Here is a 60,948-nt window from a genome sequence, read left to right as displayed (position 1 = left end):
ATATTAAATATGTCTAACCAGGTTATGTTATTTGAAAAGGCTAATAAAAAATAAATATATCAGATGTTAGTTTTAAAAAATGTTATATCCTGGCCCTGTGTTTCTTTAATTGATTTGTAGGCTTCACCAAATATCAAAGATGCATAAGTTTACTGTCAATAAGAGCAGTGAAATATCCAACTCTTGTAAGAAACCTGTGAAGGGTACCAAGTAATAGAATGGTGCTGACAGAGAGAAACAACCAGGGTAATTGCTGCAAGACAAGGGTAGAGAGGAAACCCAGAATCAACACCAACTATCAAGATATGAACTTATGACCAGTAACTTTTTTTTTTTCCACAAAGAAAGGCTTGTAGAGAAATAAACTGTTTATTATACAATATGTTTATTTGTATAGTACAATTCAGTACCTGGAATTTTCAAAGTTAAATTAGAAGAAAATTAAAATCAAAGTAAAAGCAAATAAAGAAAAAAACTCAATAAAAGGAGGTAGTAAAACAAATAAAACACTTGGACATGCTGCTTTAAATTTAAGTCAGAGTCAAAGACCACTCCAGGCATGTCCAACGCTGCACCTGCTGGGTCAGGCTGGAGGTGAACACATCCTTGAATATGAGCATGGCATTTTTATCTCAAATCTAAACATACCACACTGGCAGAGGCAGAACTGGAACAACTGCAAATGCAGCATGCATTGAAAACTAATAGTGCCACAAATGTATATATTTAAGTTGAAATACTGTGATTAAAAAAATAAATTATTAAAAAAACTAGAGATGCATGCAAATAATGAAAATGTGATATCCTGAATAAATATTAAAAAAATATTTGCAATTCAAAATTTTACAAATGATTAAACACACAGAATAGGTCCTAACTGTATGTCTATATGCCAAATAAATAATCAATTTCTTTTTTTCACTCTGTGAATATTCATATTATTCTTGTTACAAGAAAGTCAGATGTATTTACATTTGTAAAGTTATCTGCTGTTGACTATCATCATGTTTTTCAACAAAGGAATCATAAAGAAATATTCAGGAATGTGAATTTTCAGACATGACATTACCACGTCTTTTCATTTGTATTTGAACTTGTATGCATCATTTTGTGTGGGTTATAGGAAATATATAGTTTAAATATATTTACATGCATCTACGTATGTATGCATATGTGTATGTAATGTATATCCATGCACATATCATTTCTGTTTTTGATAATCAAAAAAGTTCCTATTCATCTTCAAAGTAAAAAACAACTGATTTAATACCAATGCCTATGAGTAAATGTAAACTTCTTGCTAAATAAAACTGACTTAAATCCAAATAAAATCTAAGCCCTTTTTTTTTTTTTTTCCGCTGCAAATTTCCATTACATCCAGTTGTGTTTGTAGTCGGATCATTTCTGAATCCAAGGGGTATTCACACAGTCATATCAGTAATCAATAATCCTAACTGAATGTTTGGCTACTTCATTGTGATGCAGGTGTTTGTAATAACATCTTTGGAACGTCTTTCCGCATCGTTAGTTTTATAGATTGCATTTGCTGAGTTAGATGAATATTGTTTCAGTTTGGTTATTCTAAAAAGTGATATGAATCTCATTACAATGTGGCTGAACTAGATCTCTTCAGCGCTCTGTCACAAGATAATAGAAATTCACTAAATTCCTTGAATCCTAAGTAGCCCCCCCACCACCACCTACACCTTCTCATTCTGCAACTGAGATTTCCTGTGTGGTTTGGACTCTCATTATTAGTTTGTTAGGCTTTTTTTTTTTTTTTTCTGAACACAGATTTGAGCCAGTAAGCAACCCAGCCAACTCTCCTCCTGGACATCAGCTCTGACACAGGACTGTGGCTCCTAGCTTTGCCCAAATCCAGAGCCTCTGAGCTGCCCAGCATGGCAGGTTTTCCACCACAATTATCTCTGCTTCAAGCTTCTCCTTTTGTCGGACACATAAGCCTTTTTTTGAATTAGCTCTCATCTCAGTAGCTACAAAGAATTTGCTTTTGTCCACACACAACTCGTTTCAAAACTCCTGCTTTAAGCCTGGTGTAAAAACAGACCCTACATCATGCAATACAGTCATTTGTTTTCCACCCAGAGATGAAAAAATATGTAGGAAACAAGAAAGAAAAAGAAAACCTCTGCCACAGCTGACAGGGAAATCTGTCTTTGGAATCACAGTTCTCCTCTATCCTCTGCTGAAAATTTTAATCTTGACCTCTTGGAGGTCAGCCAGCTGCGATTACATCTCCTCACCTCCTGCTCTTAGAACTGCAGCCTTACTGGGCAACATAAGGCTCATCCGAGGCATTTAATTTGATGAAAATAAGCTGTCGACTGAGGTGTTTCCCCCTCGGTGGAAGCCTGAGGCTGAGTTGATCTTCCTTTGTATGATCCCCAGCCGATGACAAGCATGACTCCCTTTTAAATCTCGCAGCAGCATATTAGCCTCCTACTTGAAATACTATGCACGTTTCCTGCAAAAAAGATAACGCTAGTTATATGCTTAATGGGTCTGAAAGGGGATTTTCCCGCTATCACAATGTTATAAATATATCAGCAGGTTTGTAAGAAGCTATGATGAGCAAAGAATAAGTAATAAAAAACAAATCAATAGATATTTATGATACTGTTAATCAAGGGCTCTAAATCTTAAAAAAAAAAAAAAGGAGTCTGTGAATCGTTTCAACCCCTGCTTGCCTGAGTACACAGCGTACATATGGCTCAGGTGTAGCAGACAGAGACGATCCCTTCCCATTCAGCTGAGAATAGACCTGTCAGTCCAGGAAAAAAACCCTTGAAGAACTAACCAGCGGAACCACATGCTGTTCTCCCTGCACACAGGCAGCACCCAGCACACTTATCTGGTGTGAACCAGGGTGGAAAGATACTAATGCAGGGCCATCGTCATGCATGATGCAGCCATTCTCTGAGGATTGTGCTTGTTCATGTTAACAGTGGATATTTTTTGTTTTCTTTACTTGGATACAAACATTCTAAAGGCTCATGCAACGTGTTCTAAGCAATGAATGGAGGAAAATTCTGCTTTTATTTCACGGTTAAGCTAACTAATGAAATGTACTGCAGTCCTTGCAGTTTGCCTAATTTGTATTTCTTTTGGAGCAAGCATAAAAACTCCCTGTGAGGATCATTAAAGTTGAAATTCAAACTTCTTCTGCATACTCAAAAACACACAACAGCAAAAATTATTTAAATCTAAAATGTGTTTTGTATGTTTCCTATTTTAATGAGCATTGATATCATAAGGTGAACACAAAAACTTACAACTGCTTTTCGAAACTCCTTCTTTCAGTTGTCATTTTTAAGAGCATTTGATGGACCCCAAATTATCGACTTGTCTGTTTTACTAAATACTGTTCATCTTCTAAGCCTTCACAACCTTCTTTCAAATGCCAAGTTGTTGTAATGCAAAAAAAATTGACATCAGTCAAACTATCTTTTAATTGTTATTCTAAACTGAATTATGCCTATATCATATTAAAAGTGAGAGAAAAGCTAAAATTTACACTATAGAAAAACAGAAAATGCTATAATAATCTCGTGGAATTACAATTTACATGCATAGACTAATATTTTGTTGATTTTCTGCTATCAATTGTAGTAAATCTTGGGAACTTGATATTAAGTTCAACAGGTTGTAGGATTTTCCCGACACTTGCATCCAGAGACGTTATTAAAGACGAAAAAATTACAATTTGCAAAGGTTTCAGTCAGGAAACATACAAATAGTCCACAGCAGTGTACATGATGTCAAAGCAAAGTTCTAAGAGAAAACAAAATACAACAGAGGATATTACAAAACTGAAAATCCCTCCAACACCAGAAACAAGACGATACTGGAACTGGTCAGGGAGGCTATCAAGAGGTAAAAAGTGACACTGAATGAGTCGCAATGATGTTCAAGTCCTGGTTGTGTTTTATATGTGACAACAGTCTCCTGTATGACTAACATTTCTCGACTAAATATTTTTTTCTTTTAAAGAAAACATCCAGATCTGTCTAAAATATCCTAAAACATTTGGCAGAATGTTGACTTTTTTAAAAACATCTGAAAAAAAAAATAAAAATAAAAAAAATAAGAGCAAAATTGTTATTCGTTATTCCAGAAGTGACTCTCATAAATTATACAGATTCATTACACATAAAGGGAGTATGGGTTTTAAGCCTTTGCCTGTTGTAATTTAAAGGATTAGACTTTGTCTCCATAAAAAATTTGAAATTGTGAACAAGTTAAAGCATATTCAGAGAAGGTTTAATGGAAGGAAAAAGGTTGGTAGGAAATAGATGATAGAAATAAATGCCTCTCTCATGGGATGTCAACAGACTTAAGAGGCCTGTCAAGTAAAACCCACTAAGAAATATGAATGAAGGAGTGAACTGAGGCTGGAGTCAGTGCCTCAAGAGCTGGGAGGAGTAGAAAAATCCTGCACATGGTCGACAAGCATCTTACCTGGGCTTAGGAGAAAAACCACACTATAGCTCAGTGCTCTAAAGTCCTATTTTCACATAATAGTAAAGTTTGCATCTAATTTGGGAATCTAAGTTTAAGAGTCTAGATGTATATTGAAAGGGAAAGAATCAATATTCCTAAAGTACATTGTGACATTTCCACAGTCAGAAATGTCTTAATGCTTCCTTCTGCTGACAAGCTTTATGGAGGTACTGAGCACATTTTGCAGCACCTGCCAGCAATAGCTCTATCAAGTATTTCTGACATAAAAGCAACTCATATAAAATATACCCCAGACCAGGTATTGGTCAAGGTGGTTGAAACTGTAAAAAGTTCCAAATAGCATATAATTTTGACCCCAACTCTTAAGTTTTCTGCTAAAAAAACTGAAAAAAGGAAATATTTATTTTTGAGTATCACAGTTTGAGCAAATACTCAGCCAACATGAGAGTGAAGTTGAATCTTTTAAACAGCCTAGCTAGATTCCAGAACTAAGTCTGACAGAAAATGAGTGCGGCTGTGAATAGGAGATGCCTTGTAAGGCAGAGTGGGAAAATTATACTATGCCAAGATGTGTTATGCAACTACACTCATATAAAAAAAAAAAAAAAAAAAAAAAAAAACGGAATACTAAAACCAATTCAAAACTGTCTTATCAAATAGTTTTTTAGAAGGTGTCCATACTTATGCGACATGAACATTCCAGTGTTTTATGCCAGAAGAATTATATAACATAAATAGTGTAGAAAAGGCTATGGACATTACAGACTTTTAGTCTGACAAGTAGTGGTTATTTTACTGTACTTCCTTAGTTAGTTTAGGGACTCTTATTTTGACATTGCTAGTTTCAGGATATGACATCACATGTTCATCCATCTTTGTTTAGTTCAGATGCCATGCTTCAGAGTTACCTGACTTTCATCCAAAGTAATCCTTGTGTTTGTGTGCATAAATGACCAAAGTAAGTAACCAAATATTGTTGTTTAAATAAGTTAAGTTTATTTTGATGCATATTTTGGTATATTTTTCCTGTTATCCGGTAGTTATTTGGTAGATTGTGCTGAACCTACCTAGATCACCTGTTGCCTATGCGTATAATGTAATTCTAGTTCATCTACCTCAGTTATGTGTATCGTAGATGCTAATGATTATTATGGAGCTTAGTGTGAATTTAGCAGTAACTCTACAGACAGCATTTGAGTTATTTTATCTTCATTTCTGTTGTGTTTAGGATCACGCAGATGCATTGTTAAAACCCATGTATGATACCACCTAAAGTTAATACAAGAAAGTCAAGTTTAAATCATCCAGTCTGGCGTCCTCCTTTCTGACCTAATCCCCATTCAACATCCTTCTGGGCTTAAGTAGTGCTCTGGCCGGCACTCCTCTTGATTGTGTCCGATGGAAAACTGAACGGTGCAACCTAATAGTTCAAAATACAGTCCAACCACCTGCTATCTTCCCTACATTAATGGTCCTTCGAGCCGGATGTACATTGCACTCAATCAAGATGGATATGAAAGATGTTGAATTCCTTGGTGCACGCCCTCGACGCCAGACACGCCCTCCTCTCCGTTATGAAGATTATGAAGTAGACTACAGGGGGCTTGGTGCTCATTGGCATGAGGAGAAAAATGAATGTGGTGACAGTACTCCTCGCCATCTCCTTATTCACTCACCTGGTAAGAGCACAGCCTATGATGCAGAGCTACAAGACATCCAGCAGGAGAGGCGTGTGTTACAGCACATGTTGGAGCAGTCACTGCAGTCCCAGCAGTGCATGTCAACAGGCCTGGCAGAACTTAAAGCAGTCCGTGCAGACATGCTACAGCTGGTAAATACTGCACGCAGCCTACAACAACCACACGAGGCACATGGCTTTCATTCAGCCACAGTGGATGATGATGGAGGATGGCCACCACCACCACCGTGGTTAAGCAACACCGGAGATGTGCCACCTTCGAGTGAAGAGCCCATGGTTGACCGCCTCGACCGGTTAATGAGTGAACTGCAGCTATTAAGAAATGAGACACTAGCAGCCAAGCAGAATGTAGCGCCAATAGCCCAGCCGCTGTCGGCACCACCACCTATCCAACCCTTTAGGCCCACCTACCCCAGCATTAGCCACGCCCCTACAGTTACCCTGCAACAGCGCCCTGCATGGTCCAGTTTGCCCCCACCTCCACCGCAGCTCACCTCCCCACTATATGGCGTGCCTCTGAACCCCACTGCACACCGCCCTCCATCACTGCAACGTCCACCACCTCCTCCGGGTCCACCATATGCAACTAGACAGGCGCCAACTTACTCCAGACCATCATACCACACCTCTATCGTAGAATCAGCCTATCGTGGCCCCCGTGCTACCATACCCAACTTCTCTCATCGAGATCCTGGTGAGTTTACTCATCTCAAGATTGCCCTCGAGAACCTGCTACCTACTGATAGCACCGAAATGTTTAAGTATCAGGTCTTAGTTGACCACCTGAAGCTAGAGGAGGCCAAACTGATAGCTGATGCCTACATCCATTCTCAGACACCCTTTACAGACACAATGATGGCCCTCAATGAGAAGTTCGGACAGCCTCATCAGCTGACCATTAAGCGGATCGCTGAGGTGATGGACACACCTGACATTAGACGTGGCGATGCAGTGGCCTTCGACCAATTCTCACTTCAGATACAGTCACTGGTGGGAATGTTGAAGACACTTGGTCCTGAGGGTGAGGTGGAGCTCCTATGTGGTACCCATGTTGCAAGGCTGCTCAGCAAGCTGCCCCCAGAACAAAGAGCTGATTTCCGTAGATGCATGTTCAGCCAGTCTAAGAGAAGTTACACTCTCTACGACCTAGCTCAGTGGCTTAAGCATGAAGCCTGGTGTCAGGATTTTGATGGCCAACTATCTTCTAGAGGGGTGAGAGCCAAGCCCAGTGCTAAGACTAGCACCAACCCAAAGAAGCCCTCTGTAACTGTGCTGCATGGAACATACAGTACGCCTAAGGAGGTCAAACCTACAAGTGATAGTCAAGGCAAGGTCAAGCCAGCACCCTACTGTGCATTCTGCGACAACCGAGAACACCATCTGAGTCAGTGCATGGCCATCAGTAAGCTAAACAAAGAACAGCTAACTGACTGGATTAAGACCAACAAGAGATGTTGGCGCTGTGCGCGCTCACACCAGGCGGCGCAGTGCACCCTAAAGAAGACCTGCAATCTGTGTCAAGGTCGACACCTACAGGCACTACACAACGTCAATACAGCGACTCAGGGAGGTCCCACCCAAGCAACAGTGCCATCTCAAGGTGGCAGCACAACCTCCACTGAGGTATTGTACCTGGATCGGCCAGCTGAAGGCAGCAGAGTGCTGCTGAAAGTGGTCCCAGTGTTCCTGTACCATGGCGGCCGCACTCTGGACACCTATGCTGTATTAGACGACGGGTCAGAGAGAACGATGTTGCTGCCAGCTGCCAATGAGGCATTGGGTCTTCATGGAACTCCTGAGTCCTTACCTCTACGTACAATCCGGCAGGATGTCCAAACCCTACACGGAGCCAACGTGTCCTTCGCCATCGCCTCCAAGGCAAGACCTAAGACCAAGTATCAGATCACCAATGCCTTCACCTCTACCCGCATCGATCTCGCCGACCATACTTATCCTCTGGAACAGTTGCAGAGGAAGTATAAGCACCTCTCAGGACTGCCTCTTCAGCCCTTCAAGAGGGTTAAGCCACTTCTGCTCATAGGCAGTGACCACCCCCACCTCTTGACTCCTACCCAGCCAGTACGACTGGGTCCACCTGGTGGTCCAGCCGCGGTACACACCAGGTTGGGCTGGGCCTTGCAGGGCCCCTCTAGTGTCATAAGCCAGATCTCCAGTCCACAGCACTGCTTCTTCACTTCAGTTCCCCCTCAAGTCACTGAGTTAATGAGGAATGTTGAGAAGCTGTGGCAAGTCGACCTCATACCACTCAGGGGCAGCAAAGTGGCTACCCGCTCCAAGCAAGACAACCTTGCCATCAGCCTGCTTGAAGGAAAGACGACCCGTGAAGAAGTGGAGGGCATCTCTCGCCTCGCCACCCCGCTGCTACGGCACAAAGACATGCCACGCCTTCAAGCCATTCCCGATGCAGTCCTACCAAGCCTCAGAGGAGTCGAGAGACGACTCCAGAGAGATCCTGAGAAGGCCACGGTGTATCGTGCTGAGATCGACAAGTTGATACAGGCAGGGTCCGTTGTAAAGCTAGACCCATCAGAAATAACCAGGGCAGAAGAGGCATGGTACATTCCCCACCACCTAGTTAGCCACAATGGCAAACACCGACTTGTATTCAACTGCTCGTACCAGTATCGAGGTCAGAGCCTCAACGAACACCTCCTTCCTGGGCCTACTCTCGGAGCATCTCTGCTGGGAGTCCTCCTCAGATTTCGGGAGCATGAAGTGGCTGTGAGTGGAGACATAAAGAGCATGTTCCACCAAGTTCGCCTGCTACCTGAAGACCGGCCTCTCCTGCGCTTTGTGTGGCGCAACCTACAGCAACACGAACCCCCTGCAGTGTACGAGTGGCAGGTGCTGCCCTTCGGCACGACTTGCAGCCCGTGTTGTGCTGTGTTCGCCCTGCAGCACCACACAAGAGAGAACACCCAGCCTGGAGATGAGGTGAGGACTTCAGTGGAACGATGCTTCTATGTGGACAATTGTCTGCAGTCCCTCCCTACCACCGGGGCTGCCAGAGACCTCGTGGACAAGTTGAGAGGTCTCCTGTCCTCAGCTGGCTTTGTACTTCGTCAGTGGGCCAGCAATATACCCGAAGTGATCAGCCACCTACCTGAGGACCTCAGATCCACCAGCACTGACCTCTGGTTGGCACATGAGAAAACGGACAGTCCTGAATCAACATTGGGTCTCAGCTGGCAGTTCTCCACTGACATCCTGGGATACAAATGTCGCCCTATCCAGTACGATGAGCCCACAATGCGCAACATCTACAAGGTGCTCGCCAGTCAGTACGATCCCTTGGGCTTCATCCTGCCCTATACTACTAGAGCCAAGATGCTAGTGAGATGCCTTTGGGACAAGCAGAGAGGCTGGGATGACCCCCACTTGCCCCCACATCTCCTCAAGCAGTGGAGAGACTGGGAAGGAGAGTTACAGTTTCTCTCTCAAGTCTGCTTCAGTCGTCCATACCTGCCCAAGGGCACAGCTGCTGCCATAAACGAGAGAGAGCTTCACATCTTCTGCGATGCATCGGAGCTGGCCTACGGAGCAGTAGCGTACCTCAGGATGGTCGACAGCGACGGTGTACCACACCTGGCCTTCGTCATGGCACGATCCAGAGTGGCCCCTAGACGTCTACAGTCCATGCCGAGGTTAGAGCTGTGTGGTGCCCTCACTGGAGCTCAGCTCTCCAAACTCCTGAATGATGAGCTTACCCTGGACATCAAGAGAACCATGCTCTGGACAGACTCCACAACCGTGCTGGCGTGGCTGAGGTCGGAATCCTGCCGATTCAAAGTCTTTGTCGGCACCCGTGTTGCTGAAATTCAAGATCTCACTCAGCAACACACATGGCGGTACGTCGACTCTGCCCAGAATCCGGCCGACGATATTACTCGCGGTAAAAGATTGCAGGACTTAACCCAACCCAACAGATGGAGCCAAGGCCCTCCGTTCCTCCTCCTACCTTGTGACCAGTGGCCAGCGCAGCCTCCGGGAATCTTGGGAGATCCTTCCGACTCTTCAGAGCTTCGCAAAGAGACCTTCTGTGGTGCCACCTCTACAGCTGTGAGTCAGGCAGACTCAGAGCTGAACCAGTACAACACCTGGAGGGAGCTGCTGAAGGCCACAGCCCTGAAGCTTCATGGGGCGGCTGCAGAAGATGGATGTGCTTCTGCAGATGATTACCGTCATGCAGAGACTCACCTTCTCCGACAGGTCCAACAAGACTGCTTCCCTGACGAGCTTCGTCTCCTTAAAGCAAAGAAACCAGTCCTACGGAGCAGCCATCTCAGTAGCCTCTCTCCGGAACTTGACGAAAGCAGTGACCTCATCAGAGTTGGTGGTCGACTCCGCAGGTCAGAAGACCTGGATTACACCAGTCTACACCCAGTGGTGTTAGACCCCTCACACCCAGTGACCCGCCTGCTTATTCAGGACTTCGATTGTCGCTTGAAACACCCTGGGCCAGAGCGCGTCTTCGCAGAGATCCGGCGTTACTACTGGATTCTGCGAGGCCGAGAGGCAGTACGTCGCTTCCAGAAAACGTGTACAGACTGCCGCCGCTGGAAGGCGAAGCCTGCCGTCCCTCAAATGGCTGATCTGCCCTTAGCCCGCCTACGCCTGTTTAAACCTGCCTTCCACTCTACAGGCATAGACTGCTTTGGGCCGTTTGAAGTCAAGGTGGGAAGGCGTCTGGAGAAGAGGTGGGGGATCATATTCAAATGTCTAACCGTCAGAGCGGTTCACCTTGACCTACTTAACTCCATCGATGGCGACTCCTTTCTCATGGCCCTAAGAAGGTTTATCGCCCGTAGAGGGACCCCTGCTGAGATCTATTCAGACCAGGGGACTAACTTCAAAGCTGGTGACAAAGAGCTACGAGAGGCATTCGCAGCCATGTCACCTGACCTCCAGTCCCTCCTGGCACCTTACAGAATCAACTTCCACTTCAATCCTCCCGCTGCTCCACACTTCGGAGGCGTGTGGGAGCGAGAGATTCGCTCAGTGAAGAGCGCCTTGTACACCACTGTAGGTGCTCAGCCCCTTCAGGAGGAGGTCCTTCGGACAGTCCTCATCGAAGTGGAGGCGATCCTGAACTCCAAACCCTTGGGGTATGTTCCCTCCGACGTTAGTGATCCAGACCCGGTCACTCCCAATTGCCTGCTGATGGGGCGGTCCGATGGGTCCCTCCCACAAGTCGTCTACCCCAGAGATGAGCTCCTCAGCCAGCGGAGGTGGAAGCATGCTCAGGTGATGACCGACCACTTTTGGGCTCGCTTCATCAGACTGTACTTACCTGGGCTGCAGCTCAGACAGAAGTGGCAGTCCTCCCCGGCCGACGTCACAGAAGGCTCTGTGGCAATGATCGTGGACCCCCAGCACCCTAGGGCCATGTGGCCTATTGGGCGCATCGTAAAGGTCCACCCCAGTCTGGATGGTCGCATCCGGTCCGCGGATGTGAAGGTCAGAGACCGCACCTACACGCGACCTGTCGCCCGGCTGGTGATTCTGCCAGCCCTTCCAAAGGGTGAAGAGAGTCATCCGATTTAATTAGCCTTTTCTTTGTTTCAAATGTACTACATACATTTGGGGGCGGCTGTAGAAAAGGCTATGGACATTACAGACTTTTAGTCTGACAAGTAGTGGTTATTTTACTGTACTTCCTTAGTTAGTTTAGGGACTCTTATTTTGACATTGCTAGTTTCAGGATATGACATCACATGTTCATCCATCTTTGTTTAGTTCAGATGCCATGCTTCAGAGTTACCTGACTTTCATCCAAAGTAATCCTTGTGTTTGTGTGCATAAATGACCAAAGTAAGTAACCAAATATTGTTGTTTAAATAAGTTAAGTTTATTTTGATGCATATTTTGGTATATTTTTCCTGTTATCCGGTAGTTATTTGGTAGATTGTGCTGAACCTACCTAGATCACCTGTTGCCTATGCGTATAATGTAATTCTAGTTCATCTACCTCAGTTATGTGTATCGTAGATGCTAATGATTATTATGGAGCTTAGTGTGAATTTAGCAGTAACTCTACAGACAGCATTTGAGTTATTTTATCTTCATTTCTGTTGTGTTTAGGATCACGCAGATGCATTGTTAAAACCCATGTATGATACCACCTAAAGTTAATACAAGAAAGTCAAGTTTAAATCATCCAGTCTGGCGTCCTCCTTTCTGACCTAATCCCCATTCAACATCCTTCTGGGCTTAAGTAGTGCTCTGGCCGGCACTCCTCTTGATTGTGTCCGATGGAAAACTGAACGGTGCAACCTAATAGTTCAAAATACAGTCCAACCACCTGCTATCTTCCCTACAATAATACTTTTAATATTTTTATTGTTTAAACAATATCTTTGAAATAATTTTATTTGGATATATGAAAGATTGACCTGTTAAATTCATAACTGTATTATTTGTTTTAATGCACATACGTTTTTGTTTTTTTCAGAAAATTTCTCATGGTTTATGACAAGGCTACAGTAGCATGTAAATGTGCAGCGATTACTGTGGAGAAAACCCAAATGTAGAAAGATCTTGAAAAGAAAAAGGAAGAAATTATTCAACTTTGTATGGCTAATTAACTGAAATGCGCCTTACATGCAGGGGAACATTGTGTTGAAAGCTGAGTACAGCAAAAGTTTAACAAAGACTCAAAAAAAATATCACAAAAAGGCAAATGTTGGAGGTTTTGTATCAAATAACACAGGGAAATAGTTTTATTTAGGAAACAGAGCCCAGTCTGCCAGCAAGGCATAAAGCATAATCGATTTAGGGTGGTGGCAGCCTAGTGGTTAGGGCATAGAGCTTGGAATACTGAGGTTCTGAGTTCGAGCCCCACTCCCATAGACTGCCATTCTGGGTCTGTGGGATTGGGTCTCCACATTGCTCCGTGTGGGCCTCATGAAATGCAGAGTTGAATTTCTCCAATGTGAGATCAATAAAGTTCAATTATTATTATGAATGAGATGAACCAGGCAACATACTGTAGCAACTAGTGAAATAAAAAGGAGAAACACCAACTGATACCATAGTTAAAAGTAATCAACTACTCAAGGAACATTTAAAACTGAAGAACCTCTTTCTCTTTCTAGCTAAAGGCCATTTCAGTTTGCCCTCTTTCTTTTTCTGGGTTCATTTATGGCATACTGGATGAGTTGTTTAGGCTCTATCCTACTCTTCCTGGTATGAAATTCAAATTTAAATGGAACTAAAATAGGATTTCAACCCCAGTTACTTAATGATTAAACAGGGTTGATGGGATGGTAATTATTTATTTACAGGTCCCAAGTTGGATTCAATAACCTATTATCTGATGAAGGTTCTCAGTCATCCAGGTCATAGTCAATCCGTAAAAATTCAAAAAATATCCACTGGACTTGGTTTTCAAGATTTGAAGACGTTTCGCCACCTCTCCAGGAAGCTTTCTCAATTCAAATGTCTGGATCCGCAGTGAGTTTGAGTCTTATATGGACAAGGCCTTGTATTGCTTGGAAACATGCAAATGGTAACCGATGAATGGGTCGTTTTAGTTCCATCGTTAGCCTGTAATATCTGAACCTGTCTATTGTTAAGGGTCGGTCGTTAAAGGGGGGATTGCCATTAAGGGGGGATTGTCTCCTGTAATACCTGAAACCTGTCTATGATTGTTAAGGGTCGGTCGTTAAACAATACCTCCTTAACGACCGACCCTTAACAATCATAGACAGGTTCAGATATTACAGGCTAACGATGGAACTAAAACGACCCATTCATCGGTTACCATTTGCATGTTTCCAAGCAATACAAGGCCTTGTCCATATAAGACTCACTGCGGATCCAGACATTTGAATTGAGAAAGCTTCCTGGAGAGGTGGCGAAACGTCTTCAAATCTTGAAAACCAAGTCCAGTGGATATTTTTTGAATTTTTACGGAATAACCTATTTTCCTTAAAAATCAATTGCTCATTTAAAAATGCATTTTGTCTGACTGTTTATCTGAAACATTTATTTGACATAACCTAAAAACACCAAGCAATGGGCAAATTGATGAAGCAATGGGCAAATCGATGAATTAATTAATGGGCAAATGTTTTTGCACAAAGGTACAGAAGCTACATAATTTTTTAAACAATTTTACAACTTTGAAACCTTTACAATTTTTACGCAAGATAAAATTTCTGCAAAATTTCTAATATAACTTTTTTTTCTATCTGTGGTAGAAAATATCATAAATAAATCCAGCGTAAGGCTGTTAGTTTTGGGTTATCTCCCATCCTCCTAAAGATGTATTTTTAAATAATTTTATATAACTTTTATATCACCAAATAAATGTGAAACAGTGGAGGAAGCTAGTGTTTTTCCTCTTAGGAGCTGGATCTAAACTCTGTTCCAGTGATGATCACAGAGTTCAAACCTATTATCCATTTAAATCTCTGAGATACTTTATATCAGATTTGTCCTGTTTAGTTATGTATATCTTTTCATTTTATTTATTCTACTACTTGGAGTTGTTATGATGCTCACAGTAATTAGATAAATTTGACATCCTTGTTTAAAAAATTTACTTTGGTTTGAATATTTATCTCCATTTTTTGATCCTATACATCTGTTATGGATTATGGTTCTTTTTGTTGTCTTCTTTGCATTTTCTGTATAGGTGATTCAGCAACCCCAGTCCCAAGTCAGGAGACGGTCTTAATTGAACTTACACAGCAGGTTATAAGCTTCTCTATTTGGGATTTCAAACTTTATCTTCTCTACATTTTCAATAGTGTGCATCATGAAGTTTGTAGTGCGCTTTAATTGAGTTGACTCAGGAGTCAGACGGCATGAAAACCTACACGACAAGTAACCCAGTTTCCTTGATTTGCTCTGTCCCTGTCATGAATTCCAATAAAACCGTCCTCTGCGATAAGACAAGCTGAATTGATGAGTTTCGAGTGAAGGGCGGAGAAATGTGCTACTTGTATACTGATTAGGTTTTGTGCATTCATCCAAAAAATGTTTTATTTATTTACCTCCTTTCTGTTTTCTTAGGAGACGTGTCTGCAGGAAGAAACTCCTAAGGGAAGACAAGACTTATCACCTATAAGGATTAAAGTGGTGAGTGATGTTTTCAGGTTATGATCAAATGAAAGCATGACAATCTAGTTAGTAACAGTCCCAGATTGTTGTGACCCGGTGACTAAACAAGGTCCTTCTGTTGCTATTCTTTCCTTTTCCCCGTCTGTGCATTTTCATGCAAACTCAGGATCTCTTTCGATCCACTGAGCGGTTACAAGCCCAGCGGTCTGAGAGGGAGTCTGAAATTGCAATTCTGAAGCGTAGCTTGCTCTTACGTCACCTGGTCGCTTGTCATCTAAGCAAAGTCTAGGGATGACGCACTGCAGCACCTGCACAACCTGCAGGCTGCTTGAAAGCTGAGCAAATAACAATCTGTAGTTTTGCTTAGAGGTAAACATAAGTTGATATGAGTCAGAAAGTAGAACAGAAAGTTTCCGTTTTTTGCCGCACTGCTTGAACCTTATTGATTGATGTTATTCCTCGTGAAGGAAATGGCTAATTAAAGCAGCTGGTGAAGACTTGGTTATATGGGTGATGTATGAACAAGCTGCCAGAATAAAAGGCTGCATTTACTAATGCTCATAATACGCTTCCTGATGTGTGCTGAATGCCCAAGTAGAGCTGCAGTGTAAAAAAAAGTTTGTGTCTCCTAAAACAGCTTGAATCAGCTGCAAAGTCAAATTTTCTCAGCCTTATTAAACACTTTGTTGGCTTGGAGTAGCAATTATCTGCTAGTATAACCAAATGAACCCAAGGGGAATTGGGCAAATGGACTCTTGTTATTTAAAAGACTCCACACAGGTAGAGAGAATCCTGATTCAAAGGCAATGAAGTGCAATTATCGAATATAAAATCCTCAATGATTATTCTTTAATACATTGGGGCATTAAAACTATCTGTAAAAACAATTTAAAGAATTTTTTGTTTATTTACCTTTGAAGAAACAATTGTTTTTTCTGTTTACTAGATATACACTATATTGCCAAAAGTATTTGCTCACCTGCCTTGACTCACATATGAGCTTAAGTGACATCCCGTTCCTAATCCATAGGGTTCAATATGACGTCGGTCCACCCTTTGCAGCTAGAACAGCTTCAACTCTTCTGGGAAGGCTGTCCACAAGGTTTAGGAGTGTGTTTATGGGAATTTTTGACCATTCTTCCAGAAGCGCATTTGTGAGGTCGCACACTGATGTTGGACGAGAAGGCCTGGCTCTCAGTCTCCGCTCTAATTCATCCCAAAGGTGTTCTATCGGGTTGAGGTCAGGACTCTGTGCAGGCCAGTCAAGTTCATCCACACCAGACTCTGTCATCCATGTCTTTATGGACCTTGCTTTGTGCACTGGTGCACAGTCATGTTGGAAGAGGAAGGGGCCAGCTCCAAACTGTTCCCACAAAGTTGGGAGCATGGAATTGTCCAAAATGTCTTGGTATGCTGAAGCATTCAGAGTTCCTTTCACTGGAACTAAGGGGCCAAGCCCAGCTCCTGAAAAACAACCCCACACCATAATCCCCCCTCCACCAAACTTTACACTTGGCACAATGCAGTCAGACAAGTACCGTTCTCCTGGCAACCGCCAAACCCAGACCCGTCCATCAGATTGCCAGATGGAGAAGCGCGATTCGTCACTCCAGAGAACGCGTCTCCACTGCTCTAGAGTCCAGTGGCGGCGTGCTTTACACCACCGCATCCGACGCTTTGCATTGCACTTGGTGATGTATGGCTTGGATGCAGCTGCTCGACCATGGAAACCCATTCCATGAAGCTCTCTGCGCACTGTTCTTGAGCTAATCTGAAGGCCACATGAAGTTTGGAGGTCTGTAGTGATTGACTCTGCAGAAAGTTGGCGACCTCTTCGCACTATGCGCGTCAGCATCCGCTGACCCCGCTCCGTCAGTTTACGTGGCCTACCACTTCGTGGCTGAGTTGCTGTCGTTCCCAAACACTTCCATTTTCTTATAATACAGCTGACAGTTGACTGTGGAATATTTAGGAGCGAGGAAATTTCACGACTGGATTTGTTGCACAGGTGGCATCCTATCACAGTTCCACGCTGGAATTCACTGAGCTCCTGAGAGCGACCCATTCTTTCACAAATGTTTGTAAAAACAGTCTGCATGCCTAGGTGCTTGAATTTATACACCTGTGGCCATGGAAGTGATTGGAACACCTGATTCCAATAATTTGGATGGGTGAGCAAATACTTTTGGCAATATAGTGTATTTTAGGTGCCTCTTAGTCTATTAAAGAAAAAAATAGAAAAGAATCACAGAAAAGTAGACTTTTTCAGTTTACTGAATGAGCTGAACTACATAGACTCAATGTGAAATACTTCAACTGATTTCTCTCTTTATGAGAATAATTATGGATTGCATATTATAACACATAAAAAAAAATACAGAAATATCATTCTTTTGAAAAGTCCCAGCTAAATTGGTTGCTTTAATAGTGACTTTCAGCATGTCAGCATTGTTGCTCTGGGGTTTAGGTCAGGTTAATTGGATGGCATTATAAGCGTGGTGATACCACTACCATTATATTTGTGATTTTGGCTCCATGCAAATGGATTTTATCTCCAAATAAAATGAAAGTATACTTTCCTTGAAACAGTTTTAACCCTCTCTTCTTTTGTTCATCCATAATAAAAGATTTTCATTGTTTGTTTGTTTCTTTTTTTTTTTTATTAGGGAGGGACTTGACAAGGGGAATGTAATAGTTGTAGCCCTGGATCTGAATGTATCTGTGTGTGACTCTAGAGGCTATGACTGTCTTCCTCATGGTTCTGCACAGCATAACCTTTCACTTCATTGGTTTTATCAAGTATTAACATTTTTAGAAAACCTGAATTCTGGGTTGTGATTAGCTGTTAGCCATAAAAATGAACATAATGTGGCTCACTTGTTGTACACTTCCAACCACTTTACTTAGAAAATCTAACTTTGGAGCTTCATGGAGTCAAATGTGTCACTGGAGGCTATATCAGTGTTGATTTCAGCCAATTAATATACCGTAAAAAAATATTTAAACCATTTCATTTTAACTTATCAGTTGTAAGGGAGTTTTTTTTTTTACCAATTCACCAGAGTTAGATTACTTTGGATTTCTGTCTGTTGTAGTAGGAAATTGACTTCTAATTTATCAAGATCTTGGGAAAACCAAAACAATGAGCTGAAAATTCTAAACATGCTGCACAGATCTTATACTCTGCTACTGAATGCAAATTGTGATTGTTATTATGGTAGATCATTTCTCATGTGCCACTTATTTATAACTATTTTTGTGCACTTTAAGAGTTAAGAAAAAAACATCTGCACTGACAGAAAACCCTTTGTCCACCTCAGCAGAGTGTTGAACCATCAGGTCCATCCAAGCCCAATCTGCTCTCAGGCTTCCTGTGGGGCAAACGCCCAAAGACCGGACCAGTGGAGAACTCTGTGCTGCCCCCAGTGGACACACAAAACTACTGCAGCATCAGCCATGCCTCCTGTGGCCGCACTGACTTGGATCTGGAGCAGGACCAAAGAGGGCAGGATGCAGTGGACAATGACCAGGAACACCCTCCTGTCAGGATGGGGTGCGAGGTTAAGGATCTGACAAATGGTCGGACGCACACGTCGCTGCGGCCAATGTCTCATTCTTATACCAGCCAACGATTCAGGAGCATGCACGCTCGGGAGAAAAAGGCAACTCAAATGTTGGCCATTGTGCTTGGTGAGTCAACGCTTTCATAATAGGGATTAAATAAGAAAACCAGCATGTAAATGTCAAGGGAGCACACTGTGGAGACACATTTCTTAAAGTAGCCCTATTCTTTAATCAACTTCAGCTCCTTTAACATTTTTCCTAATGAACCTTTCTGCCTCTTGTACTGGCTCACAGGAGCTCTCCTTTTGCCATGACGGCACAACAGTATTTACTTAATCTCTGTGCTCTAACCTTACAGGTGCTGGTCATAAAATTAGAATATCATGAAAAAGTAGATTGATTTCAGTAATTCCATTTAAAAAGTGAAACTTGTATATTATATTCATACATTACATACAAACTCATATATTTCAGATGTTTATTTTGTTTAATTTTGATGATTACAAATGACAACAAATGAAAATCTCAAATTCATCATATCAGAAAATTAGAATATTGTGAAAAGGTTCAAAATTGATGGCCCCTGGTGCCACACTCTAATCAGCTAATTAACTCAAACCACCTGCAAAAGCCTTTAAATGGTCTTTCAGTCTAGTTCTATAGGCTACACAAACATGGGGAAGACTGCTGACTTGACAGTTGTCCAAAAGACGACCATCGACACCTTGCACAAGGAGGGCAAGTCACAAAAGGTCATCGCTAAAGAGGCTGGCTGTTCACAGAGCTCAGTGTCCAAGCACATTAATAGAGAGGCGAAGGGAAGGAAAAGATGTGGTCGAAAAAAGTGTACAAGCAAGAGAGATAACCACACCCTGGAGAGGATTGTGAAACAAAACCCATTCAAAAATGTGGGGGAGATTCACAAAGAGTGGACTGCAGCTGGAGTGAGTGCTTCAAGAACCACCACACACAGACGTATGAAAGACATGGGTTTCTGCTGTCACATTCCTTGTGTCAAGCCACTCTTGAACCACAGACAGCGTCAGAAGCGTCTTGCCTGGGCTAAAGAGAAACAGGACTGGACTGCTGGTGAGTGGTCCAAAGTCATGTTCTCTGATGAAAGTAAATTTTGCATTTCCTTTGGAAATCAAAGTCCCAGAGTCTGGAGGAAAAGAAGAGAGGCACTTCATCCACGTTGCTTGAAGTCCAGTGTAAAGTTTCCACAGTCAGTGATGGTTTGGGGTGCCATGTCATCTGCTGGTGTTGGTCCATTGTGTTTTCTGAGGTCCAGGGTCAACGCAGCCACATACCAGGAAGTTTTAGAGCACTTCATGCTTCCTGCAGCTGACCAACTTTTTGGAGATGCAGATTTCATTTTCCAACAGGACTTGGCACCTGCACACAGTGCCAAAGCTACCAGTACCTGGTTGAAGGACCATGGTATCCCTGTTCTTAATTGGCCAGCAAACTCTCCTGACCTTAACCCCATGGAAAATCTATGGGGTATTGTGAAGAAGAAGATGCAATACACCAGACCCAACAATTCAGAAGAGCTAAAAGCCACTATTAGAGCAACCTGGGCTATCATAACACCTGAGCAGTGCCACAGACTGATCGACTCCATGCCACGCCGCATTGCTGCAGTAATACAGGCCAAAGGAGGCCCAACTAAATACTGAGTGCTGTACATGCTCATACTTTTCATGTTCATACTTTTCAGTTGGCCAACATTTCTATAAATCCTTTGTTTTTATTGGTCTTCAGTAATATTCTAATTTTCTGATATGATGAATTTGAGATTTTCATTTGTTGTCATTTGTAATCATCAGAATTAAACAAAATAAACATCTGAAATATATGAGTTTGTATGTAATGTATGAATATAATATACAAGTTTCACTTTTTAAATGTAATTACTGAAATCAATCTACTTTTTCATGATATTCTAATTTTATGACCAGCACCTGTATTTCTTGCAGAGCTGCATTAAAAGCTTAAATGTCAAAAAGAGGTTTGGCTGAGCTCAGGACTGCAGTGTGTGTTGTTCAGGAGTCAGGACACCTTGTACACTCACTTCACTGGCCAGCCAGGTTATTTTAAGCACTGTCCAGTTCACCCTGGGATTGCAAATGCCTGACAAAACTCCAATCAGTGATGCTGGATTACATTACACTGGTTTTGGTAATGAGAGCCGTGCACATATACAAAAGAACATCTCTGTTAGGCCAATTTCTCGCGTTTTCCCAAACTCAACCTGATTTCTCAGTAATCTTCAGGTCCAAGTTACAAAGTGAACTGCAGATTCTCTGCAGCCTTAACATTTTATTATCTGTGTATATGTCACAAACTCCTTGAAAAGCGACACTAATAATAAATTATTTTCTAATTAAAACATTGTTTTATTAGACATCCTCAATATTAGGTTTGTAGCCATATCTTGGTCAGTTTCCCGTTTTGCCCTACTCTTCATATTTAAGATGACAGAGTAAATATTTATCTGTGAGATGTTAAAAGCTTGGAAGATTCTTAGATAATCTAATCCAGCTCTATAAACCCCCACTACATTACCCCCAACCTGTCACCTTTGTCATTTGCTCCTTATGAGCCTGTTTGTTCACCTCTGAAGCTGGACAGAAAAGCTGAATTTTGCTTCTAATAAAGGGACATTGTGTAAGAATTACTGTCATCTAGAGGTGAAATGGGGATATTTCATTCAAACAAACACTAAAACTCAGCATGTCACTGCCACAAACATCTATTGCGGAAGCAGTAGCCCCCATGTGTCAAAAAGCCTCACCAATGCAGGCGTAACCACGTCATGTCACAAACCTGGTCTTATAGTTCAGTCCAAGCCCAGAGGAAGAAGTTGGTTCCAGTCGGTCAGCTGGAAATGAAACACGGCGGACATTGCCCAGAGGGTCCCAGACGCTGATGTCTCTGAGGTCGGCACACAGGAGATCAGAGCTGAGCAGACGAATGAATGCAGGGAAATCCAGAGGGCAGAGCCAAAGCAGATGTTGAAGATGTGCTCGGTAGTCAGAGCCATGAGATCAGAGGTTCAAAAAGGTGCCGAAAGGAAATCCACAACGGAGTCAGGAACAGTTCCAGGTTCGGTTTACAGAAAGGAAGATATCAAGCAGGAATCCAAAGTCAGATCAGGCAAACAGATCAGAACAAGATCAGGCAGGCTCAGAGGCAGATTGGATCAGGTTTAAACAGTCAGAAAACACAGGTACGCTAGAGAACTCTCACCAAAGGCTAGAATAATCTGGCACTGATGACTGGTTAGAAGGCTGTTTAAATCATTTTAGCCGGTGGATCAGATGAGTGGTAATGAGAACTGGGAGGAGCAAGGCAGGAGAATAAAATGTGTAAACAGACCTGTCATCAGCGCCAAGATTATGACACTGGTATTTTCTGTAATGAAATGCCAGCATTCACAGCGACTTTGAAAGCCACTAAACTCACCTGCAAATCTGTACCAACAGGATTGGTCTATGTTGGCAGGATCTGCTGTTATCCTTTCTATGGTAGCTTGTAACATTGTCTAATTAAACTGAATGGAAAATGTTAGATTTAGGCCAATTAAGGCAGTACATTTAACTTGCCAAAGAGAAACATGCTACTTCAGCTTCCTTTTTAAAATCTTTCTCCTTCATTGGTGCCTTTCACCTGGAGAAGGGTTGCTCGCTGCTCGACCTCTTTTTTTTAATGCCTTCAGTTTCTTTATCTTTTAAGTCGTCTTTTTGCTTTCTTAGAGATGGTGAAACTGTTTATTGTGTTGCTGCTGCACATTTCCAGTCCTGCAACGTGCTGCAGCAGTCCAGACTTTCAGCTGTTCGGCTAGCATCTCCAAAGCCTCACAACTGCCTCTCAATCACACTGAACTGCCAGCAAGAGGAAATGCATTGTTATTCCATGCATTAGTAACGTTTGAGCCCTTGCCAGCTTCTGTACTTAACAGATAGCAAACTCACAGTCAGTGACCAGACTTATGTAGAAAATATTATAAAACTGTTTGTTTATGAAAAGTTGGCTGATTATTAGTGGAGGTAATAATGCACCAATAATAACATATGTAAATGCAGTCATCAAATTTAGTCAGTAAAAAAAAAAAAAAAGATTGTTACACAATGTCAGTGATGATGCACTGGACTTTTTTAAGGGGGCAAAGTAAATATCTAACATATTTTCTGTGCAAGATTTTGAAAATGATGTAATTTTTTTTTTCTTCAAAGTTAGGTGCTACTTAATGTTAATCCATCATAAAACATCTCAATAAAAGACATTCAGGTCTGAGGTTTGTATGTTAGGAAATGTAAAAAGTTAATAGGTATGAATAAGTTAGCAAGAAGCTGCAGAAGACAAAGTAGTGGAGAGGGGTGGCAGAGTCTCAAGCAAATGGTCAGCACTTATATTGTGCCAGAATCTAAAACAAACGTATGTAGTTATATTTTGCATAAATGAACATAATTAAAACACATCAGCATGAAAAAGATGAGAGGACAGCGTTTGGAGAATACAATGTAAATATCCTCTGTCTGCATTGAGACTGTGTAACTGAAGGCAAGGCAAGGCAAGGCAAATTTATTTGTATAGCACAATTCAGTACAAAGACAATGCAAAGTGCTTTACATGATTAAAATACAGGAAGATAAAACAGAATCAAAGCAAGTAGGAAAAAATAAAAAACAAATAAAATGAAATAAAAAATGCAGAAACAAAAAAAGAATATCAAAACCAGTTGGAACTGAAGGAACTAAAACACCGATCACAGACATATATTTTTGTTTCAGTTTGGGTAAATGTTCAACTCAAAGTCATTGAAGCTTAAAGTAAAGCTTTGTTGGTGGAACAGTGCATCCCTTCACAGTTTGACAAGTACTAGATTTTCTGGGACATAAACGTGTGTGCAATTTGGGCGTTCCCACAGAGGAACAAATACAAGTGCCATCCCAAACCCCACAGTTGTTAGGGCGAGTGGACCATTCAGCCCTTAAATAGCAATTCTGCATCAGTTGCAGGCTTGCTGGAATTTGGCAGTGGATGTAACGGTGACCTGATGGCAGAGAAAAGACGTTCCTCCAAATGTAAATTTGTTTGGTTTGCTGTATCTTCGTCACACTGATGGAAAATCACAAGTTAGGTTTAAGAAGGAATGTAATTAATTCCAAAATGGAGGGTCCTCTTTGAAATACTTTTATCTGGCCATAGACATTTGTCATCCTGCGCCACAAAGCTACAGTCACGCACATGGGGTGTCACTATGTTGCCGTAGTAACGACTACTTTCCTTTTCTGTTGGAAGGAAAAAGCCATCCCATTCTCGTTTAAAGCCCCCCATCTTCAGACAAGGCGCCTTCCACAGCTGGGAGTGACGCTCAATAGTTATAGGGGAACACTGTTTTTTTTTTTTTTACATTGGGCCCTTGATTTTACGTTATTACATCATGTTATACTCACCCATATGAGTCTTGTGTCATTTGGAGCCGTTCTGCAGATATTCCATTAGGTTATATCCAAGTAACGTCTTCCTATGGGCAACGACCTGAAGGCACAAACTAAACTGTTCATAATTTATCATTTATCGTATGTCAGCATTCATAACATGTAGGCGAATCACTGTCCCCCAGTCATCCGCGGTTATATTTTTTATATTTATATCTTTTAAGAACGAAGGAGCAAGAATATGGCAGCTAAAGACATAAAACCTAGGAAAAGCTTCTGTTTTGGCTAACTAAGTTTGTATTTTATCAGAATAATGAAAGATGTTTCACAGAATGATATACAGTATTTGTGAACATGAATTCTTGGTGTTTGAAGATATTTGGTCGTGACCCTAACAGCTTGCAGATACCATTTCCTGTACAAATAAGTCAACAATTGTCCAGTGTCAATGTCAGAGAAACTGTAATGTGACATACATGAGTTACCCAGTTTATGTGTATAGCTCCATAAAAAATGTTGTCTTCAGATACACTGAAAAAAAGAATGCAATCGTTTTTTAGTTACTTTTGTTACAATTGCTTCATGTTAGCAGGGCAGGACATAAAACAACTGTGTTAAAGTAACTAAATATGATTAAGTAAATGAAAAAATCGGTTGCATTCTGGTCACTGATGTGTTTTGGAGGTCTAGCTTTGGGAAAGGAAACAACCATGAAATAAGACTATGATTAACGTATTTTTTATCTCTCTCTTTCTCTATCTTCTCTTTGTTTCACTTTCATGGCATTCAACCTGTACTCCGCTGTCCTTTCCCCACACCGCTCCACTGTCTTCCTGCTTCAGGGGTGTTCCTCATCTGCTGGCTGCCTTTTTTTGTGACTCATATCCTGAATACCCACTGCAGGACGTGCTACGTGCCTCCTGAACTTTACAGTGCTTTCACCTGGCTGGGATATGTAAACAGCGCCCTAAACCCTGTCATCTATACTACCTTCAACATCGAGTTCAGAAGGGCCTTCATCAAAATCCTCAGCTGCTGAGACGAATAAAATCATGTCAGGAGATTAAATTGGAGACCATGCTGCGTGCTTGTGCAATATCTCAGGATTTGCGTTTTTGGTAAACTGTGACCCCAGGATAAACTTCAATGGAGTTAAACAAACAGCTATTAAAGGATGCGGGAAGCAATAAATGTATTTCAAAGCTTGGTTTTTATTTTCAACAGTATTATTCCTCATAAAATACCTTAATTATTATATGCAGACTGTCTTGAGGAGCACAGTGTGTTCTCTTTTATTTTAGGGGATTTGTCTTGTAAAGTATTCTGTATTTACCTTTCATCGGTACAGCTCCATAGTTCATGATATAAATCTTTAAGCCTTGAGGAGCCAAAATGGAGCCTTAAGGCTGATAAATGGATATATGGGCCTGTTCATCCAAAGGTCTTCTGAATCCACATCATGTGGATTAAGTAATGTTACTCAACTCTCCCACTCAGCCCCTCCTTCATCTCAATGACCTTCAGGTACTCACCTGCGCATGCACGGATCGAAATTCACTACTACTGTATGTATTAGAAATGTGCCCATAGGACAGCGCTGGTTCCTGCCAAGACACAAAGTCATTTTGGAGATTTTCATATGTGCAGCAGCCATTGTGCTCGGTGTGGATTCATTGAAATAAAAAAAGGAAAATTAAGTGTTAAAACCTTTTTTTTTTTTATTAACTGTATTTATTGGCAATCTCTTCAGCCTCTGCAGCAGGAGTGCAGACTAGGAGCATTTTTGCCATGGACAAATTAACCAAGGCAGAGCATTGTAAATGAAATAAAAAACAAGCAAAATAATTTTGTTGTCCAGAGGTATATGTGTAAACATGAACTTAACTTTTCTTTAAATAAGTTAAAGATTTTTTTTAATAAAAAAAAATTATAATAAAAATAAGTTAAAGATATTGCCATTAAAGAAAATCTAAATAAATAAGTCAGAGGAGCATAGCAATAATGCAGTGAGAATAAAAAAAATAAATAAAATAAGAGTCTTTAATTTTTAATGCTGGAAAATGCTAACACAGTAAATATCACCATATGTTGATGGAAGTGTTATACTTCTGGCTCACCATTGTTAACCAGTATTAAAAAAATGTATGGGTTGGCAATAAAAAAAAAAGCCTAACCCCTAACCCTCTATAGCTTGTTATGTGACATGTCAGCACTGCATCATACACAAGGCATACAAAAAAGAGAAAGTAATACAAATTGTGCTGCACTAAAGATGGGTGTGGACTTTGAATTATCTTTGTGCATAAATTGTGCATAAATACGTGCATATATGAGTTGCATTATAAATGTTTGATCATTTATTTGCTGTATCCACTCTTTATGTTGTAATTATTACCCCTGTCATGCTTTGGTGTATCTGCCTTTCATATCAGAGGCGTAGCAAAAAATAAGCTTGATGCATTGCCTTACAATTCATTTAGCAAAAAAACTAATTAAATGAAGCACCAAGCCATGTTACCACATTTGCACATTTTGAAAAATTCCACTAGATTCCACACACAATATGAACAAAACATATGCATCATTGTTACAGGTATTGCAGCTGCTATTAATCCGTTCCCAAAGATTAATGGTGGAAACCTTTAATGTTTTTAAAATAACTCTCAGACAGGTAATTTTGTTTCTAAGAGGTAAGGTTGTCAAGAGTACACAGAAATCATCTCAATCTCCAAAACATTGCTTTGTCATAAGGGTTTTTGTACCCTTCTTAAACAATTGTTTATGTACAAGCTCTCTTCATCACACTGCTTCCAGTATGTGTGTGTTCGTGTTTGTATTTGAGACATTGTGGGGCCCATTTTCTGGAAAAAAAATAGCACATTCTGGGGGCCAACTGCTCCTTCTGGGACCCATTGTCTAGACCCCTAAAGGATAATTGCTTATCTAAGGTCAGGGGTCACGTTTTTGACTAAAATGTAAATTGAGTTTAGGTTAGGGTTAGGTATTAATATGGAGCTAAACGATTCACACAATCACAAAAAAATTCACACACACACACAATACAAGCTCCACAAACAGCATGATTCATGCAAGCATACAAGATTCACACACGCACAGCACATGATTCGCCAAAGTATTTCTGGTCCATAAACAATAGGGTGACCAAACGTCCGTATTTCCCGGGACATATCCGTATTTCACGTCCTGTCCCGGGCGTCCCGGGTTTTTTTTAGAAAGTGAGGAAATGTCCTGATTTCACTGCGCACGACGCTCCGTGTGACGTAATCCCTGAGCCGCGTCAGTGCGGGCAGCCCTGTTCTTAATCAGAGGCTCTTGCTCTGTTCGAAAACCTAGGACGCATCCTCCAAGGACGCGGTCTACCTAGACTGGATCCTTCGAAGTCCTTGAAAATAAGGAGGCCGGAAGAGTTTTGGCTGTAAATTCGAACAGGTCCACCCTTCGGCGGGTTTTACCGCTGTATGCTCTGTTGCTTAGCAACCGTGAAAGTTGACACACAAAGCAGGAAAAGAATGAATACCGAGGTTTTCAAAACTGTTTGTTTATTTATTTATTTAAAAAAAAGTTAAAGTGAACAAAGACTACACTCACAAGAATCCAGAGTGGAATAAAGGTTCCAACCACCGGGAGCAGGAACAAATCAAATCAAATGTAATGATAGAAACCTTAAATAACCTGCTGCTGTCATTCTGCACATCTCTGATGTTGCTGCTATTTTCAAATATCCATTACTGTAAAAATGTCCATAGCTGCATATTGGTTATTAATTCTCCAGTTTTATATTGTTAAAACACTTTACAGTATTGTATTGTTTATATTTTAACTCTTCCCTATTATGTTATTCTTATTCATTTTTCTAAGGTCCTCATTTGTGTGACCATTTTCAATAATCTGTCTGCTGCTGTAAATTTGCCCATTGTGGGACAATAAAGGGATTTTCTATTCTATAAAAGGGTTAGAAATATATAAGTAAATCTAAACAATGTATCTACAAAATATATCTGCAAAATCTCTAATATTCAACAACAAAAAATACTTAGTTAAGCATATTGTGCAAAACAACAATAAAAAAATTTAACTCCTATCAGATTTATAGTTCCCACTCTGCAGATCTATTAGAATCTGTCATTAAATTACAGCCAAACTCATTTACACAGTAACAGATAAAAACCTTTCGATAAACCAAACATTACCACCACATATCTGACTCTATAACCATTAAAACAACTATTTTCATAGTAACACGGAGCAAATCCAGATGATGAGATATTTGTTCTTTCAAAACCCCCAGCCCCCCCCCGCTCCAAGGTGTCCTGGTTTTCCCAAATGTAAATATGGTCACCCTAATAAACAATAACAAATAAATCACAAAGTACTAGTGGTATTTAAACTTCACTACATTTGTGTGTGGATTTTTGAGACTCTCTTGATGTGCCTTGATACACAGATGCATTTTTTTTTTATTTGCTTATATTAAAGAGCTGTCAACTGGGCTGTACAATCCTCTCCCTATAAATATTTAATCCTCTATGAAAAAATGCAAATAATTCTTTAATAAGACCCTCATCTAATGGACATGCAATGTTTGTTCTTAAACCTAATGTGTGTAACGAACCTAGTGACTTATTTCTTTGTTGTTTTTTGCACAAAATGACAACAACCGGACTAAATCGCGAAATAAAACAGCGTGCGGAGAGAGAAACTCTATGTAATGCGTATTACTAAGGGTATGCTGGCCTGACGTGGTATGCTGAGCTCACAGAACACCAGAGCAGAGCAAATAGTCATCCCACGTGGAGTAGAAATGGGTTGGAAATTAATGAAAGTCCAAGGAAAGACCCGAAAAAGATAGAGAGATGTATTATGTGTGTTTGTGTATGTGTGAATATGTGCATGTCTGTGTGACAGTTTTATTAACATTTCACAACATTTCTAACAGAAATCTTTTGCTTTTACACTGGTCTCAAGCAAATGGTCAGCACTTACATCGTGCTTTTTCAGGTGAGGGGCCTCAAAAGCAAATTCAACACAAAAGTAAGCAAAGCCGTACTAATAAGCCGAAATACCGAAATAACAAAAAAGGCAAAAAGAAAGCACAAACTGCCAAAGTTAAGAATTTAACCCTAGCAAAAACAATCCAAAAAGCCAAGAAATACAGAAGTTACTAAATTTATTGTTTACTGAAAAAAAAAAACACAGAAAATCAAGACTTAAAAAACCCAAAATCAAAACATTTTACTAATTTGAGGCTTATTTATATTTTTATAAAGACAGAAAAAAAAAACTATTTAGGCAGCACACTCATTTGAAAAAAATAAAACGGTACTGGATCAGTTAAAGTGTCCGTCTCAGGTCAAGGATGGGGAGAAATTAAATGACAAAGTCAAGTCAAATATGTCTTTTAGAGCAAATGTTGAAGACAGATTGTGGAGGTTGTGAGGGATATAAAATATTGGGACTTACTGCTTGCTGTACATCTCCTTATATTTTGGTTAGAGACAAACACCTGCTCCCCTAACAGATCTGTGCCTTTGCATCAACTCAGCCTTGTGCAGCTGGAGATGCTTATGAAGATGACGCACCTAGTGTGTGTTCCCCGTGTGTGCATCCATGCTTGCTTTTATTTATGGATGCATGCGGTAATGTGAGAAAAGAATTCTGCTTGTGATCCCCTAAATGTAAACATCAATAATACATTACACAGATTAATGTCTCCCCTCAATTGAAAACTCTGCCTTCTTAGAGATCAAATCAATGCATAATTCATAGTGAGGGCATCATGAAAGGTATATATCAGGTTTGTAATCAAAACATAAATGAAACGGAGCCTGGAATGAGATTAGATGATAAATAAGATTTACTTGTTTTGTCCATCCAAATTAATGTGTTTATGGCACCTTTTATGGTAAAAAGATATATAGCTTTGGTAAAGTACCTCCAGATGACTTCCCAGTAATTCAATAAGCATAAGCACTAATATTTAAAAAGACCTTTTCACCTTTTCTTTTAAATAAACAACATATTGAAGATAATAACTTTCAGCAATAATGAAATAACCAGAAGGCTAAAAAAAACAGAGGTTATTGCTGTGCGTTTTTATCAGCAGGGATGGCATTTTTTTTTTTTTTTTTTTACATTTTCCTCTAATTGTTGCTAGAGGAAAGGTTAAGATGTCATTTGAAACAAAGTGTTTTGACCCTTTGGGATTGTGTACATTCTCAGAACTCATCCAATTTCATGGCAGACTGTTTTTATACCGTAAAGCATCCTTTAGGTTCATCCTTTAGGTGTCTTGAAGGCAATGCAAGCTCCGTAGGAGCTTACTCAACAAAAAATAGATCAAAAGGTATTCATCCAAAAATAATGCTTGAAACAATAGCATTTTGCTGCAATAGATTTTACACATTATGTCAGCCTCACATGAATGTACTCTCACCCACCACTAAGAGGTAATGCTTTAAATTCTCAGCATGTTCAGAGTCCTGGTTACTTCCCTCCTGCTGGTTCTGGGAAAGACCGCATGAAGCAGCGCTATGGGGCGAAACGGATCTGAAGTCTAATTTGGATCTCTATGTGTCCTCGGTCCTCTGATGAAGCTACATGCCATCAAGTGCAAGAGTATTTCTGTTAGATCATTCTCTCCTGCTTAATGATTACACCCCCAAAAGTAGCAGAGCTGAGTCTGGATGGCATGAGTAAGAACTGGAGAACATGAAACTGACTAATGAATGAGTGTTTAACAAAGTAATATCTGGGTTTCATAGAGATAGAAAACTACGAATAAAATGGATCTGAATCTTGGTGGTGAGCTAAAAGGCGGGTCTGATTAAGCAATTCCTCACTGGAGTTTAGAGGTAAAATATACATAAGAGAATCAAAGGCTCAGTAGGGTCTTAAAGCCTTCCACATTTTAATTAACATTAGAAAATAGGTTGTATTAGAATAAACTTGTTTTATTTCATATTTGCTTTTCTTGTGCTGGTTTAACATTTGGATAAATTTAGCCACTACTTTTAGTTCCTAGAAATTTGCTACACAGACCTTTTTTGCTAAACCCTAATTACAAAACCATTTCAAGTATCCAGTTAATGAATAAACTGAGCCATGAAAATCTAGCTTTATCCAAGTGAATCACTCTGGGAAGATCAAAATGATGAATATATGAACTGCACTCATAAGGTTTCTAACCAACATAGAAAGCGTTTTGGAAATCTAGTCCCATTATAAAAATATTCTCTTTTCCCACAAAAACTGTAATCAATTACCTGTCAAAAACATATTTATGCTGATGAAAAAATTATAGCAGTAAAGTAATATTCAGTACTCTCAGTCAATCTCTGTTATTTCAATCATTTTGACAGGGCTGTGCTGCCCAATCAAAGGCAGGTTTTTTCTTATTGCATGTGCAAAAATGCTCAAAATATGGGTAAACAGATGACTGATACCTTATGTGGGCTGACACTTTAAAACCACATTTTATTTTTAGTCTCGCTAAGTATGTAAATGAAAAGTACCTCATTTGTAATATATGCTTAGTATATTGTTGTGTTATGTGTTATCATGAACATGGTTGTGTGTTAGACAGATACAGTGAGAACTAAACTGCCTATTTTGTAGGTTTTCCAACTTGCAAAGCATGTATACGACTTAAGTCTTTATAAGACATCATCTTTAATTGTTGGTGATGGAATCTAAATACAAAAATGTAAAACATCCCATTGATTCTTAGTATTTGATGCGTCATAATAACAAAACTGAGGTGGTACAGAAAGCTTTGTTTGCAACAACAGATAGTAGACATTTCCTGAGTTTTAACGAGGTTTTCACACAGTATAGAAGGGGTTTTGGACCATTCCTCCATAGAGCTTATCTCCATATCCTCCAGTTGTCGGGCAAGTCATCAGGTAATACAGACTTTTAGCTCCTAACATTTATGCTGGGTTCAGGTCTGGAGACTGGCTGGGTCACTACAGGACCTTGGGATGCTTCTTGCAGTGCAGCTCCTTAGCCCTCCTGGCTGTCTTCTTTGGATCCCATCATAAGCTTCCTTTGCTAATTGTGCATTCACACAGAACACAGTGTCCACTGTGATTTCTGCGAGCCTTGTGGGTAGTTCACCACTCTGTGTTTCAGATGCACAGTGTTTACACCCTGGACCCTCTCAAACACTTTTTATATTTGATCACTGCTGGACTTTATGGAATGTAAATGTTAATTTACTGTATGAAAAGCTGTACTAATGAGATTTAGTTTTGTATACACTCTGTGTATACAAAATTACAATACAAGTTGTCTAAGTGGGCCACATCATTAAATAGGAGGATCTTCAGCTGTTTGAGCCCCACTGGTGTGAAAAAACTCAACAAATAGACTGAATGGTGAGTGTTTCATTGGTCCAGGTTCTTTCAGTTAATATGGTCATATGTAAAAATCAATAGAAGCAATAAATAAATAAAATAAAGATCATTTGTGATACTTTTCAGAGATATTAAAGAATATTTTTTAGGAGATCCGGAGGTCAACTATCCCCCCATTAACCTCAGAAATTAATCAAAATTATCTACTTTTTTGTTGCATCCTGAACATATTTCCTTTAAATATGTACCATGTGTGCCCTAGTTTATTGATTTGTTTAATATAACTGTTATTTGTTCAATCAATTAAATTGCTTAAAACATCATGTCTAGTTACTCTTGTTTAGCCACATCTGACCTGGGCACTAACTCAATGTTAGTGGCGGGAGTAGAGAGAAAAGAAGAGAAGAAGAACACTGCCCAGAGAGTTCCAGATGCTGAAGCCTTGAAGACTGAAGAACTGGATGGTGAGCAGATCCAAGCAGATGAAGCAAGGCAGGTCTTTCCAGAAAGCAAAGCCTAAGCCAGTGTCGAAGAGGTTCACAGGAGTCCAAGCCAAAAAATCTGACATCCAGAACAGGTACCGAAAGGAAATTCAGGTAGAAGATCCAGGTTCAGTCCACAGGCAGAAACAAGCAGCAGTCCGAAGACAGGTCAGGCAAACAGATCAAAACAGGAACACTGTAGGCAGGCTTGAGGTCCAAAAGTAGAACAGGTCAGGATCAAGCAATCAGAACACAAAGAGGTATGCTAGAGAACTCTCACAAAAAGGCTAGAATAATCTGGCACTGGTGAGTGGGAGCAAGCAAGTTAAAAAGAGATCAAGTGACTTGATCAAGTGATCAAGTGAAACAGATGAAAGGTGAGGAGAAACTGGGTGGAGTTAAACAGGGGACTTGAATGAACCATTAAAATAGTCATTAGTGCAAAAATCATGACACAGAGAATGATACTGGTCAGTATCTCCTGAAACATGGCCCATTCCCTCCTCCCCTCAATATGGTGCAGAGGTAGACTGACCAACCTCTTAAAGTTCTTCCATTTTCTTATAATTGCATTAACAGCTATTGCTATTTTTCTGTTGCCAATCCCAGCCTTGAGCAGGTCTACTACTTTATCCCTGGTGTTCTCTCTGGTCTTTGGTAATTGTGAAGAGATTGGAGTTTGTTGTGTGTTTGTGTTGTGTTTGTTTTTATTATGCAATAAAATGAAAGATAATTACTTGTAAAATTACATAATGGGATATTCTGAATTTTTGTCTCAGATGCTACTCACAGTTGAAAGAACTGTGATATAAATGGAGTTTTACATGCTATTCAAGTTTCCCTATAAGAATCGATCATGCAAGGTAAAGAGTTATAGGTGGGATCTCTGTTCCCATGCATAGAGATGTCTGTGGCACTCACTTAACATAGGCCTACGTAATCCTACAATAACATTAAAACAATAACATTAAAAATGCTTTTCAGTAAAAGTCAACAGCAATAACTCCAATAACAAATGATAATTTTATTAAAAATGTATTTATTAAAAAATGCTTAACAATTCCTGTAATGAATGAATAGCACAATTAAAGAAATAGTGTCTCATCTAAACATCCCTCACTTAACAATAAAAGTTAAAAAGAACCCTCAACTCCCAATAACACATGATACTCAGCCTCAGTTATGAACGAAATAATGTCTGTTCTGTAGGCTATTGGAAAAAATTTATTAACAAATGAGCTAATTAACAAAAAAATACCTCTTGTGTAGCAAAAATAATAAAAAAAAAAATGTAGCTACTGTACCAAAAATGAAAAAAAACATGTCAATAGACTATCTTTACATTCGGTGTCCAGGTGGCTTTTCAGATCCCTTGCACCTCCATTGGACACCGAGACATATGTGCCTGCTTTGCACACTGTGCACAAGGCCTCCAATGTGTCTTGACCCGGTCTGAAAGTGGGGAAACTCTTTTGTAAATCGTCGATAAACATACATTTGCGCTTTGGCATGTTGTTGGCGTACTGACAGCCACGCTATCTATATTCTGATTAAGACCAGGGCTGCCCGCACTGACGCGGCTCAGGGATTACGTCACACGCCGCGCTGTGCGCAGTGCTCTAGAGCCTGTAAATTTAATGGTCCAATAAAGGTAATTTTAAAAAACAGGACATTTCCTCACTTTCTAAAAAAAATCCCGGGAAGCCAGGGACAGGACGTGAAATATGTACATGTCCCGGGAAATACGGGCGTTTGGTCACCCTACATTAGTGTTCATGTGTTCCTCATATGCTCATTACATTTCGATTACAGAGTATGACCGAGAGTCATTTAATGGACTCCTGATGTCTATTTTCTGCTAGCTATTTCAAATAGGGTTTAGAATCCTTTGCCTAAAGGTTATTGGTTCTTGATTAAGCAAATCATTTAATAAAACATTATTTGGCCAAATAATGTTTTATTCACCTCATGGATTTGCATTGTGAATTGGTCTGAAAAAATTGAAATTTCTCTAAATTAGTGAAAAGCTAATAATCATATTCCAAATTCTTAAAGATAAACTTTGGTTTTCAAACTCAAAATCCATCTTAAACTGTAATATGGTTTTCAACCATATTTCCCCTTCCTCTTTGTACATAGTAGTTTAGTTAAGTAGTTTCACTAGTCTTAGTTGAGAGTGTTAAACTGAAATAGATTTGACTTGGAGCTGAATGATTTTGTTAAAAAACTCTTATAGTTTGAACAGAAGTTGTGAGTTTATTCCATGTATGTGCAGAATTAACTGTTTCACTATGATTAGTGCTCGAATCACTCTTTGATTTATTGTTCTAACACACAGCTAGTAGGGCGTGTTTTCATAAACAATATATAAGAGACGAAATAATATCTGATTAAATAAGATATATAATCAAATAATCAACATCTAAAGATATCAGAAATATAAATCCCAGCCAGCTGGGAATTGAATAGAACATAAAATCACAACATTAATTGGCATCCTACCTGAATGGGCATTGAACTTAATATCCCAACAACATACACCAAAAAGTATCCCATATTTACTAATATTTAACTTTGAGCGTAAAGAGCAATTGTTGCCCGATGAGCAATAAAGAAAACATAAACTGTTATTGCTTTGGTTTTTACTTTTTATGAGTTTTCTGTCAGTACAAAAACATCTGCCAATGACAACATGCAGATTGTGCTTTAACTACTCTCATTACTACTCAGCATTATACACCATGAAATGGTTACCGCATCAACATATTTTCATTTGTGAAATATCTAATAAACTATTAGGATAAAGGAAAACATGTAATTGCAGCAGTTGTCTGTTTTTTTTTTCAACCACTAGATATAAAGTATTGGTAAGAAAAAATGTGTCTTTTTTTAGGACCAAGAGATAAGATATTTACCTGTAGATGTATTTCCACATAAAATTAATATTTTTTATTTTTCTACAATGTTGTACTGCTTTAAAATATAGACTGCAGCTCTGCTTTCTTTGCATTTAGAAAAAGTGCCTGTGAATATTTTTTTCCAACTTTTTTTTTCTAATTTGACCCATAATTTGACTCAAACACGGGGAATTGTTTTGATTTGTGCGACAGAGGGACAGAAGTGAAAAATACGGAACTGTTTCATGCAAATCAGTACATCTGGTTACTCTTAACTGTCCTGTCTTTCTCCTGTCCTTTCTTCTGTTTGGATGTCTCCCAAATGTCTTTCCTTTTTTCCTCTCATTGTTTACTCATTTTGCCTATCATTTTGTCCTAGTTTCCTATATTCTGACCTCTGTCATGTCCTCAATTCCTATCTTAAACATGTCTGCTCTTTCTTTCCTTCATTATGTCCTTCCTTACTTGCTTACGCTCTGCTTCTGTTATGTCTTTTCCCACCCTTGTGTCTGCCCTACCTTTCTTCATTAAATTCAAATCCCCTGTACGTACATTAAAGTGCGTACACCACATTTCTAAAATAATTACCTTTTCTGCTTTCACATACATAAAAACTTGAACAATATCTTATTCTTAATTTATGACGTCCCTTGGGCTCATAACACCTCCAGCTCTTCTAGGGGGGTTTACACATATAACTTTCTTAATGACTTTCTGAAGTACATTTGTTAAGTAAAGCCTTGATGTTTCGCAAGATGGCCTGTTTAATTTATCCCAATGTTTCTCTGTCTGGTTGAGATCTACAGTCTGTGCAAACCAGTCAATTTCTTCCTCACCAGGCTTGCTCATATTTGTCTTTACAGGACTTGGTTTTAACACCGGTATGGAGTCATGATACAGCCCCTCCAAACTGCTTTCACTTCGATGGATGCACAAGATTGTTCAAAATGTGTTGGCATTTTGAAGCATCAAGGGTAAGGGGCAAACTTCAGAAAAATTCTGCCCACAGACATCAAAGTGGAGCCTGCCAGGTTCCTACAATTCTTGTCCCATTGAGTGCAACATATAATCAACTCTCCTGGTTTTATGATTAGCACCTGATTACCTTGGTTGAGACAATATTGCCTTCTCTGACCTACAAGCTAAAAGGGACACGTGATTATTGTTGTATAAACTAATGTAATGGTCTGCTGCTCACAGGACAAAAGAACATTTCAAAGCTATTAAATGCTACAAATCTTGACATTGTGAAATCTGCTGTGCAAACTGATTTGAGCTTTCTGCTTTGCATCACTTCTGGGATACAAATTGATATTGTGCAATACAGATATGCATGAGAGAGCACATGCATGGCCTATGGGTAGAGAAGTACTCACAGGTGTATTCATGTCTGTGGAAGCATAAACAGGTGCTTTGATTTCTTTTGTATGCATTTGTGTTGGGCAGAATTTTCCTGAATAGGTCTAACTTATGGGGAGGCTTGCAACCTTTTTATTTTTGCCGTTACATGTAGGAAGCAAATGATGAATGAAATGCAGCACTTGCATGTTTATCAGCGCAGCTCAGAAGGAAGAGGAAGCTTCCCTGAATGACAGCTGCTACTGTGTAATTACTATGGGGTGCTAAAAGTTATGTGAAGAAACTTCAACTTTAATGTATATTTTTATTGCTAAACATTTGTAAACAGTGTACCGATTGATGGGTTTTTGTATTCAAACATACTACTTGCATGTGCAATGAAAGGATGAATTGATGACGCTGACTCTTGCAAAACTGGCAGTTCTCCATCTGGTTCCCTCTTTATTCATGGTGTATTTTAAACTGGCTTTTTGTGAGAATCTGTGGGTGGACAAACATGCCCTGTGATAGGCACTTACAGGATTTAACAATGGGTAGTGATGATGGATGGATGGATCAAGATGTTGATTACAGTCAGTAATGCCAACAACCCTTGAGTCTGTCACAGCCTTCTTTTATCCAACACTTTTCCTCCCACCAGTGCACAACGATAATCACCCTCTCCTCCCTGTCTCTGTTGTTGCCTTAATGAATGCTATGTGCCATTTTGAGGTTGCATGGTCACATGTTAGGATGTAACTAATCCTACAGTGGTGGCAAATTAGTTCTAGCATGTTGGCAGGGGATAATATGTTAACATACAGTACCACCTGTAACATGCAGTGTGATTGGTTTTACTGTCAGGAAAACGGCACTTATCATATGGAGTTAGGATCAATTCTTGAGGATTTAGAGTGGAAAATATAGATCTATCCTGTTCAAGTGGAACGATTCAACTTTATCTTCAAACTACACACTGTCTAAAAATACTTTTATGTCATAAAAAATTATTCCAAAACATTTTCAAAAAGAGGTACGGGAGCATTCATTATTGACGCAGTTAATCCTTCTGGAACCTTCCATAGAGGTTTCCATAGATTAAGTAAAGACCAAAATGTGCAAAAGAAGGCTACAGGAAATAAGGCTTTTAAATCCTCAATAATGCTTGCATAATTTCTTTTAGTAGTGATTTAAATAGCATTTTTAAATGCTCCATACATGCTGAATGCCAGGTGTACACAGAAATTACCTTAGAGAAACTAGACAATTGAAAAATCACCTTTGAAGTGCTACAAATCAGGCTTAAGTAAACCTTTGGCCTGGTAGACAGAACTAATTATAGGGGCTAAAATAAGTAAATTCTTATTTAATTTTAATACCTTAGGTGTCTGTTTAGATAATAGGGTATACCTTAAAACTCATTTAAAGTCACAAATAAATGTTATGGCTGTTGTTATAACCGAACTGTGCCTAAGAGGGAAATGCAAAAAGTATTTTTGCCATAGGAACTGTTACTTATAGTAAATCTGTGCTACTTTACTTCACTACTAAAATACTACTTTGCTAGCCTATTTAATAATGGATGCATTGAGAATCACCATATATTATAAAATTTTACCAAGCTATGAAAATGAAATATATAGAAAAAGCAAGTGCTGTATATGTTTATCAGAATCCTTGTTGTTTGGAGTTTGAGTCCGTTTACGTCTTTTCCTGTGAATGTCTTAACTACAGAAATAGTGCTGCACGGCACAGCAAAAGGGCTCCATGGCGCTATCATGAATATAAAGAAGTGAAAAATCTGTATTATATTGAGCAGCGTACAATTATGATATATGAAATAGATTTTTCCCACACCCATATTCCTGTACTATTTCTCCTTCAACTAAGTCTACGACAGGCCCAAAACAGGTTGGCCAATTACGTTGGAGTTGGTTGGTATTGTAGGTTGGTATTATTGTTTAAGGCAGGACTTCTAGCTGTGACAAAAGCACAGCTGAACCAAAACAAAAATGGCAGCACAGGAGGTCGTAAGTGTAGCTATTATCATTTTGTTTTGTCAGAATCCATTACTCCATCTTTGAATAAAAACAAGTGTAGGTTGTTGTGGTTTCTCATGGCCTCTGCTGCTATTCTATTTGTTTCCATGATTGGCTAAATGCAGACTTTGGTGGGTGGGCACACAGTGTTGCTTCACTCAATCTGTTTGGAAGGTTCTGCTGGTTGCTACTTTCCCTGAATGGATCCAATGGGAGCTGTCGCAGATTAATGATGTGTAGAGCTAAATCTGATCACTACACATTATTAGTCAGGCATTTCGGGTTAGTTTGTCAATATGGCTTTCAATTTGTGCCTCTACATGTAATCATGGGCATTGCCCCCGATGAATTTTTTATGTGATGCACTTTTAATACTCTGTAGTGCTTATTTAAGTTTTTTGACCAAACCCTGTGAGCCCCTGTACTAGGTGGCAGAGGTATGTTGTAGGAATTAGGGTACCTAGGCATTTAAGGTTTTTCCATCACCACGGGACAAGATGATTTGCAAGGCAGTTTTCTATAGTCTGGCAGAAATTTTTAACAAGTAATAAAAAATTGTTAAACCAATTAAGTTATATTAAAGTTATAAATAATGAAATTTTAATTGTAACTTTACCAAATCTAAGGAAGCAGCCCTGTATTATTTTTGGTTTATAATTTACATTGAACATTTATCATAGCAGGCAGAGAACCCAAATGTTGCTGGACTTTTTAGATCTTTGTCTTTTATCTTTCAGAGCTTTCATGGGAACTCACTGATTGCATGCAAATCCTTCTCCAGCCCTGACAGCATCTTAACCTCCTTTTCGAGCTAACCCTGAAAGGTGCAGCGGTGCCTTGAGCTCCCTATGGTCTCCTTCATGTTTCCTCCACCACATTTATCTTTCTCCTCTGATAACGTGCAAGAGGACCAGGTAGAGAAATGGAGGCCTCGAGAGAACATTGCTGTCTGTGTGGTTCGTGACCAACATTCATTAGTAGCACCGTGGTTTTGAGGAAGCCATTTAGCTTAATTAAATGTAATTAGTTCTAGGTGGTTAGTAATGCCACATATTGGTAAATAACAGAGGAAATTGGACGTTTCAGAGGACTTTTAAAAGTGAAATGATCTGTGGAAAACTTTAAAATCACAATGCCAAGAAAAAAACATAAATACCAGTGGAACATTCCCAGATGTGTATCGAGTAAGTATGTTTTTTTTTTTTTTTTGTCATTACACTGTCACAGGGACAGAGCAACAAAACGAACTCTCTGCATTTAACCCATCACCTTGGGGAGTGCCCGGGGAGCAGTGTGGGGTTAAGGGTCTTTCCTCAGAGAGCCAGAGTGACAGTCTGTGGGATTGGAGCTCGAACTCAGAACCTCAAGATTCCACACTCTATGCCCTAATCCCTAGGCTGCCACTACCACTCGACCAGTTATGTAAAAGCACAACTGATTATGCTTTGGTACTTTTCTCTGTCTCACTAGGTACGTATACTTGGACACAAATAATTGGCCGGGAGGGCTGACCAGACCAAAAGAATTTCATATAAACATGTCAGAGTGAAGATTCTAATCCAGTGCAGCTCTATTGGAAAGAATTTTCATTCGAATTGGTACAGTATACACCCATTTGAATCTTTAGATTAACATAATCTCCACTGCGCATGCTCGCAACATCTGTGTGACTTTTACTCTTTATTTCTAATCTTCTGTCACGATTTGTATGGAGGTTGGTTAGGACCCAAATCTTGTAGATTTAATGAAAAAACAGAGGCAGACAACCAAAAATCCAGAAAGCATCAGGGAAAACTTACATAGGAAGCCAGAGATGAGGGAACAACAAAACAACAATAAGGAACCAGCACTGAGGGACTGCCGAGGTAGAGTATATAAGGGGAACAGAACAAAAAATGGACTAATGTGAGTGGAATTAACTAGAAGGAAGCCAAGGGGAAAGGAAAGAAGCCCAAGGGGGCAACAGAGAGTAACTAAAGACTGCTTGAATATAATGGAAAATAGTCCCAAAAGAGGAGAACCATGACACCTTCATCCGCTCACTCCTGGTCCTTGGTGGAGAAGGTGTCATAAATGGGACAGATGGACCCACTATTCAAGGTGAGTCAGACAACGGGAAGATTCAAAATGTTTAATGACAGAAAATTAAACATAACAGAAACGCGGGCTGCTGAGGATAATCGGGCAACCCATCACTGGCGTTCTGAATGCGAGATAAACACAGGTAAGTGATCATGATGATCTGACAGGAGATGATTATCAGAGTGAGTCACTTACCTGGTTTAACAATTTAGTCCATCTTCCTTTAAAGAGGTGCGATCCAGCCAATGAGCCGCCAACAAAACGCGGTGTGCACCGCCCAGAGTGTCCCAGATGCTGCAGCCCCAGGGAAACTTGCAGGAAGTCAATCCAGGTCAGGGGAAAGCAGATCAGGCAGGAACAGTACAGGACTCCAGGAGTTCTCAGCTTGATCAGAGGTTCCGGTTCTAACAGAAACAGAGGGATCCAAGCTTCCAGGAATCCTCACAGTGTGACACTTGGAAGGCTCTGAGCTGTGCAAGCTGCTGGATCTTGCCTTCCCCAGAGAGGATGGACTGAACTGTTAAAACCAGGTAAGTAACTCACTCTGTTAAATATCTCCTGTCAGACGATCATGCTCACTTATCTGTTTCTCCCTGCAGAGTGTCATGCAGCAACTGCACACCGCTTTTCCTTAGCAGCCCGCGTCCTGTTCTGTTCTGCTTTATTATTTTCTGAAATTAGACATTTTGAAACATCCCATTGTCTGACTCGCCTTGAATACTGGTTCCATCCGTGCCATTTATGACAGTTTGTTGGTGATGAATGTTTTGTTTAAAAGACCAGAACAGCAGAAAGGTATAATATGGTAAACAATTGAAAGATTACATGTACAATTACTACTAAATGTAATGTCAACTGTCTCCTTTTGGTCCTTGAATAGTGATTTTATTCTTAAATTAAAATCTCAAGTTGAATGTCTGCCATTGCTCAATCATGAGTGTTGCATGAAGTGATAGTGGGACCTAAATTCTTTTTTAAAGGGGTATTAAACCTTCTCCGCCATATTAAACTGCAACTGAGGGTTTAATATCATAGCTTGTAAAACACAGGAAATTAAAGAAATATAATTTATTACTGCAGCTCTCCCTGTGTTACATATTGCTGCCAAACCGATGTAGGATTTGGCATTTCAGTTTGGTGAGAATAGTGTTGCCCAATATAAGCCATAAGAAACACTTGCATAGAGATTCCCCAATTTCATTCTCATGGACATACTGTAGATATGTAAATGCATTTCAGTTGTTCTGCATGACTACATTCTCCAAACATTCCTGAGATCAACCCTGGAGACAAGATTAAAGGGCAAATACTGATGCCCCCTGAATTACCATCACAATGTGGCCGTCTGGTTATTAACTTTGCAGCGGGTGTCAGCAAGCGAGCTACTTCTGGAGTTAATGACCAGTGAAGAAGAAAAACTCAGCGTTAAGGATTGGAATGACCCTTTCATACCAGTCAGGACTCGTCTGATTTGAATGTCTATCCTTTTATTTTTACAAGAGAAACCCGAATTAAGGAACATTTCCTTAATATTGATGACCTTGATTGCAATCAGCAATGTCTCTCTGGAGATTCATGCATCTACTGCACGTTCAAAAATCATAGCTTTAATTCTTAGGTCTTTGAAATTTCTTTTAGAAGTTCTGTTATTCATCAATGGATGATCTCTCAACAAACAAAATAATAAAGGAGTGTTTTACATAAATTTGAAATTGTTTTGGATTTTCTTTTCTTAACAAAGATATAAATATGAATTCAGGCTCATTTGCCTAACCATGCACCTGGTAAATGTTGGTAAATGTACCTATATATTTGGACTTTCACCACTTGCTTTTTGTAAAAATTGTGAATTGGTTGGTTTTGTAGGACCAGTTCTGCTGTTAAGTTTAGTTTCCAGAACCCATCAATATTTTGGTTATTTGTCTGATATTTTAGTAGCAGCACTTGCAGTTTATTGTGATGGTTTGTTTAAATATATTGAATTTTATCCAAGTGTTAGTTTTATTTTATATGTCAAAGGCCTAGTGCGGGGGTCGGCAACCCGTGGCTCCGGAGCTGCATGTGGCTCTTTAGCGCCCTCCTTGTGGCTCACTGGAGCTTTTACAAAAATTTATAAAAATCAATTATTTTTTTTTTTACTGTTTTAATATGGTGTGCAGGAGGTAAAACAACAATTGATTATGTTTTCCATTGCTGTAAACATTTGTATAATAAATATATTTAAACCTTAATTTGCGTCATAGCCATAGAGATCAGTGGTCATAACTTGCAACCAGCGTGGCGTGGTGCCAGGCAAACAAAGCTGCAGATGCGCCAGGACCATGGATCCCAAAGGGAAAAAAGAAGATAGCTGATGAGAAAAGAGGATTCAAAGAATGGACCGAATCATTTGCTTTCATTATCAATGTGGAAAGATTTCCTGCATTTTTGCTTTGTAATGAGAGGTTGTCAAAAAATTTTTAAAAAGTCATTTGGAAAGGCATTTCCAGGGAAGGCAAGCTAAATATGCAGCCGACCACCAAGTTGGGAATGAGAGAAAAAGTGTGATTGCAGAACTTCTGGATAAATTAGAGGAGAGCAAAGATAGACTTAAGAAGTGGATTGCATCTCCAAAATCCACTACTTCTGCTAGTGTTGTTGGAAGCACTGCATGAAAAGTGGGATTTTTTTTTTACAGCTGCCGGAATCGAGGCAGAGTGTGCTAGCTGATGAGGAAGTGGAACTCTGGAATGGCCGCCGCCATTTCGTAGGCCGGATCTCTCTGAACTCTGTGTTAAGCTGCGGTCCCAGTTAGAAGCGATGCTGAAGTACAGGGCCACGCACAGTAGGCGTCTGAACATCGGACCTGCCTCGGAGGGAATGCTGCCAGTTACCTCCAACCCCGAGGAAGCAAACAGACCGTTCACGGACTTGTAATTTTAGGATACGCATGTGTTTACTTGTTTAAAAAGAAGTGGTTCCGTCCAATACTCAGTAAGAAAATTAAAGCCTGGCGTGGCCACGTGTGGTTTTGCTGCCAATCACGAGCGATTTTACTTGTTTGAGAATAGTGGTTTCAGCCAATACTGAGTAGGTTATTCAAGCCAGACCTGGCCAGCCGCGCGGATTTGCTGCATTCATATGCTAATTAGGGCCATTGGTAGAGCTGATCGCTCTCCACATACGTCAGAGTCCGTTCCCGACAATTTGTGGCACTGACAAACGGGGACAAGCGCGAGTTGCAAATTGTCGGAAACTGACGAAAATCAGGGAGATCTGCGGGAGTTTACAGGGACGAAAATCTCACTTTTCATGCAGTGAAGGGTGGAAAACTGTCCACAGATCAAACAGGTAGCGCTCTGAGGCAGGTATGTGAAATGTCTTCCATATTTTCCCCAGATCCCAAAATTATTAATCACACCAAGGAACGCTGGTGATGGAGGATGTGGGATTTTAGGGTTAGAGAGCTCTGCTCTGATGGATGTCAGTTCCGGCTTGGTTTCTCATGACTCAATCAACTCCTCCCAACAGAAACATGTCCACCATAGAAAGATTTGTTTATCGTGTTTCTATAATATCATCAATGCAACAAAACCTAAACTTTATGGTGAAGGTCGATGAAGCGGCGCGCAGTGAACTTCACGCAAAGAGAGCGTTCACTGGTCCTCCCTCACCTCATGCTGCTATGTGACGTTTAATCCACGATAATCATTTAATCATGAATGCTTATTTAAGCCCACATAGTCCTTTTCTATAGTGGGATAATACACTTAGAGCCCGTGTTGCCATACTAGGCTTATATAAGACTTTTACATTTTTGCGGCTCTAGACAGATTTATTTTGTTTTTTTGGTCCAATATGGCTTTGAGCAGTTATGGTTGCCGACCTCTGGCCTAGCCAGAAGATGGAGTAAAAATTTTGCCTGGTTTGGAATGCTGTATGCACAACCTCTATCTTTTATCATAGATATTAAGCTATATTTACTGCATTTTCCCCTGTTTATTCAGAAAAATTTTATTAAGGAAATGAAAAATTAAACAAATCTTTCAACAGGGTTGAGATCAGGGCTTTGAGGAGGGGCATTCTTGAAGCCTATTCATCAAATTGTAATTCAGTGTCTGAGATCATTTTTATTTATTTTGTTATTTTTTGGCACTAGTGGCTCGTTTTTTCGACAGTAGGCTGACAGGAAAGGGGGTGTGAGAGAGGGGGAGAGACATGCGCCAAAGGACCGCAGGTCGGATTCAAACCCAAGTCGGCCACGTCAAGGACTAAGGCTCCGTACATGGGTCATGCGTGATAACAACTGCGCCACCTGCACGCCCAGACAGTATTGATGAAAACCATCAATGCTGTCTTTATGAAAGAATTGGCAAAGATTCTGAAGTACGGTACAAATCTAAGGCTGTCACAAACTGCAACCTGTTGGAACACCAATTCCACCGTCCACCATGAAACAGCTCAATTGGAAATCGCCCACATATACATAAGGGGTACAAATGTCCAGGATTACCACAATGTGATGTCATATCGATTTGTTTTGTCATGATCTGGCTTAGTTGCTCATTTCATTCACCTGTCAAATTCTGGTTCTGCTCACATTATCCACCTGCTCCTGCCTCTATTTAAGGCGCTTGTTCCAAGTGGTCAGCGCCAGATTATTCTAGTGTCTAGTTTTTCTAGCATTACTAATAGTGTTCTGATTGCCTGATTCTGACCCGTTACTGTATTTGGACCTTTGAACCTGCCTGCCCCTGTTCTGATTTGTTTGCCTGACCTGTCTTTGGATTCTGTTGTGGAATAAACCTGGATCTGCCTCTTGACTTCGTCCTCTGGATTCTCCAGCCCTCCTTCATCTGTTCAGATCTGATCTGCTGTCAGTTCTGTGTCCTTCAAGACTTTGGCTTCTGGAACTCTCTGTGCGGCAACCGCTGTGTCTTGACAGCTGCTCGGCTGGTATCTACCTTGTTCTCTGGGCCTGAATATGGGTCCCTCTGTTCTGAGTTGTTACATGTTTAGATAACTACACAATGATGTGTAGTCATCTAAGTCTGTCTATGAATACTTTTCTATTTATTTCAAAAGTCTGCTATTGATATTATTGGACATTATCTGTCCATCTAACACAATTTTTTTATTTTGATTTGATTATTTTACTTTTTGCTCCCAGTTGCACTTGTACATTGCATAATGTAGATGAAATAAAAAAAACAAAAAAAACAAAAACAAATGGAAGATCACCTTGAAATTCTTCAACTCTACCCAAAGTCAACACTGAGAGCGTTAAAACCTTGGCACAAGTGGGTAACCCAACTAGACAATGAACTAAATGTTTTTAAAGCCTGTTAAAGTTTGTTGTATCACCTTTCACACCTCATAAGAAAGTCAAAATGTATAATGAAAAGACCCCCCTTTATAGCTTGATGGCTGCTTTGTAAGTAATGGCATTCTAAACATGGTTACACTTTGATGGTGCGAACTGTCAGCAGCTGGCTCCGATTAAATTGGGACCTCCCTAACACCTTTTCTGGAGCGGAGTGCACCATAATGAGATTACAAGGGAAAATATGCATCAATTTGTATGCAAAGGTCTATAGCTTCACTCGCACGTGAGGGAATGGTGATACAGGCAATGGAAATGGCTTGTGTTTCAGTCTTATAGAGGTCAAGGAACATGCGGCATCTGTCACGATTTGGTTAAAAGGTTTAGATAGGACCCAAAACGCAGAAGCTGGGAGGCAGAGATGAATTCTTGGAGGGTTTATTACAAGATCAGGCAACAAAAACAGGTTTCCAAAAATCCAACTTAAAAAATGTTAAACAAAAACAGGAATCCAAAAATCCAACATAAAAATCAAAAACTAACCAGAACCATGGAGACATCAGGGAAAAACCAACAAGGAGCCAGGGTGAGGAAAGGTAAGACGAGGAACCAGCAAAGAGGGACTGCAGAGGGAGTGTATTTATGGCTGACTGAACAAAGAGAGAGCTAACGAGCTGATAGGGAACAGGTGTGATTAGAGCTGATGAGGAAGCCAAGGGAAAAGAACACAAGGAGGCAGCAGAGGACAGACAGAAAAACCTAAGCAACTTAAATGAATCCAGACACACCAAAAAAGCTAGAAAACAATGAAAAACCTGGTTAAACTTGAAACAGAAAACTTAAAGAAAAACAACAGAACCAAGATCATTACAGAGCCCCCCACTTAAGGGCGGATTCCAGACGCCCCTTTAACGTCCAAAAAAAACAAAAAACAACCCAGGGTGGGCGGAGGGGGAACCAGGAAGGAGGGCAAGAAGCCAAAAACAGTCCAAGAAACAAAACGCAACCCATCCAGAGTGGGCGAGGACAATTGAAAGTCTCTGAAAGGCCGGCCGCAGGGCCGGAGACGAGGCAGAGTCTCTGGAGGGCGGCCGCGGGGCCAGAGGCGAGGCAGAGTCTCTGGAGGAAGGCCGCGGGGCCAGAGGCGAGGCAGAGTCTCTGGAGGAAGGCCGCGGGGCCAGAGGCGAGGCAGAGTCTCTGGAGGACGGCCGCGGGGCCAGAGGCGAGGCAGAGTCTCTGGAGGACGGCCGCGGGGCCGGAGGCGAGGCAGACGCTCTGGAGGCCGGCCGCGGGGCCGGAGGCGAGGCAGACGCTCTGGAGGCCGGCCGCGGGGCCGGAGGCGAGGCAGACGCTCTGGAGGCCGGCCGCGGGGCCGGGGGCACGGCAGACGTTCAGGTGGCCAGCCGTGGGTCAGGCAACGAAGGGGGACCATTGGAGGACGACGTCTCCGTTGCAGCAGGAACCTCGGAGGAGCACGACGTCTCCGTTGCAGCAGGAACCTCGGAGGAGCACGACGTCTCCTTGCAGCAGGAACCTCGGAGGAGCACGACGTCTCCGTTGCAGCAGCTCAGCAACAGTCTCTGAGGGGACCGCGGGCCGCGGCTCTGGAATAGGGTCCGAGGAGGCCGTCAGCTGCGGCTCAGGAACTGGAGCAGGAGGGGTCACCGACTGCGGCTCAGGAACAAACTCTGAGGTGGCCGCCGACTGCGGCTCAGGAGCAGACCCAGAGGCTACCGCCGACTGCGGCTCAGGAGCAGACCCAGAGGCTACCGCCGACTGCGGCTCAGGAACACCCCCAGAGGCTGCCGCCGACTGCGGCTCAGGAACACCCCCGGAGGCTGCCGCCGACTGCGGCTCAGGAACACCCCCAGAGGCTGCCGCCGACTGCGGCTCAGGAACACCCCCAGAGGCTGCCGCCGACTGCGGCTCAGGAACACCCCCAGAGGCTGCCGCCGACTGCGGCCCCTGGACAGGAGCAGAGGGGCCCGCCGATTGCGGCCCCTGGACAGGAGCAGAGGGGCCCGCCGATTGCGGCCCCTGGACAGGAGCAGGGGAGCCCGCCGATTGCGGCCCCTGGACAGGAACAGGGGAGCCCGCCGATTGCGGCCCCTGGACAGGAACAGGGGAGCCCGCCGATTGCGGCTCCACCTCAGGAACAGGGGAGCCCGCCGATTGCGGCTCACCCTCAGGAACAGGGGAGCCCGCCGATTGCGGCTCACCCTCAGGAACAGGGGAGCCCGCCGATTGCGGCTCACCCTCAGGAACAGGGGAGCCCGCCGATTGCGGCTCACCCTCAGGAACAGGGGAGCCCGCCGATTGCGGCTCACCCTCAGGAACAGGGGAGCCCGCCGATTGCGGCTCCGCCTCAGGGACAGGGGAGACCAATGACTGTGGCTCCACATCCAGCATGGGGGAAACCACCCATGGCCGCAAAGGTTCAGTCTCTGAAGTGGCTTGAAGTGCCCGCAGAGGGCTCTGGGTGGCTTGGGGCGCCTGCAGAGAGGTCCTAGGAGGCGTAAAGCCACATACCTCGAATTCAGACACCTCCTTTAAGTTCTGCTCAGGGGTCTTTGGACGGCACAGAGCTAACTCAGGGGTCTCTAAACGGTACAGAGCTGACTCAGGGGTTTCTAAAAGGCACAGAGCTGACTCAGGGGTTTCTAAAAGGCACAGAGCTGACTCAAGACGGCTCAGGGCTGGCTCAGGGGTCTCAGGCGCTAGGCTAAACGGCCCGCTAATGGGCTCAGGAGTCTCTGGCGCTAGGCTAAACGGCCCGCTCATGGGCTCAGGAGTCTCTGGCGCTAGGCTAAACGGCCCGCTCATGGGCTCAGGAGTCTCTGGCGCTAGGCTAAACGGCCCGCTAATGGGCTCAGGAGTCTCTGGCGCTAGGCTAAACGGCCCGCTCATGGGCTCAGGAGTCTCTGGCGCTAGGCTAAACGGCCCGCTAATGGGCTCAGGAGTCTCTGGCGCTAGGCTAAACGGCCCGCTAATGGGCTCAGGAGTCTCTGGAGCTGGGGAGACTGGCCCTCTACTGGGCTCTGGAGCTGGGGAAACTGGCCCTCTACTGGGCTCTGGAGCTGGGGAAACTGGCCCTCTACTGGGCTCTGGAGCTGGGGAAACTGGCCCTCTACTGGGCTCTGGAGCTGGGGAAACTGGCCCTCTACTGGGCTCTGGAGCTGGGGAAACTGGCCCTCTACTGGGCTCTGGAGCTGGGGAAACTGGCCCTCTACTGGGCTCTGGAGCTGGGGAAACTGGCCCTCTACTGGGCTCTGGAGCTGGGGAAACTGGCCCTCTACTGGGCTCTGGAGCTGGGGAAACTGGCCCTCCACTGGGCTCTGGAGCTGGGGAAACTGGCCCTCCACTGGGCTCTGGAGCTGGGGAAACTGGCCCTCTAAAGGGCTTGGGATGTGCTGGCTGACAGGGAACCGATGGAGGTGGAAGGAAAGGGAATAGATCCTCCCTTTGCCCATAAAAGTAGTCCCATAACTTTGACTCCTCAATATGTGGTGCTCTGACTGCAGTGGGTGTTATCATGTTGACTGAATTCAAACCTCTAACTCGAGGAGCTAACTGCTGGTCATGGAGGTGACGGCGAAGGCCATAGGGGAAACTGACCTGAAGAAGAGTGGGATTGAAGCAGGCGTCAGGCTGACCCGCCGGAGAGGGAGTGGAGGCGTCAGGCTGACCCGCCGGAGAGGGAGTGGAGGCGTCAGGCTGACCCGCCGGAGAGGGAGTGGAGGCGTCAGGCTGACCCGCCGGAGAGGTGGTTGTCTTCCTCCTCCGGCGGCGTTGCTTACGCCTGAAGGAAGCAGATGGCAGGGGAGGACCAACAGCTGGTAATGGTGGGGGAACAGGATCGGAGGTAAGAGACAGCAGAATGGGAAGGTGATGGAATGATGGTTTGGGTGGTGGAGGTCTATTGCAGAGTTGGGCGAAGGCGGCTTGGCGGTTCCACTCCAACTCCTCGAATAGCTCAGACAAAACTGGGGGTGATAGAAGTGAGGAGTTAGAGAGGAAGATCGGCTTTAATTGGTCAGCCGCACTCACCCTCTTCCAAGGTGGACTGAGAGTAGATATGGAGTCCAGAGCATTCACAAGAGTGAGAGAGATTCTCCTCAGAGCGTCCGTGCCGAGTTCTGCTGGGGGCCATGCTTGGCTGGTTCCTTCTGTCACGATTTGGTTAAAAGGTTTAGATAGGACCCAAAACGCAGAAGCTGGGAGGCAGAGATGAATTCTTGGAGGGTTTATTACAAGATCAGGCAACAAAAACAGGTTTCCAAAAATCCAACTTAAAAAATGTTAAACAAAAACAGGAATCCAAAAATCCAACATAAAAATCAAAAACTAACCAGAACCATGGAGACATCAGGGAAAAACCAACAAGGAGCCAGGGTGAGGAAAGGTAAGACGAGGAACCAGCAAAGAGGGACTGCAGAGGGAGTGTATTTATGGCTGACTGAACAAAGAGAGAGCTAACGAGCTGATAGGGAACAGGTGTGATTAGAGCTGATGAGGAAGCCAAGGGAAAAGAACACAAGGAGGCAGCAGAGGACAGACAGAAAAACCTAAGCAACTTAAATGAATCCAGACACACCAAAAAAGCTAGAAAACAATGAAAAACCTGGTTAAACTTGAAACAGAAAACTTAAAGAAAAACAACAGAACCAAGATCATTACAGCATCAAACGAAAAAATTGACTCATTAATCACATAGATTTGTGTGTCTCTTGTAGTTCATTTTAAGAAGGCTGTAGATGTTCGGTAAATACACTATATTGCCAAAAGTATTTGCTCACCCATCCAAATTATTGGAATCAGGTGTTCCAATCACTTCCATGGCCACAGGTGTATAAATTCAAGCACCTAGGCATGCAGACTGTTTTTACAAACATTTGTGAAAGAATGGGTCGCTCTCAGGAGCTCAGTGAATTCCAGCGTGGAACTGTGATAGGATGCCACCTGTGCAACAAATCCAGTCGTGAAATTTCCTCGCTCCTAAATATTCCACAGTCAACTGTCAGCTGTATTATAAGAAAATGGAAGTGTTTGGGAACGACAGCAACTCAGCCACGAAGTGGTAGGCCACGTAAACTGACGGAGCGGGGTCAGCGGATGCTGACGCGCATAGTGCGAAGAGGTCGCCAACTTTCTGCAGAGTCAATCACTACAGACCTCCAAACTTCATGTGGCCTTCAGATTAGCTCAAGAACAGTGCGCAGAGAGCTTCATGGAATGGGTTTCCATGGTCGAGCAGCTGCATCCAAGCCATACATCACCAAGTGCAATGCAAAGCGTCGGATGCGGTGGTGTAAAGCACGCCGCCACTGGACTCTAGAGCAGTGGAGACGCGTTCTCTGGAGTGACGAATCGCGCTTCTCCATCTGGCAATCTGATGGACGGGTCTGGGTTTGGCGGTTGCCAGGAGAACGGTACTTGTCTGACTGCATTGTGCCAAGTGTAAAGTTTGGTGGAGGGGGGATTATGGTGTGGGGTTGTTTTTCAGGAGCTGGGCTTGGCCCCTTAGTTCCAGTGAAAGGAACTCTGAATGCTTCAGCATACCAAGACATTTTGGACAATTCCATGCTCCCAACTTTGTGGGAACAGTTTGGAGCTGGCCCCTTCCTCTTCCAACATGACTGTGCACCAGTGCACAAAGCAAGGTCCATAAAGACATGGATGACAGAGTCTGGTGTGGATGAACTTGACTGGCCTGCACAGAGTCCTGACCTCAACCCGATAGAACACCTTTGGGATGAATTAGAGCGGAGACTGAGAGCCAGGCCTTCTCGTCCAACATCAGTGTGCGACCTCACAAATGCGCTTCTGGAAGAATGGTCAAAAATTCCCATAAACACACTCCTAAACCTTGTGGACAGCCTTCCCAGAAGAGTTGAAGCTGTTCTAGCTGCAAAGGGTGGACCGACGTCATATTGAACCCTATGGATTAGGAACGGGATGTCACTTAAGCTCATATGTGAGTCAAGGCAGGTGAGCAAATACTTTTGGCAATATAGTGTATATTCAGCTCCGGAGCTGAGAATTTCAAGCCAAAAAAATAATAAACATCCTTTAGTTTCTCACTTTCATTATTATTATTATGCTTTCGGGGTCTGTATCTCAGTCTAATTATTTACCCCATTCTCCCGAGCACCTGGTTTCAATTGATTACATTATTCAGCTTGAAGACATGCACTCTATCTCCCTGCTCACCTGCCAGACTTCTGTACCTTTTTCTTCTATGGTTGTTCTGTTTTATATATGCTGCTCTGCACAAATGATTCAAGTGACATGGATCTTCTTGGTATTTTCACATGCAGCTTTTTTTAGTCATTTTGTGCAAGTATTTATTTTTAAATCATTGTCTGTTTTGCAGCTGGATGGAAGCTTTCTTAGCATATGCTTTCTGACAATTACATACATGGAGGCCATTAACGGGGTTTAATTAAATGAAGCTTTATTGATATAATGGCAACTCATGAAATATCAAGGCACTTTACAGTGACACTTCAATCTAATCATACAAATAAATTTTTAAGGAAAACCATCCCACTGCATTGAGTCATTGGCTTTACAGGATTCGCTTCTCCTGGATGAGCATGTAGTGACAGTAAACATATGCTAGTATTCTGCTTAAACAGGGCAAATATGCAGAAATATTGGAGATGAGAAACCAAGTTTTAACAGGAAGAAACCTCCATTAGAACTAGGCTTAATGTGAGTAACCTCCTGCAAAGGCTGACCGGGGTTTCAAGAAGACAGATGTAAACACACAAAAGGAACATACTGTAGAACCACTGATCCATTAGTACTTTCTATCTTTGCCACAACAGGCTTGAAATGGAAGGCCACCAGCTTTCACAAGAGGTTTCAACACCAATCCAAGAGTCTTTAGTGGCTTTTCACTGAAATTCTGCATTTTGCTCCCCTACTATTGCCCTTCACCACAGTTCCAGAACCATGGATGTTTTGCCTTTTTGTCCCTTAAGCCGGGCGTACACTGTGCGATTTTCCGGTCGTGCGAGAATTTTACGATCGGCCCGACTTTCAGCCTGATCATGGATTGTGCGTCGTGTAGAGTAGAGGGGGTAACGAGGGGCGATCAGCCTCCCACGACCACCTACCAATCAGGAATCGTGATGTCGCAAGAAAATCAGACATGTTTGGTTTTCTCCTGACCGTCATTGGCAAATCGCTCAGTAGGCATGCGCAAACAAGGATTCTTTGTTTTCTTCTTCCTCTCAGACATAAACACAGATGCATGGCAGGGGTACAATGAGTGAAATGGAGTTCTTTCTGAAAAATTGACGGACCGTAGTAGCCACTTTTGCTCAGCCATGTCTTCGTCCAATTATGTCGTCGCCTTGTCTTTTTAGGGCTTTCAGCACCAAATTGTACAAATTGCCAAGGCACTGCGTTTCACTATACTGAGCTTAATATTCCCCTTCTATTTGTCTGGCTTCTGGATAGATGAGTCAGAGTGGCGCTATCTCACTGTGGAGCTGAGTCCGACGTGGTTTTTAGTTGTACAGTGTGAGCAGGTAGATCGCATCAGAGCATGGGGCTGAACATAAATCATGAGCTTTGAACTCACACTGTACTCACAGTATGAGCAGTAGCTGCATACAATGATTTAAAATAATCACACAGTGTACGCCTGGCTTTAGGAAGGTAAACCTTCACTGAAGTCTTAAGGCCGCGCTGTGTGATTTTGAGGCCCTAGGGGAGCTAGACTCATGACTTCAAGATCTAACACCCCTCACAGCAAGTAGCAACCATACACTGTCACAAAGGCTACATTCCCACCGCAGGCCTTGATGCTCAATTCCGATTTTTTTTGTGAAATCCGATTTTTTTTCTGTTGGCGTTCACATTTCCAAATGTTGCTTGTATGTGATCTCCTGTGTAACCTGCATTCATACAGCTTAAGTGTCCCGCATGCACAGTAGAGGATGCAATGACATCACAAGCCAGCATGCTTCGTGTTTATGGAAGTAAACATGGATGTAGTGCTGGAGCGCATCTAGCGTATCTTTCCAAACCTTAAAACCTCAATCTTTTCAAGATGGTTAAAAAATATTGCTTTCCGCATCATCGTCCGCCATGGTGTTTGTTTTTCTTGCCGCTTCTGTGTAGCAAGAAGCAGAATAGTGACCTTTGTCGGGTATTAATGGCGTTCAGGTCGTATCAATGCGACCTGGCTGTTCAGACACAGGTCAAATTTGAAAAGATCAGATTTGTATCGGATTCAGGACCACATACCTGTAGTAGAGTCCTGCACGGGTCGAGTTTTACCAACCCGCACCCGCCCGAACCCGTTAGGATGACTACCAAACCCGACCCGTCACCCGAGGATATCTTCAATTCAAATCCGAACCCGACCCGTTGATATTTAACCCGCAACCCGACCCGTTAACACATCAAGTAATAGGGTATAGTACGCTGTGCTGAAGATCAGCGCCATTAACACTGCAGCAGACGTGTATGCACTGACTGTGGCCTTTTTGGAGGGAAGCCCACACTGCCGGCAGGGCTTTAAGCTACAACAAAGGTGACCCCAGTGCCTGATTAATATAACATTTCTGATGTCCATGACAACACACACGCATAAAAAAAAAATCACCAACTACCCGCCGCACTAAAAAAAATATCCGCCCGACCAGTTTATTTTTATTTATGTATTTTTCACCCGCAAAAGAGCATTTTAGCGGGTGACCCATCGGGGACCCGCGGGTACCCAACCCGTTGCAGGACTCTACCACATAGCCAAGTAGCCTGGGTCGGATTGGAAAAAATTGGATCTGTGTTGTTCAGACAGCCATGAAAAGATCAGATCCAGGTCACATGTGGGCAAAAAAATCGGATTTGGGTCACTTCAGGCTGCAGTGTGAACAAAGCCACATTCAATTGGTCTTCCTTAATGTTTTGGAATCTTATAGCAGACCATTTTGGACCACCAGTTTGAGAATTCACCAAATTTATACTTAACTGACATATTTTATACATCTTGAATTCAGCTAATCCGATAGGCAATAGTTATATCTTAAATTCTTTTAAGGCTCTGATTAGCTCCAATTGTACTGTATTTAATAAAATGCATCTATCAACCACAGTCTTTGCACAGTATGACTCTGTCATCAGTGTCTTTCACAGAGTCAGGTTGGGTGGAGTGTTGAAGATGACCCAAATTCAGAACTGACTGAAGCTGATGTGATTGCTTGAAGATTTATTAATCCAAAGGCAGCAACTGAGGCAAAAATCCCATATAACAAAATACAGAAAATACAAAAACTAGAAGATGTCAGAGAAGACACACAAGGATCAAGAAATGATGAGGAACCAGCAAAAACTGACTGAACAGGAAGTTTATACAGGTGCTGGTCATAAAATTAGAATATCATGAAAAAGTAGATTGATTTCAGTAATTCCATTTAAAAAGTGAAACTTGTATATTATATTCATACATTACATACAAACTCATATATTTCAGATGTTTATTTTGTTTAATTTTGATGATTACAAATGACAACAAATGAAAATCTCAAATTCATCATATCAGAAAATTAGAATATTACTGAAGACCAATAAAAACAAAGGATTTATAGAAATGTTGGCCAACTGAAAAGTATGAACATGAAAAGTATGAGCATGTACAGCACTCAGTATTTAGTTGGGCCTCCTTTGGCCTGTATTACTGCAGCAATGCGGCGTGGCATGGAGTCGATCAGTCTGTGGCACTGCTCAGGTGTTATGATAGCCCAGGTTGCTCTAATAGTGGCTTTTAGCTCTTCTGAATTGTTGGGTCTGGTGTATTGCATCTTCTTCTTCACAATACCCCATAGATTTTCTATGGGGTTACGGTCAGGAGAGTTTGCTGGCCAATTAAGAACAGGGATACCATGGTCCTTCAACCAGGTACTGGTAGCTTTGGCACTGTGTGCAGGTGCCAAGTCCTGTTGGAAAATGAAATCTGCATCTCCAAAAAGTTGGTCAGCTGCAGGAAGCATGAAGTGCTCTAAAACTTCCTGGTATGTGGCTGCGTTGACCCTGGACCTCAGAAAACACAATGGACCAACACCAGCAGATGACATGGCACCCCAAACCATCACTGACTGTGGAAACTTTACACTGGACTTCAAGCAACGTGGATGAAGTGCCTCTCTTCTTTTCCTCCAGACTCTGGGACCTTGATTTCCAAAGGAAATGCAAAATTTACTTTCATCAGAGAACATGACTTTGGACCACTCACCAGCAGTCCAGTCCTGTTTCTCTTTAGACGCTTCTGACGCTGTCTGTGGTTCAAGAGTGGCTTGACACAAGGAATGCGACAGCAGAAACCCATGTCTTTCATACGTCTGTGTGTGGTGGTTCTTGAAGCACTCACTCCAGCTGCAGTCCACTCTTTGTGAATCTCCCCCACATTTTTGAATGGGTTTTGTTTCACAATCCTCTCCAGGGTGCGGTTATCTCTCTTGCTTGTACACTTTTTTCGACCACATCTTTTCCTTCCCTTCGCCTCTCTATTAATGTGCTTGGACACTGAGCTCTGTGAACAGCCAGCCTCTTTAGCGATGACCTTTTGTGTCTTGCCCTCCTTGTGCAAGGTATCGATGGTCGTCTTTTGGACAACTGTCAAGTCAGCAGTCTTCCCCATGATTGTGTAGCCTATAGAACTAGACTGAAAGACCATTTAAAGGCTTTTGCAGGTGGTTTGAGTTAATTAGCTGATTAGAGTGTGGCACCAGGGGCCATCAATTTTGAACCTTTTCACAATATTCAAATTTTCTGATATGATGAATTTGAGATTTTCATTTGTTGTCATTTGTAATCATCAAAATTAAACAAAATAAACATCTGAAATATATGAGTTTGTATGTAATGTATGAATATAATATACAAGTTTCACTTTTTAAATGGAATTACTGAAATCAATCTACTTTTTCATGATATTCTAATTTTATGACCAGCACCTGTATATGGGAGACAGAAACAGTGGGAGGACTAATTGGCAGACGAGGAACAGGTGTGGGCAGAAGAATCTAGAGGGGAGCTAGGGGAAAGAGACTGACATAAGAGGGCAACAGGGGGTAAAAAGGAAACACATAAGAACTCAAATATAACCAGAAAAAAACTCAAAATGGAAATGAAACCAATAAAACTCAAAAAGAAAACTTTGACAGACCCAAAACCATGACACACAGTATGGAAGATCATAATGGTTTGTAATGTTAAACCTTCAACAGCTGTATCCAGTGTACAAAGTGTTGGGATGCTTGTCAGGGAATCGGGCAGAAAACTAAACATTTTCAACATATAGATCTGGGGACCTTGTATGTATGAGTCTATGAGTGAATGTGGTGTCCAATTCAAGTTTGGCTGAACTAAGCCCACATGCATGAAGATGACTTTGTATAAATCAGGACATGAAAAACAAAATGGCAGGAAAAGACCAAAAACAAAAGACAATAAGTTGGCCAAATAGTCATATGCAATCCTTTCATTTATCAGCTATGGCTATCTCATGAAGAAAACCAACTGTGTCAGAAGAGATTTAGCAGTCCTGTTACATTTGACAAAGCTATGACAGAAAAATAGATAATTAAGTCATAAAAAATGTTTTAAAGCAAAAAGGCTATGTCTCCTAAATACGAGATAATTACTTATGTTGATAAAATTCAGATGGACTAAAATGCAGTACCATGACTGGATGGAATAGAAAAGCAACTCAACAAACATTTTATCTCAACTTGGATTTGTGACTTCACTTGTTAGGCCACCACAGAGTTTACAGTACAGGTGCTGGTCATAAAATTAGAATATCATGAAAAAGTAGATTGATTTCAGTAATTCCATTTAAAAAGTGAAACTTGTATATTATATTCATACATTACATACAAACTCATATATTTCAGATGTTTATTTTGTTTAATTTTGATGATTACAAATGACAACAAATGAAAATCTCAAATTCATCATATCAGAAAATTAGAATATTACTGAAGACCAATAAAAACAAAGGATTTATAGAAATGTTGGCCAACTGAAAAGTATGAACATGAAAAGTATGAGCATGTACAGCACTCAGTATTTAGTTGGGCCTCCTTTGGCCTGTATTACTGCAGCAATGCGGCGTGGCATGGAGTCGATCAGTCTGTGGCACTGCTCAGGTGTTATGATAGCCCAGGTTGCTCTAATAGTGGCTTTTAGCTCTTCTGAATTGTTGGGTCTGGTGTATTGCATCTTCTTCTTCACAATACCCCATAGATTTTCTATGGGGTTAAGGTCAGGAGAGTTTGCTGGCCAATTAAGAACAGGGATACCATGGTCCTTCAACCAGGTACTGGTAGCTTTGGCACTGTGTGCAGGTGCCAAGTCCTGTTGGAAAATGAAATCTGCATCTCCAAAAAGTTGGTCAGCTGCAGGAAGCATGAAGTGCTCTAAAACTTCCTGGTATGTGGCTGCGTTGACCCTGGACCTCAGAAAACACAATGGACCAACACCAGCAGATGACATGGCACCCCAAACCATCACTGACTGTGGAAACTTTACACTGGACTTCAAGCAACGTGGATGAAGTGCCTCTCTTCTTTTCCTCCAGACTCTGGGACCTTGATTTCCAAAGGAAATGCAAAATTTACTTTCATCAGAGAACATGACTTTGGACCACTCACCAGCAGTCCAGTCCTGTTTCTCTTTAGCCCAGGCAAGACGCTTCTGACGCTGTCTGTGGTTCAAGAGTGGCTTGACACAAGGAATGCGACAGCAGAAACCCATGTCTTTCATACGTCTGTGTGTGGTGGTTCTTGAAGCACTCACTCCAGCTGCAGTCCACTCTTTGTGAATCTCCCCCACATTTTTGAAGGGGTTTTGTTTCACAATCCTCTCCAGGGTGCGGTTATCTCTCTTGCTTGTACACTTTTTTCGACCACATCTTTTCCTTCCCTTCGCCTCTCTATTAATGTGCTTGGACACTGAGCTCTGTGAACAGCCAGCCTCTTTAGCGATGACCTTTTGTGTCTTGCCCTCCTTGTGCAAGGTGTCGATGGTCGTCTTTTGGACAACTGTCAAGTCAGCAGTCTTCCCCATGATTGTGTAGCCTATAGAACTAGACTGAAAGACCATTTAAAGGCTTTTGCAGGTGGTTTGAGTTAATTAGCTGATTAGAGTGTGGCACCAGGGGCCATCAATTTTGAACCTTTTCACAATATTCTAATTTTCTGATATGATGAATTTGAGATTTTCATTTGTTGTCATTTGTAATCATCAAAATTAAACAAAATAAACATCTGAAATATATGAGTTTGTATGTAATGTATGAATATAATATACAAGTTTCACTTTTTAAATGGAATTACTGAAATCAATCTACTTTTTCATGATATTCTAATTTTATGACCAGCACCTGTATTTCAAAAGGCTGGTGTTAACCTCTTGGTTTTGCAAGGTCAAACTAGTTTGTATATCTATTATTTTTGCTCAATGTGTAATCATTATCATCGTTAATGCCACACATGGTATACTGTGTGAGTTTAATAATATATAATCTTGATTGTAAATCATATTACACAGTATATTGCTTGCAATGGCAGAGTAATATCATAAAGATCAAGCAAAGCTATAAGCGGAGCTATGAACAGAAAAACAGTCTCTGTTGTTAAGGATATTATCATTAGATTCAGATCAAAATAGGAAGAGGGACGAAGGTAAAGGAGACAGCTGAAGGGGAAGAGTGCCAGGAAATGCAACATTGATTGCAGCAGCAATAACAGTGCACTATTTTTACAGAAAAAGTATGGCGGCTTGATATTTGATCTTTGATTTATTTTTCTTTCCAAAATAAATAGTTTTGTCCTAGGCTATAAAACTAGACATTTTACTGAATTATTAGAAATTACAATCTGTGACATCATTTTACCAACAGCATTAAAAAAAAATTAAACAACCTTATAAATGGTCTTAACTGATTACTCAGGAGCATTTTGGTGTGCCAACACATTTCAGAAAAGCATACTGTCATAAGCCATACTGATCAGTGTAGTAAACTTTTAATGCTGCACAGTATCCATCCGGTAGGGCTCCTGGGGAACGTGTTTGCAAAATATGTTTGCAAAGGGAAGAGATATTCAATACAATTCATTAATCTGATTGGGTAAATAA

At 41.6% G+C, this 60,948-nt stretch overlaps 2 protein-coding genes across 5 annotated transcripts; both read left to right on the top strand.

Annotated features, from left to right (window-relative positions):
- Nucleotides 1-5,259: 5,259 nt before the first annotated feature.
- Nucleotides 5,260-12,515, top strand: LOC119788961. 4 transcript variants are annotated; one of them, XM_038293669.1, is made up of 3 exons: nt 5,260-11,659; nt 11,939-12,013; nt 12,284-12,515. In XM_038293669.1, exons 1-2 carry the CDS (start codon nt 5,951-5,953, stop codon nt 11,981-11,983), a joined length of 5,754 nt encoding a protein of 1,917 aa, XP_038149597.1. In that variant the 5' UTR covers nt 5,260-5,950; the 3' UTR covers nt 11,984-12,013; nt 12,284-12,515. The 4 variants fall into 4 exon arrangements, 3 of the variants coding, with proteins under 3 accessions (XP_038149597.1, XP_038149595.1, XP_038149596.1); XR_005281525.1 differs by having other exon boundaries at nt 5,260-12,013; XM_038293667.1 differs by having other exon boundaries at nt 5,260-5,440; nt 5,711-12,515.
- drd3 (dopamine receptor D3) lies at nt 12,005-26,124 on the top strand. Its single transcript, XM_038293746.1, has 4 exons — nt 12,005-12,013; nt 15,221-15,286; nt 18,589-18,958; nt 25,122-26,124. Exons 1-4 carry the CDS (start codon nt 12,005-12,007, stop codon nt 25,316-25,318), a joined length of 642 nt encoding a protein of 213 aa, XP_038149674.1. The 3' UTR covers nt 25,319-26,124.
- The last annotated feature ends 34,824 nt before the right edge of the window (nt 26,125-60,948 follow it).

Source organism: Cyprinodon tularosa, unplaced genomic scaffold (assembly GCF_016077235.1).
Source record: "Cyprinodon tularosa strain WSP-4 unplaced genomic scaffold, ASM1607723v1 ctg33, whole genome shotgun sequence".
Taxonomy (NCBI): Eukaryota; Metazoa; Chordata; class Actinopteri; order Cyprinodontiformes; family Cyprinodontidae; genus Cyprinodon; species Cyprinodon tularosa.
The sequence above is the reverse complement of the archived record's forward strand: the minus strand, read 5'-3'. Positions and strand labels throughout refer to the sequence as shown.

What these genes read in the sequence shown, in the direction of transcription:
- LOC119788961 (XM_038293667.1), top strand. Translation starts at nt 5,951, where the DNA reads ATGGTCCTTCGAGCCGGATGTACATTGCACTCAATCAAGATGGATATG.
- drd3 (XM_038293746.1), top strand. An exon ending in CACCTATAAGGATTAAAGTG is followed by an intron (nt 15,287 to 18,588) that starts GTGAGTGATGTT and finishes TGTCCACCTCAG; the next exon opens with CAGAGTGTTGAACCATCAGG. An exon ending in AATGTTGGCCATTGTGCTTG is followed by an intron (nt 18,959 to 25,121) that starts GTGAGTCAACGC and finishes TTCCTGCTTCAG; the next exon opens with GGGTGTTCCTCATCTGCTGG.